The 72,089-nt window shown below is 35.5% G+C and overlaps 3 protein-coding genes across 3 annotated transcripts; all 3 read left to right on the top strand.

Moving 5' to 3' along the window:
* Nucleotides 1-14,360: 14,360 nt before the first annotated feature.
* Nucleotides 14,361-18,451, top strand: LOC141677503 (non-specific lipid transfer protein GPI-anchored 7-like). The gene is made up of 4 exons (XM_074483471.1): nt 14,361-14,477; nt 14,588-14,898; nt 16,457-16,495; nt 18,010-18,451. Exons 2-4 carry the CDS (start codon nt 14,604-14,606, stop codon nt 18,114-18,116), a joined length of 441 nt encoding a protein of 146 aa, XP_074339572.1. The 5' UTR covers nt 14,361-14,477; nt 14,588-14,603; the 3' UTR covers nt 18,117-18,451.
* Nucleotides 18,452-18,702: 251 nt separating this feature from the next.
* LOC141677502 (non-specific lipid transfer protein GPI-anchored 7-like) lies at nt 18,703-19,894 on the top strand. Its single transcript, XM_074483470.1, has 3 exons — nt 18,703-19,199; nt 19,299-19,340; nt 19,532-19,894. Exons 1-3 carry the CDS (start codon nt 18,890-18,892, stop codon nt 19,672-19,674), a joined length of 495 nt encoding a protein of 164 aa, XP_074339571.1. The 5' UTR covers nt 18,703-18,889; the 3' UTR covers nt 19,675-19,894.
* Nucleotides 19,895-46,943: 27,049 nt separating this feature from the next.
* LOC141678583 (uncharacterized) lies at nt 46,944-48,130 on the top strand. Its single transcript, XM_074484926.1, has 2 exons — nt 46,944-47,099; nt 47,311-48,130. Exons 1-2 carry the CDS (start codon nt 47,085-47,087, stop codon nt 47,770-47,772), a joined length of 477 nt encoding a protein of 158 aa, XP_074341027.1. The 5' UTR covers nt 46,944-47,084; the 3' UTR covers nt 47,773-48,130.
* The last annotated feature ends 23,959 nt before the right edge of the window (nt 48,131-72,089 follow it).

The raw sequence follows: 72,089 nt of genomic DNA, 5'->3' as shown, positions 1-72,089 counted from the left end.
ATTTTTTATTTTATAATATTTACTTTAAAATATTTTCATAAATATAAAAAATAAAAATATTATCATTAAATATTTTTGATTTAAATACATGTTTTATTTTCAATTGTATTGAATATAATTAATTTTAATTAATTTTAATTTTATATTGAAAAGTAAAAATATAATAATATTTTAGATATAACTAACTAATATAATTAATACTACTTGGAGTATAAATCCTTACATATGCAACAAAATTTTAGTTAATCATATTTTAGCTAACAAGTTTACATGCCTTAAAGATGCTCTTATACTTATAAAAATACATGTGTGTTCACACAAATAGTCCAATAACCTTTCAAACTTTGTATAGTTTATTGGCTAATAAGTGTCACCTACTCTAAAATAATTTGTTAACTTATTGGGAAAAGTTGGAATTAAACCCAAAACCGGGACTATAAGATAATCTAGTAATTAAGATTTCCTTTCATGGTATGAATACACATCTTCAAAAAATTCGAAACCCGAAATCCGATCCGATTCGATCCAAAAAAAATTCGGAAAGTCTGATTCGGAAAAAAGCCTGACCCGGTTCGGCCCGGCCCGCGGGCCTTAAATAGGCCTCTTTTTTTCATGAAAATCCGGCCCGGCCCGAAACCCGAAAAATCAGGATAAAAGTCTGAATTTAAAAAAGTCCGGATAAAAAAAAGCCCGGATAAAAGCCCGGTTTGGCCCGGATAAAAACCCGGGGTTTTTGAAAAGCCCGATTAAAAAACCGATTTTGATAGGGATAAATAAATCCTGATTACATAATTAAATATTACAGTTTGGGTTGTAAGGCCCAATAAGAAGATGTATGACATTCAGACCAGAAAGGTTAACATGTTGATCAGGCTGTTATTCCCAGTGGACTAACAATGAGATTTACAGAAGGGGGGGTTGAATGTAAATCTCAAAACTTTTTCAAGTTTTGAGCAATTTGTAAGACTAAGTGTTTGAGTGATCAAATGTGTGTGAATTGCTTGGAGCTGATGCAGACAGATATATATTTAAACACAAATGAAATGAACACAAAGAACTTAAAAAACTTTTCTGGTGGATTTGTTGTTCCACCAGAGATGTGTTATTTCAGAAAATCTGTGATTCAAAATTAAATCACAGTTGCTTCCTAGTACAAACTAGATGATTTTCTCTCTTGATATTTCTAAACAGCTCAGGGAAAATTCATGTCTAATTACTAGCTACTACTTGGTTTATATAACACCAAGTTTACAAGTGAAGACAAAGATAAAGTACAATAAGACAATAGTTCTCCACTTATTTCTGTTCCATTTTTATCCAGTGTAATATGGAATTATCTGTTGACTTTCCATTTTGAACCAGACTAAAAACGGCTGCTTTTTCTGCTGTTCCTGAAATAGGCTACCACATCTCTGTCAATCCATGTGCCTCTGTCAGCTTTGTTAACTGTCACTATCAACTGCTATGAGACTAAGCATCCGTTGAAGCTTTCATCCGTTGATGGCTTTATTCGTTGATGCTCTAGCAGTGCATTCGTTGAAGCTTTCATCCGTTGATGGCTTTATCCGTTGATGCTCTAGCAGTTGAAGCTTTATCCGTTGAAGCACTTATCCGTTGAAGCGTTAGAGACATCCGTTGAAGCTTAGTTTCTTATCCGTTGAAGGTCTTCAATATCAGTTGATACTTCTTCACTTATACAAAATTACAAGGCATGAAATATTTACAATTAGCCCTCCTACTTGTACATCCATTAGTAGTCAACATGACTGATTATCTCCTAACAACATCTAAGAATTACAGCTTGAAACCAGAGAGTGAGATGTGCTACAATACCAAACTTATTGCTAAGTCAGGCTACTCCTTCAACGGATAGCCAAGATGGTCTTATCCGTTGAGGCTACAAATACTAGATTTCTACTTAAGTGTTTTGTTGAACTTATCATCAAACTAATACACATATTCCTAACAATCTCCCCCTATTTATGTCTACTAGAACTGTAGGCATAAATTTGGGTTTAGCTTGATGATAACAAAACACTTAACAAATATATAAACTGTAACTAAGCAGAAATTCAAAAGTGCTGCAAAAGTGTATATGCTGAGATGAAATTGAAGAAATACATTGTTTCCAATGGTGCTCCTTTAGCTTGAGCAAATTACTTTCTTTTCCTTTGATCCCTGGTTTTCTTTCCTAGCCTCCTGTCATTCTCCTCCATTTGAAGTTGAAGTTGTCTGTAGAATTCAGCTTCATCTTCTTCATTGATATCTAACTTAGATTGCATATCCTTGAGAGTTTTATTACTGGCAATCTTTAGCTGATCTTCAATTCTGAAAAATCTTCTGACTCCTTTGTTGTCTCTGAACTCCATCAACCAATGAGGTGATTTGTGAATTGTAATACCTCTCTCTGGAATGAGTAAAGTTCTAGGCAAAGCATTGGGCTCCCTCCAAGTTTTCCTTATGTTGGCAATCTTGTTGAGAATCTCAGTCCTGGCATTTCTGGTAAAGCCAGAATCCTTATGTATGGCTGAGTAGACTCTAATCAAGGTAGTGTAGCCTTCATTCAGAATTCTGTGAAGAGGCCATGTTCTTTCCCCAGCTCCTTTGTATTTGAACACTAGTCTTTCTGGTAGCTGCCTGTAGGCAGCTATTCCCCTTACATCCTCCAGCTCATCCAGATAGAGTTCAATGTCTGAAAATTCTTTTATGTCACAAATGTGAACATAATCATCTTTAGAGTTTTGAGGTTTAGACTTAGGCTTCTGTGTGAATTTGATTGAGGCTTTAGAGGGTGTTGATTTGATTCTTCTTTTCTGCTTCTTTGATGATGGAGAAGAGGTTAGGAAGGTGGGCAATTTGATGGTGTCCCAATCAATTGGTTCCTCCTTGGGAATGATTGTTTCACCATGAATGTTCATGAAGGGGTCAGGTACAATGGGTTCAGGAATAGAGGGTAGTGGTTTGGATATTGATTGGGTTTCTTCAGTCTTATCTACCTTCTTTCTCTTTACATTGACCTTCTTTCTTTTCCCTTTCTGCCATTCTTCCTTACTTCTTTCCTCCATCTCAGTACCAACCATGTCCCCCATAGCTTCATCTTCACCTTTGTCTTCAATTACTTTCTGATCTTCAGCCTGACTTGACTCTAGCTGTTTTTCAAGCTTTGCTTGTGCTCTTTTGTCAGCCTTTAGCTGTTTGGCTTCTTCCTTCAACCTTTTGGTTTCTTCCTTCTTGGCTATTGAGAATTTGGGATGTCCTTGCATCACACATATGCTCTTTCCCTCTCTGAAAATAATAGCCATATTTCTCCTTACAGCCTCATCCATGGTCTCTTTGAGATATGCAATATTTCTTCCTAAAAGCTTGTCCTCATCTGCTTTTGGAAGAGGAAAATCCACCTCTTTTAGAGGATTCTTTGTAGAGTCCTTATTGGATCTGTTGTTGGGCTTGAGAACCATAGGTTGCAGATCTTTGGAAGAAGTTTCTCCATCCTTATGCCTCCCTACTGGCTTGAGTTCCATAATAATTGATTCCACTTTTGTGCTATGCTTCACAGATTGTGATTAAGAAGTTGTAGAACCAAATATTAGTTGTATCTTTTCATCAATCTTCTTCCTTTGCTCTTTGACTTGCAATTCAGCTGCTGCTATCTGGATTAGATCAATTCCATCTAGCTTTCCTTTGACTTGAATTGGTGGAGAAGTTGTGATGACAGGAACTAGCACTTGAGAAATCTGAACTGTTGTAGATGGCTCTCCTTCCCCTTCCCCTTTATTCTCCCCCTTTTTGTTATCATCAAGGGTAGGGGTCAAGCCTTGTGCTTGTGCCAGCTGCATGAGGAGATTTGTTTGAGTTTGTTGATTCTGAAGAATGGTGACCATAGAGTCTTCAATTATTTGAACCCTATCTTCCAATCTGGCCAACCTCTTATCAGCATCAGAGGCCTTCCTTAGTCTCCCCAACAAATCTTGCATAGTACCATAGGGTATAACTGAATCCAATTTCTCAGCATTGTAGGATTTCAGATCAGCAATGTCCAGCTTGAGCTCATCCACACTTAGATTGTGCTGGTAATGCTGCAACTGTAAGAGATGCAGAGATTCCAGATGAGCTTGAAGAATTGCCTTGGTGCCAGCATCCCGAGTCTCCTGAATGGCCTGCTGAATTGTCATGACTTGTTTGACCAAAGTGATACCAAACTCTCCTGATGTTAATGGTTTTGCCCATGCCCATGCAGGAAGATTAGGAACAGAACTTGGGCCTGCTACTCCCCCTAAGTTCATGCTCTCATTTAAAGAATTAGAGTCATCATCATTAGAATTTACTCCAAATTCTTCAGATGGCTCACCAGCTTGAGAAGGCAGCATGTTGACAGCAGCTTTATCTCTGAGAAGAGATTATGAAGTGTGTACAATGTGTAGTGTCTGTTCTGCCTCCACATTGCCCTGTGCAGCCAATAATTGATAGGCTGAAACAGGGTGAGTAAAAGTGTCAGCATCCAAGGAAATGTTATCAATGACAGCTTTGTAGTGTTGCTGAAATTGTCTTCCCTTATCTGCATCATCCACTTTCATGAACTCACTAGCAATGGCTGGATCCACCCTTATAGCTTCTGTACCTGCCTTTCTCTCAATTTCTCTCTTTTCTTGCATCAGGGGCTCCCCCTGGCTCACATACACCCTCACACCCTCACCTTCACCTTCTAAGGTGGCACTCCTCTCACTTACTTTTGCCATGCTGGAAGAATTAGCATGCATTTGGTGACTCTCATCCTCTCCTTTTGCCTGGGAGCAACCCAGCCTCTCACTCAAAAAATCACTCCCTTCCCTCAAGCCTAAAAGTGATTGTACAGTTGCCATGTCCTCTACAGTTGGAGTTGTTTCTGTTAAGTGTGTAGAGGCCATCAACGGATAGGGAGTATCCATTGAAGTGGAAACTGATGGTATCAACGGATAACTGCTGTTAAGCTTATCCGTTGAAGAACAACCACTTGTCAACGGATGAGAGATATCCGTTGAAGAAGAAAATGATGTAGAGATAGAAAGTGATATAATTGTTGAATCTGTGTGGATTGATTTTAAGTGAGGTGACACAGATTCTGCAACTACATCTGAAAGAATTGGCTGATGATCCAACAAATCATCTAAAAGATGATGATCACCAGGTTTTGAGTGGGGCTCCTCCCTGAGTTTTAATGAGGGAGAATCAGGAATTGATGTGAATATCATATCCACATCCAGAGAGGGTGTAGGAGAGTTTGAGGAATGGTGTGTGTCTATATTGAGAGAATGGGGCTGTGATTCCACATTTGCTGGAATCACATCAAGCTGAATTTGAGAAGGCACAGATATTGGTGGGTGTATCTGTGCTGTGTGTGTCCCTTGTGTGGAAACTAGGGTTTTGGCCTTCTTCTTCCTTGAAAAGGCTTGAATTGGTGAATGTTTAGCTTCAGTGTCCCTCCCTCTTTTGTTCTGTGTCCCTGGGTGGGGACTATTTTCAATAGTTACATCCTTTTGGGAGGATGCAACTAGGGATGTGCTGGACTCCTTTTTAACCACTACAGTCTTTTGAGAGACTGTGGCTTGGCTGGAATGGGTATCACTCACCTCTCCCACCTTATCCTGGGGGGCTTTTTGATGTTCACCCCTCCCCTCACCACTCACACCCTGTTCACTCCCTTCAGGGTTTATGGTAGTTGTTACAACTGTTGTCTTTTGAGAAACAACAGAGGTAGGTTTCTTTGACTTGACTTTGGAGATTTTAGATTTGGTGGCTTTGGTAGGAGCCTGTTTGGACAATGACACAGGTTCCATAGCCACACTAGAAGGCAAAGAAACATTGGGGTTGGAAATAGTAGGAGTTATAGAAACATTTACCTCACTTACCTGTGGTGCATTCATGATTGGAAAGTATACCAATGGCACCTGGCTGTTGAGATTCATTCTCAAAAGGTCTGCAGGGACCCTTTTCTCTTGTGCCCAGCATTTGAGTTTATTATTCTCATTGAATATAACCAAACCTTCAGCAACATGGTTAGCCAATAACATAAAGAATCTAGCAAAGTAGATGTTATGTGGTCTATTAGCTTTGTTACCTAATCTGGAACCTAATTCTAGCATAACACAGTTGCTAAAATTAAAGTACCTATCAGAAACTAGCATATAGAGCATATTAACAAGAGATGAAGTGATAGCATCAAAATTGCTAATCTTCCCAGAGAAAACCTTAATAAAGGCATCTCCAAGAAAACTCCATTCTTTCCTAAGGCCTTTCCTTCTAATACTACCTAAACTAGTAGAATCAAAAGCATAGCCTATGGAATCTAGCATAGCAGAGACATCTTTATCAGTGTGTGGTGTCATGGCATTATTCTCAGGCAACTTAAAACAAGATTGTAAATCATCACAATTGATGCAATAGTCCTTACCTTTGAGAGAGAAGGCAATAGTCATATCAGTGGAGTTGAACTCTGCAGTTGTCCAAATCTCCTCAATCACTTCACAGTAGATGGTAGGGGCTTCCAGCATTGCATAGCTCAGTTTGCAGTTCTTGATGAAGTCCATCATCTTGTGATAATCAGAATGGGCTTCCTTCTTTTCAACCAAGACTATGAAATTATTCTTTTCATAAACAAATCCTGTTTGAGACATAATTTTGACTACTGGTGCCATTGTTGTGAGTAGAGGTTGCAGAGAAGAACTTGAGAATTGAGAGAGAAAGAGAATGACAATTGCAAGAAAGCGTAAAGTGAAAATAAGAATTCAATTGGGCTTTTATACTTTCTTGAATTAAAACACAAATTAAAATAATTAAATGATACTTTTAAGTAAGTGAAAGCCGTTCAGGAATAAATGAAATTGTAGAAATTCTGAAAACTACCGTAAATACAAATACATACAACACTGTATATCTGTATCAACGGTTGAGTAAAAGAATCAACGGCTGTGACTCACTAACGTGACACATCAACGGATAAGGTAAATAGTTATCCGTTGATGATCAACACTATTTTATCCGTTGAAGGATAAAATTACCAAAAATGTATTTGTCTTTCAACGGATAATGAATATCTGTTGATAGAACAATTTTGGCTTTCAATGGATAGGGAATATCCGTTGATAGGATAAGTTTTGATTAAAGCCAACTTTGTTCTTGCAGTAAATTCATTTCTGGCTACAAGACAAATTACATAGATGACATAGATTATGAATAGTTAAGCATACCTAACTCACTTACTAATCTTGTGAATGTTGATTCATCAAGTGGCTTGGTAAATATGTCTGCAATCTGCTTTTCACTTGGAACAAAATGAAGTTCCACTGTACCTTTCATCACATGTTCCCTAATGAAGTGGTACTTGATATCAATGTGCTTGGTTCTTGAGTGCTGCACTGAATTTTCAGTAATGGCAATGGCACTTGTGTTGTCACAAAATATTGGAATTTTGTCAACAGTTATACCATAGTCAAATAACTGATTCCTCATCCACAGTATTTGTGCTCAGCAACTACCAGCTGCAATGTATTCAGCTTCAGCTGTTGATGTGGAAACAGAATTCTGCTTCTTGCTGAACCATGATACAAGCTTGTTTCCTAGAAATTGACAGGTGCCTGTTGTGCTTTTCCTGTCTAATTTGCAACCTGCATAATCTGCATCTGAGTAGCCAATTAGATCAAAACCAGACTCTCTAGGGTACCAAATTCCTAGATTTGGAGTCCCTTTGAGATATCTGAAAATTCTTTTAATAGCCACTAAGTGAGATTCTTTAGGGTCAGCTTGAAATCTAGCACAGAGACATGTAGAAAATATAATATCAGGTCTACTGGCAGTTAAATATAAAAGTGAGCCAACCATGCCTCTATAACTTGTAATATCCACAGACTTTTCAGCCTTGTTTAATTCAAGCTTGGTGGCAGTGGCCATGGGAGTTTTTGCAGGTGAACAATCCATTAAGTCAAACTTCTTTAAAAGATCATAAATATATTTAGTTTGACTAATGAAAATTCCACCACTAACTTGTTTAACTTGTAAACCAAGAAAGTAAGTTAGCTCTCCCATCATTCTCATTTCATATTTACTTTGCATTAATTTAGCAAACTTTTTACAAAGTTTATCATCTGTAGATCCAAATATAATATCATCTACATAAATTTGTACAAGTATCTTAGAGCCATTAACATTTCTAAAGAAGAGAGTTTTGTCAACAGTACCTCTTGTGAAGTGATTATCTAGAAGGAACTTTGATAAAGTCTCATACCAGGCTCTAGGTGCTTGCTTTAGTCCATAGAGTGCTTTCAACAAATAATACACATTGTCTGGAAAATTTGGATCTTCAAAACCAGGAGGTTGGGTTACATAAACTTCTTCCTCCAATTCCCCATTTAGAAATGCACTCTTGACATCCATCTGATAGACTTTGAAATTGGTATTAGCTGCATAGGCTAGAAAGATTCTGATGGCTTCAAGTCTTGCAACTGGAGCAAATGTTTCATCAAAATCTATTCCCTCTTGTTGAAAATAGCCTTTGGCAACCAATATGGCTTTATTCCTTATGACAATGCTATTTTCATCTATCTTGTTTCTGAATACCCATTTTGTGTCAATAGAACTCATGTTCTTTGGCTTGGGTACCAGCTTCCACACTTTGTTCCTCTCAAATTGGTTTAGCTCCTCGTGCATAGCTAAAATCCAATCTGGATCCAAAAGAGCTTCTTCCACTCGCTTAGGTTCCTCCTGTGATAGAAACCTCATTAAGGGCTAATCTACCACCTCAAAGGAAATGGACCAAGAATCACCCTTTTGAACTGATCATTGGTGATGCTACATCTAAAGTACAAACTAGAAGGGCTACTCAAGATGAATGTCTGTATAGTAGCTTGAAATTGACAATACATTGACTGGTCCAAAAAGATCCATGTGTAGAAGTTGCAGTGGTTCATCAATTGCAGATTCAAGCTTCTTACTGAATGATACTTTCTTTTGCTTTCCTTTCTGACAAGCATCACACAGTCCATCCCTTGTGAATTCCACTAGAGGCATTCCTCTAACTAAGTCCTTTTTGACCAGATCATTCATTGTCTTGAAATTCAAATGGGACAGCTTCTTATGCCATAGCCAACTTTCAACTGGACTTGCTTTGCTGAGAAGACAAGTAATGGATTCTGCATCTGTAGAGTTGAAATCAGCTAAGTACGCATTTCCTTTTCTAACTCCAGTTAGAACCACTTTATTGTCCTTTTTACTTGTGACAATACAGGCTTCAGAATTGAAGGAAACAGTATTCCCTCTGTCACATAGTTGACTGATGCTCAATAAATTGTGTTTGAGACCATCAACCAATGCAACTTCATCAATGATGACATTTTCTTTTAAAATCAAGCCATATCCCATAGTGAATCCTTTGCTGTCATCTCCAAAGGTTATGCTAGGGCCAGCTCTCTCCTTAAATTCTGTGAGCAGGGTGAAATCTCCTGTCATGTGTCTTGAACAACCACTGTCCAAGTACCATAGATTCCTTCTTTGTCCCTGCACACAACAAAATCAATCAAGTTGATTTTGATACCCAAGTTTCCTTGGGTCCAGCCTTGTTAGTCTTTTTCCTAGACTTCATTCCTCCTGCATCTTTTGACTTAGGTAACTTTGGGTCAACCTTGGTCTCAGATGTGGTTGGTTGAAGTGTAGGGTTAGTCACGAAATCATTTAACACATTTGATTGAATTTGATAAGGCATAGGTTGTGCAAACATGTTATTCCACATAGGCATATTGTATGGCATTTGAGGCATACTAAATGCAGTAAAGTAAGGATTGTTAATGTATGGCATGTTTGCAAAATGTGCATGGGGATTCTGGTGAGACATAACAGGCATAGCATGCAGAGGTGACATAGACATGTTAGGCATGGAGGGATTTGAAGGCATGGGAGCATTTTTAACAGATTTGCAATTATCAGATAGGTGATTAACACTTTTACAATGTACACAACTTTTTCTAGGAGCATACCTATCAGGTGTGTAATTGTTATGTTTATTAATCCCTACCTTCCCATTTCTTTTAGATTTTCTTTTAGTTTCCTTCTTATCCTCAACCAACTTAAGCCTATCTTTCAACTGATCTAAAGTCATGTGTCCTATATTCACCTTATTGACATCTCTGGATGTGCTAGCTCCTTCTCTGACAAAGTTCTTGAGAGTTGAATCATTCTTTTTATTTTTAAAAGAACTTGCCTGTTTTAATTTATGAGCCTTCAACGGATGCTCCTTTTCTTCCTTCAACGGATAACTTTCATCATCCGTTGATTCCACATCCGTTGACAATCCATCAATTAATTCTAACTTCTTTTTGTTTTTCTTTCAGGCATCCTCACAGAATGATTCAATTCCCTGAACCTTGGAAATTTGAACACCAACATCCCTAGATGTTTTCCAGGCCTTGATTACCTCTTGCTCACTTTCTAACTGTTTAGAAAGAATTTCTACTTTCTTAACAGCTTCTTCTAGTTCACTCTCGACAGTCAAGCATTTAAGTTTAATCTTTTCAAGCTCAATTACCTGACTCTCTAACACAGCATTCCTATCACTTAAAAACACATTATTTTCTTTGATCCTAGTATTTTCTTTAGCTAGTGATTTAAGAGAAACACGCAAATGATATAATTCATTGGACATATCATTTATGGCTTCATTGCATTCATGTTTAGAAAGCTGAGAGAGATCAGTAGTAATTACCTGGTTGCTTGATGAACTAGTTTCATTTTCATCAGAATTAGCCATCAGGGCTAGGTTGACATATTCCACATCATCATCTTCATTTACCCCATCTGCTGCCCAATCATCTTGAGTAAGAAAAACTCTTTCCTTTTGTTTGAGCAAATCAAAATACTTCCTTTTGTAATCAACTTGCTCAAATTTCTTTTTCTCAGAATTTGGCTTCCTACACTCACTTGCAAAGTGTCCACTAATGCCACAGTTGTAACATTTGAACTTTGATTTGTCCACCATGTTTTTGTTTGGCTTAGTGAACTTTGTGTTTTTCCTGAACTTCATCTTTGCAAACCTCCTGGACAGAAAGGCCAGATGTTCATCAATATCATCAGATTCATCCTGACTGGAATTGTCTTCATCCTCAGCAACTTGCTCTTTACCCTTGCTTGATTCTGATTTGCTTGTGCCAATTTTGAGACTTGGCATTGTCTTTTCCTCATTTCTGGCTTCAACTTTTTCACTGTCAGCTACAAGTGCAATTGATCCTCCTTTTCTCTTTCCCTTTTCCAACAGCTCATCTTGCTCCATCTCAAGTTCATAAGTCTTCAAAATTCCATATAATCTTTCAAGTGTGAAGTCCTTATAATCTTGAGAATTTCTTAGAGAAACAGTCATAGGCTTCCATTCCTTTGGTAGAGACCTTAGAAATTTTAGATTGGAGTCCTTGACTTGGTACACTCTCCCATACAGCTTTAATCCATTCAATAGTTTCTAAAATCTGTTGAATGTATCATTCAATGATTCTCCTTCTTCAAAGTGGAAATATTCATATTGTTGAATGAGAAGCTGCATTTTATTTTCTCTAACTTGCTCCGTGCCTTCACAGATAAGCTGCACAGTATCCCAAATTTCCTTAGCAGTTTGGCTATTGATGACATTGTTAAACATATCTTGATCCAGGCCATTAAACAAAATGTTCATGGCTTTCTTGTCCTTGTGGACCTCTTCAATATCTTCAACAGTCCATTCTGCCTTTGGCTTGGGAATAGACTGTCCAACAGCAACTGTAGCAGTAGCAGCTGTGGCCACCTTGTGTGGGATGTGAGGACCATTCTCAATGCAGTTGATGTAGCTTTCATCTTGAGAGAGAAGATGTAAATGCATCTTCACCTTCCAGTGATGATAGTTATCTCTTTCCAGGATTGGAATCTTTATACCAATATCCTTCTTACTCATGATGTTAGCAGAATAGATCTTTAAACTCTTTGTATGTTAAGAGCTTGCTCTGATACCAATTGTTATTCCCAGTGGAGTAACAATGAGATTTACAGAAGGGGGGTTGAATGTAAATCTCAAAACTTTTTCAAGTTTTGAGCAATTTGTAAGACTAAGTGTTTGAGTGATCAAATGTGTGTGAATTGCTTAGAGCTGATGCAGACAGATATATATTTAAACACAAATGAAATGAACACAAAGAACTTAAAAAACTTTTCTGGTGGATTTGTTGTTCCACCAGAGATGTGTTATTTCAGAAAATTTGTGATTCAAAATTAAATCACAGTTGCTTCCTAGTACAAACTAGATGATTTTCTCTCTTGATATTTCTAAACAGCTCAGGGAAAATTCATGTCTAATTACTAGCTACTACTTGGTTTATATAACACCAAGTTTACAAGTGAAGACAAAGATAAAGTACAATAAGACAATAGTTCTCCACTTATTTCTGTTCCATTTTTATCCAGTGTAATATGGAATTATCTGTTGACTTTCCATTTTGAACCAGACTAAAAACGGCTGCTTTTTCTGCTGTTCCTGAAATAGGCTACCACATCTCTGTCAATCCATGTGCCTCTGTCAGCTTTGTTAACTGTCACTATCAACTGCTATGAGACTAAGCATCCGTTGAAGCTTTCATCCGTTGATGGCTTTATCCGTTGATGCTCTAGCAGTGCATCCGTTGAAGCTTTCATCCGTTGATGGCTTTATCCGTTGATGCTCTAGCAGTTGAAGCTTTATCCGTTGAAGCACTTATCCGTTGAAGCGTTAGAGACATCCGTTGAAGCTTAGTTTCTTATCTGTTGAAGGTCTTCAATATCAGTTGATACTTCTTCACTTATACAAAATTACAAGACATGAAATATTTACAATTAGCCCTCCTACTTGTACATCCATTAGTAGTCAACATGACTGATTATCTCCTAACAACATCTAAGAATTACAGCTTGAAACCAGAGAGTGAGATTTGCTACAATACCAAACTTATTGCTAAGTAAGGCTACTCCTTCAACGGATAGCTAAGATGGTCTTATCCGTTGAGGCTACAAACACTAGATTTCTACTTAAGTGTTTTGCTGAACTTATCATCAAACTAATACACATATTCCTAACACAGGCCTGATGGACCAGATGAGGCCTGATGGAACAAAGAAAACCCAAAAATCCTGATTATTTATTAATTTCATAATTAATAAATAAGGGGAAAAAACAGTTATTAAGATAAGTCCTAGTGGGGATATAAATCCTTGTAGATTGGCCTCCAAGGAACCTCATGGGATAAGGAATCAACTTCCTACTCCCTAGGACTTCTAAGTCTATCCTAATTCAGAGACTTGACCACCAAGTCTCCTATACCAAGTCCAATTCAAAGACTCCCACATCTATATAAGGGGTCTCACCCCACAAATCAGAACTACGTTTTTTGGCTTGATTCTCTAATTCACAGAGATACGTACGTATCTCGTAAAGGCAGAGTTAAACTACGAAACACGAGAGCAGCCATTAAAGACCTTGAACTCCCGTACCTTAGTAATAAATACAAGAATTATATATATTAGTTTTTTATCCATAACAGATTTTTTTTATAAAATTTGAAAATATACAATACTTTTTATGATTTTTAAAATAATATATCATAATATTAGAAACAATTAAAGTATATATGATTATTTATATATTATATTAAAAATAATTATTTATTTTGGTGTCTAAACTACTTTATCTGATATATCACGATATTATTCTCTCTGGTATTGAAACTACTCATAATTCGAATTATAAAATATTAAAATATTTTTTTAATATATAAATAAAAAGCCCGGATAAAGCCCGGTTCGGCCCGATCCGGCCCGGCCCGCGGGCCTAAAACATGCCTTATATTTCTTAGGAAGTCTGGCCCGGCTCGGCCCGATTTTTAAAAAAGCCCGGTCCGATACGTTTAAAAAAACCGGGCTTTAAAAAGCCCGATAAAACCCGGCCCGGTGGATTTTTTGTGCATCTGTATATATGAATCACACGTATTTTGGTCTCCTGTTTGTTTCCTTTATTTTCACTCCCGTTTTGGAATTAGGAACAAAATTTTAAGTATATTTCAATCAATACTTTATCTACTTTATCTGATTTTTTTTGTCTAAGTGATTGAAATTTTATATAATATATAGTCAAAAATAATTATAAAAATTATATCATTTAAAAAATTTATATAATCTACTTTAATTTGTATATTTTAGTTTTTCAAAATAATGAGAAAATAATTTATAAATTTTTTTACCACAAAAAATCTAACAGATAAGGTAAATTGGGACAAAACTGTTATTTCTTTTATGAGTAACCATTCATTATTATTTTGCTATTTGGTACATGAAGAACAATCCAACTTACCATTCTCTGGTGCGACGAGTTAAATTAGTTGAATATTAGCAATATAGATGAGTTGGAATTAGACTAGGTCATCTTGAAAGCTGCCGGGTTGACCACGAAAGCATTCTACGCGAGAACGGTCAGTAAATGAACCTGATACGTCCACGGCTGCATTTTCACATTGACTATTCTGTAGTATTTATTTAAGTATCTTATATGCTTTAATTCAGTTTTCATCCTTTTTTTCAGTTTCTGTTAGCCAAAAATGAAGACTCTGGTTGTTGCTGTGGGGTTAATGATTGCCATGACGATGATCATGTTGACAGAAGCGCAAGATCCATCTTGCGCTAACTCACTCGTGCCATGCTCGGATTATTTAAATGCGACAACGAAGCCACCGGCTTCATGTTGCAATCCACTTAAAGAAGCCGTTGATAAACAGCTTGCATGTTTATGTAATTTGTATAATTCACCTGATTTGTTGAACACGTTGAGAATAAATGTCACTCTAGCTCTTCGTCTTCCTACTCTGTGCGGTGTGCCTGATAATCTCTGTCAAGGTGCTTTTCTATATTTCTCTCTTTTTTCATTTCTTAGTAGTTTATAGATAATTTTAATTTCATTTTACGTTTTGATAATTATCTGATGTTTACTTTTTTAAGATGCAATCATGTGCAAATTATTCATTAATGATTATATCACTTCAGTATCTTCTTACTTCTTAGTAATTAGGGGGTATTTTGACTAATTAAGGCTTTCTAGGCGCAATTTTGAAACTCGAAATTCAACCTGAAAGGGTTATAAAGACCGAGATCTGGAAACGACACAGTAGCACAACCAGATATCAAATATTGTCATCACTTTTATTGATCATTACAAATTAGTTTATATTGGTAACAGGGTTGTTCATTGTGATGAGTGGTAAGAAATGAAAAAAAAAATTGTTTGGTAACCTGAATTGGCTCCCAAAAAATTCTCAAATGTTTATGGGTGATGTGGATAATTGATAAGTTTCCTAACAATAAGATAGGAAACCGCGTGCATACATGTACGCCCACACTCCCAGCGGACGATATATATGACACTATTTGTGGGAGCGTAAACAATATTAAGCACACACTCCGACACACTTAATATATTAGTAACAGAGTTTTTAGTTATCTTATACTACAGTATCTCTTTTAATGTTCGTTTATCCAGTAAATTTGACATGTATTCGTCTATGTACATGGATTGAAAATTCCATCTATTTAAATGGATTGAAACTTTCTGATAGTAACCATGTATTCAATCAATCATAATCTTATAATCTTCTACCATAAGAGAACTCCTGAATGGCACGGATCACACCTAAGTTTTCGATTATTTCCTTTTTTTCCTAATTATCTAAACCTTAGTGACAGTTTCCAGTCTGAAAGTTAAAGCAGGAAATAGGTTCCTTTATCGGTTATTCTGAAAATGTAGAAGGGGGTATTGGGGAACTTCATTTTGTTAGAGTAAAAACCAAAGGAAAGTAAAATTTTGTGGCTAAGGATTTCAAATTCTTTCCTATCTTGCCGCAATGTTTTTCATTTACCTGAAAGCAGCAGAAATAACTAGAACGCAGGTAGACATGGGAAAGCTCAAAATACATAGTTGGGGGGTATTGGGGAACTTCATTTTGTTAGAGTAAAAAACAAAGGAAAGTAAAATTTTGTGGTTAAGGATTTCAAATTCTTTCCTATCTTGCCGCAATGTTTTTCATTTACCTGAAAGCAGCAGAAATAATTAGAACGCAGGTAGACATGGGAAAGCTCAAAATACATAGTCACTGTCATGATAGTTCATACTCCTAAATAAAATTCTTTTTTGCGCTGCTTAGAATGCTACAACAGTGCTGTTATGATGACAAATAAGTAGACTTCTTGTAGTTTTTCCTTCTCTGAACTTACAGGGACTCATGTTACAAAACCCCGACCTTCTAAACTTACAAAATGTTACACATTACTATATTAGTCGTTCAAAAATGGCCTGCATTTACAAGTTTCATGTTAACAGCTTCAATATTTTGGATAATTTATTTTCAGGTCATGAATAATTACCTTAATTTATGAATTACTCTTACTTAATATCTTTCAGGTCGGAACAACACCGACACAACTTCTCCCAATGTGCCAGGTAATGTATTCAATGTCAAATTTTTGCAAATTTACAATGGTCATACCATGTGAATTTTTTTAATTTAATTAGTGACTTTGCTGCTCAATGATCGATACAACTAATGTTATTTCGTTTACGCAGTATGATTTCTGTAGTTATACTACTTCTTATGGTGTGTTAAAGTTATGTTCTAAAATATCAATGAGTTTTAACTCCACTGTACTTCAAGTTTTTGCTTCTTATTTGCTAAATGAAAATTTGCCAGATGAAATAAACAAATTTTTGGGCTAGATGAATATTAGAAGAAAACTGAGCAAAAGTGTTGACTTCTTTTTGTAAAGGAATGTAGTTAACTCTATTCTTCTGCTACATGTAAACATGCTTTAAAGTGCATATAAAGCTATTATCGCTACACCTAGGACATAAAAATGATAAATACAGTGTGTTGCATCTTAACTTATGTAACCTTACATTATCTAAGCCTTGTTATTGTAGGTATAGTAAATTTAGACCAGATTGGTCAAGTGTAATTTGCATTTCATTACCTGCACTCTGGTATCTTAAGTTCTGAAATTGACACTTTGCATCCAAGGTGTCAGGTTCTAAATTTGTAAAGTGTCGATTCAAAAATTTAGATACGAAAGTGGAACTAGGCCAAAGTTAATGTAGGAGAAGTACAAAATACTCATTGGTTTATGAAAGTCATAGTGGTTCACAAATTTCTACCTTTTTCCCATTGCCATATGCCGTACGTTTGGCAAGTCTTCGCTACTGCTGTCTGCAGGTCTGGTGATTCATGCCATGTCGGATGAGCCTTATCCGTCTTTATGGCGAACCGTATGGCGGATGCCCCCCGAGTTTATATATTGAGTTCAAAACGCTTTGTTATTCTAAAATCAAAGATTTTTCTGGCCTGCAGTTCATAATGTTACATTTTCATCATTAAGTATAGAATCTTCAAATTTTTATGACTTTTACCCTGATAGGAATCTATTTGGGAAGTCAGTCCTTGAAGTTTACTGCATATATACATCCATTTTTAATAAACGAATTAGAAATAACACATGAGTATCATGTTCAACGTATATTTCGAATCCAAAATAAAAAGTTATTATAGAGCGTGCAACGAGAACTTCCACTTTCAAAAAAGATGGTCCTTGAAAAGATCCTCAATTTTGTAATATTCACCTTCTTTTAAGTATAATATACAGTGTCTAGTAGCATTAGAAACTGGTATAATTAGCTGGTCTCTGTAGTTGCATTCTGGAACTATGTCACTAAATCAGATTAAGAATTACAAATTTCTGTGGAGAAGATCTTAATTTATTAATTAATAAAAATAATGCAAAAATATATATTTCTGTCTAAGTCTCTGCAGACTGCAGTCCATAAACAATGTTGATCACCTCTATGTTTCTGCCAAAAATGTTTTTAGCTTTATTTTTCTTTTCTCCTGGGAACTTCTGCAATGCATGAATACAAAATAGTAAGAGAAAGCTTGCTCTGTTTTTCTAACTAAATTGTCGTTACAGGATCACCCAAGGACAATAATGGCTCATCCAAGAATCACGCAGGAAGCTTAGCATTTACTGGTATATTTAGCGGCTTATTGATATGGGCTTCTTTGATGCTATTTTAGAGACATTTTTCCTATAACTATTCAAAGATAATTGATCCAGGCAGCCTCAGATTGCAGAGAATTAAATTACTTCAGTTATGTTTTCTTCCGTTACTTGCTTAGTGCACGTCTTGTATATTGCACAGTAATGAGTAATCTAAATATAAATCTATATTTTTGTCGTAAAGTTGTATGTTCTTATGATTCTTTTGAAATAGACATTCATTAGTTTCACCTATAATAGCCCCATGACTCGTGGCTATTGGCTAGTTTGTTCAAACTTGGTCGAAAAGTAGAAGGGAATCATATTTTTAATCCAAAATGTCAAAATAATACGAAATTTTTGTTTCATGTTCCACCGTTCTTATCTCCAGCTGCATTACTTTACGGCTTGTATGATTTGTGGATTTTTTTACTTGATTTTATAGGTGTGATGCGACTCTTTTTCCTCTCGTATTCTGACAAAGTATGTTGTTTAAAATGAATGAATAGAATATATATTAGCAAACCAACAAGGAAAGACTAGTATGTTCTGTATTGTTTGATCAGAAGTACCTACAACATTTTCCTCATACACCAATAAGACAGAATGTTATGAAAAACGTTTTAAATGTATTACACGCCAATAAACATCAGTCTGAAACTAAAAAGAACTAGTAAATTCTATGGCAAAAATGGTGTGCGCCATGTTGCATAGATCAGACAATTTGTGCGCATATATAACACACTTGACAGTATCAGTCAATACAAAGTATTAATTGATACAATTTACGGATGGCTAGCGTTTAAGGAGGATGAATTGTAGAATGGTGATTGTGGCAGTAGTGCTGGCGGTGGTTATGGGGAGTGTAAGGGTGAGTGAAGGGCAAGATCTTCCGGCTTGCGCAACGAATGTGGTGCCTTGCATGAATTTTTTGAACTTGACCACAAAACCTCCGGCTACATGTTGTGATCCACTATCGCAAGCAGTTGTTAGACAGCTTTCATGCCTCTGCAACCTCTATACAACTCCTTCCTTTTTTGAATCGTATTCCATTAACTTCACTCTCGCAATTCGTCTTCCTTCTCTCTGTGGTATCTCCACTGATCTCACTACTTGCATAGGTACTCCTCCATCACTTACCTTATTCACTACTTCTTTTTATTTGATTTATATTTCAAACCTAGGTGTTAAATTGAAATATTATGAAATTTTTGTTGCAGGTGGAAAGAATAGGAGTTCTTCATCCATCCCAGCATCATTAGGTAAATTTAATACTTAAGAAATTAGTATATGTTGTGTCGCGTTCAAGTTAGAACCAAAAGTTTTTTACTTGAGCACAAAACATCTGATTTTTGTTAACAACATTTGCTAAGACAGACACTTAATTACATATCAATCATAATCACTTAATTGCATGCACTATCACTTGTTTGATTCTCTGTCCTTCATGCAGCACCACCTGGGAACAACGACGACGACGACTCAACAAGAAACAATGTCGTAAATTCATCTGGAAACAACACCAACAGGAATGAATTCATGACTGTGTTATTACTAAGCTTGCTCTTGTTTTTGATTTCTTCATCTATTACTTAATTCCATGCATTTCTCAATCTCGTTCAATTTGGGTTTATGAGTGGATTAGCAATTAGAACACGTATTTAAGTCTCTAGCTAGTCTGATGTACTTGTGTGTTAGTATACATAGATAGATTTGCATTTTGTGTTAAACCCTATATGTAAAATTGATACATGATACTATTATTAATATTGTAATAAAACATTATTATAGAAAAGTTTTCGGCAACTGGCACTAATGGGCCTTGTTATGTCTCATGAATCATAATTCATAATCAACAAAATGAACTGTATGGGTCAACTTTGTCAAAAACGTACAACTTTCTTTTCATGTAATTATATTTTTTTAGTTATTTGACGAATTGTTTACTTCATCTTTTGCTATTCTTTGTTGGTCAATTACTCCATCCGTCCCCTCCACGTTCTTTAAATTGGAGTACGGAAGATCGGCATATATTTTTAATGCTTTTATAAAAGATAAATTTCTAAATTATTTATATTTTTATTATCTTGAATAAAGATAAATATTTAAAATTATATTTAAAAAATAAAATATAAAATTATACTTTATAATAACCATAAAATATGTATGAATTATGAAAAAAAATCATAAATAATTGAAGGGACGGATACTTGTGAGAAAAAAATGAGCAAAAGATAAATCAGACATGTGATGTTAATCGTACATTCCACATTTTAAAACGATGATGATTAAACGATGATGATTAAAGGAATCAAAATACATCTCTATATCGATAAATAAGGTGTCCCATTATGTCACGAGTACAAATGAATATGGAGTTAAAATATATCAAGCATACGTGTGCTTGTAGTTTCTTCATATTGGAAAGAACATAATGTTGATTTGCAGATTTCTGATGATGACGTAATTCAAGATGTACGTAGAGAATGCAGATTATGGGTCTTAGTTGTTGTAAGTGATAGGGTTTGGTGTAATTCTATTTGACTGGATAAACAAGTTTATCTCCAAAACAAACTCTATCTTGATAAACCTATTTGAACTATTTTAATCTTATCATTTCTAAGGTTTATCTTTTACAACCAACTAACGGGTTGTTTTACAAAGACTTATTCAAATATTTTCAAAAAAATAGATTATCCAATCTTATCTCTTCTTTGTTTTGAAAATCAAACCCGTTAGATTTGTGTATATAAATACACATCCTATTTTTCAGATTCAACAAGAGTGCTTATTTCACGTTTTATCTTTATTATCTGAAAAACTCTTCTTATTCCATTCTCTTGAATATTCTTTCTAAGAAGAAGACACATCTCATGTTTTCAGATTACACCTAATGATTCCATGTTCTATCTTTATAATCTGAAACACCATTCTTGTTTTATATCTCTTGAATATCCAGTCAAACAAGAAGCCTAGTTTGAGTTGTAATCAATCTGTTTTTACTTGTACTCGTGTATTCATATCAACTTTGTGCCGGGTTGTGGCAAGTTTGATTTCAAAGTATAGCAAGGTAGCTAGAAGGCTAAGGAATAGCGGTGGGCTAGGTAGCAAGTTAGCTTGGGAAAGGGTTTCTTTCAAGTGCTATATTTGTAATCAAGGAAAGACTGTAAGTTCTTTATTAAAGTTGATATAAGACATTCTCTATGCTAGTTGACATGGGGACTTGGATGTAGGCCATAGACTAGGTGTAGGGGCCGAACCAAGTGAAAACTTCTGGTGTTTGTACTTTTCAGTTTTCAGCATTCTGCATTTTAATTACTGTTATTTACATTCTGCAGTTAATTGAGACTGTCTCATCCATTGTCTCATTTGTAAAGGGACTGTCCCATTTGCATAAGAGACTGTCCCATTTGCCTTGACAGTTAGATTATTATATTATCTATTGAGCCATCGAATTTCAATTGGTATCAGAGCAGGTGCATTTAATTCTCTTTTTAGTATTTATTTTGCTAGCGATCCATGGCTCAACCAGATAGGTATTCAAACAATTATCCACCACTGCTTCATGGTGCTGAAAACTAGAATGACTGGAAGTTTCGGATGAAAATCTTTCTTCAGCGTGATGCATTCGAAGGGATGCTGTAGAAAATGGTTTTACAACTCCTATGAAAGAAGCGAAGCCAAAATCTCTCAAAATCTTTCTCCTGAAGAAGTGAATGCAATGAACTTCAATGCTAAAGCTATGAACTCAGTTCTCAATGGCATGGTAGCTACAGAATTAAGAAAAGTATCAGCATGTACTACTGCCAAACAGATCTGGGATACGATCAAAGTCAGCCACGAAGGCACGTCTAAGGTACGTGAAGTAAAATTAAGTATGCTCATGAGTGACTATGAAGGTTTCAGGTTGGAAACAGATGAAAGCGTACGAGATGCTCAAGGGAGATTCCTAACATTGATGAACTCTATCTCACTTCTAGAAAGGATCATTCCTCAATCCGAGATCAATAGGAAAATCCTCAGAGCAATGCCAAAAAAGTTTGCTCCAAAGGTTACCATTCTGCAGGATTCAACATTGCTTTCGACTATGGACACTCTAACACTGTTCAGTAAATTGGAAGAATTCGAAAATCAGCTACGCAGATATGATGAAGAAGATGAAGCTCCTCGTAAATAAACTCTTGCACTTAATGTAGATGCAGACGAGTCTCTTGATGATTTTGATGAAGAGATTGCTCTTCTAACAAAGAAGTTTCATAAATTTCTTACCAAACGGAATGCCTCCAAACGACCTATGAAGTCACAGTTCCCAAAGAAGGACTTCAAATCTAATCCGAGCAAGGAGGTTAAAACGAATCAAAGCAAAGATACTTTGTTAGGTCACACTTTCACTGTAGAGGGGGTGAATACAGTGTTTATTACAATCAAATCAAACTTCAAGAACTTATGTAACAGAAAACAAACTTTATTAAAACAATAAACTCTGTTACAATCTGGAACTGTTATCTCTCAGTGATGAACAAAATATCACGAGAGCTTCTAGAGTTATATTGAATAATATTCTCGATAATGATAACACTTATAGTGTAAACCCTATGTCTGTGTTTATATACTACACAGTTACAAGATATTCGCTAATTGATATGGAATATAATTCTGCTTCCTAAAATATATCAATCAGATATCTTCTATTCCAAGTATTCCATTCTTCACGGAATTCCTTCTTCATGCATATCTCTTCTTATGTTTATCTTGATCTTCTTAACTTTAATCAGCTACTGTCCTTATCTGATCGTCCTTCAGCACTTAAGTTCTGATATCTATCTCCTGACGACATAAGTACTGATATCCCTTAAGTTCTGACTTCCAGTATAAGTACTGATCAGTTAAGTACTGATTTGTTCTGTTCAAATAAGATCTGAAATCTAAACATAAAACATATTAGCCATGACATTATCAAATATATCTAACAATCTCCCCCAACTTGTAAATTAACAAAATATACAAGTTTAACAGATATTTGATGATGTCAAAAACATTAAGTACAAATGCATGAGAAATAGACAAGATAACTACAACTTACAGTCCTTAAAGTTTTTACCAATTCAACTTCTGATAACAACTTCAATCTGTATAAATATCAGAATTTAAGCAGTTGTAGATCTTCGACTTGGCTTCATCATTTTCTGATCTCTCTGATGTCAGGAGTTGTTCTGAGATAATTCTTCAACAAACATTTCTCAGCATATCTGAGTTCATCAATCATTCTCCGTTTAACATCTTTAAACTCTGCAGTATCTTCACCAGTTTGAAATATCGCAGCTCTGAGATCATTAATCTTTGCTTTTCCCAACTCCCGATCTAGTCTTATAACATAAGCTTTATTAGACTCTAGATTGAATTCAAGCCCCTTAATACCAAGATATGTTCTGATCTGTGCAGTATTAGGCTTCATATCAACAATATCACCATTGTGATTTCTGTACTTTGGAACATATCTGCTGTCAGACTTAACAGAATAAAGTCTTTTCTGTCTCTGAATCTGTTCCTTTAAGTAGTTTGCAGCAGTCTCTGTTATTCTGTCATCCACTTGAAGTAAGAACAATACATGCTCCAATTCTTCAAAATACTTCAACGGAATGGCATTTTGTCTTATATGATAAACCCTACCATCTGTCATGAAATACAACATGATGTATTCTTTCAAGTAGGTATGGTAAACCATCTGTACAGATTCTAGTTGATTCAATCTCTCAGGAGTTGCTCCAATACCTGGTTCACTCAAGGAAGTTGGATCATCGGTAGTGTTGTGTACTCTTCTTTCATCAGCACTTCCCAATCCAGTTTTATCTCTAGCTTCCTTTCCAGTAACTACTCTTGCTTCAAAACCACTTGAAATAGTCTTCAAAGATTGAGTCTGTTTTGCTTTAGTGAATCCTGGTAGGAGTGTTTTAGATTTATTTTCTGATATCAAGTTAACTTGAGCACTGTCAGAGGTTACTTGCTTCTTTTGAATATCAGAACTTACAATTTCTTGACTCTGAACAACTTGAGCCATGTCAGAGGTTGTTTTAAGAACTTTTCTTGAAGTCAGAGCAAGATTATCTTTTCCAACAGTAATTTCTTCTTCCTCAGGAGGTACATAAGGCTTGATAGGTTCACCAACCTTTTCTTTACCCTTGGATCTTGGATCTATCTGTGGTTGTGATCTAGCCAAAGTTTCTTCAGTATGTATCCTTTCTTTGATCACAATGCCTTTAGGTTTTGGAAGTAACTTTTTACCAGAAGCTTCAGACTTAGATGTGACTTTCTCTGATTTAAGTCTGGCTTCTTCTTCCTTTAAACTTTCCAAGTCCATCCCTGGATTTTCTTGAAGAAATAACTGTCTTGACATTTCCTCATCAAGATCTAGAAGTTCATCAGAGCTTATCCTTTTACCAGCAGCAGAACTTATTCTTTTCCCAGTATCAGAACTTGTTCTGTGACTAGCTTGTCTTGATGTAAACCTTCTACCTTGACTATGACCACTACCCATTCCAGAGTTTCCTTGGTCATCTTTTCCATCATCCTTTCCTTGCAGTGACTTGTTGGTCTTGCATTTGGACTTAATTACCTTCTCCCCCTTTTTGGCATCAGCAGGTAATAAAAGAGAGATAAGTAATTCCACTGAGGTCTGGATTTCAGTAAGTTGCGATTGCTGAGAAGCTTGATTTGTCAGAATTTGATCAATCTGAGCTTGTTGCTTCTCTTGAGTTTTCTCAATATAAGCAACCCTGTCAATGGTAGGTTGGAAGAACTTTTTCTTATCAAGTTTCCAAACTTGTTCCTGTTTAATAAAGTTCTCCTGAATCTTGTGTAGCTCTGCATGAGTATTGGAATGAAGACCTTGTAGATGTTTAGTACTCAATGCAGTGACTCTAAGCTGGGTTTTAAAATCATCAGAATTTAACATTTCATCAGCTTTAGTCAAGTGCTCAGCAAGATGTAAAGCATTTGGAACACATGAAACTGAGTTCCATTCCTTAGTCCACTCCTGACCTGCAGGAGTTTCACTCCAAGGTACTGGTGCATCCCTGATAACAAACTCCTTTAACAGTTCAGACTTAGGAAGAGTCAGTGGAGGAGTATGTCCTGAAGGACCTGCTGCATCAGCATCTACAGTTGTAGCAGCTTCACCAGTATCTCCAACATTTGCAGCATCAGAACTTAAAGAATCAGTATCTTCTGATAAGACAACTGTATGAGTAGCAATGGAGGCTTCAACATCCTCTAATTGCTGATCTGATACTAAGTTCTGATCAACAGCCATATCCTGATGCTCACCTAAAATCTGATCATCATCTTGATGCAGAGAAGGTGTTAGTGATAACTCAGGAGTTTGAACAGCATCAGTAACAGGTGTTGTGGAAAGATTATTTGCTGTTGGAGCTTCTAAGAAAAGTATTTCAGGCACAACCAAGTTCTGAATATCAATTTCAGCACTTGTGCCTGGATTAACAAGAGATATAGAAGGTGAATTAGCCTTGTCAGATACAGGTTCCTGAGATGGAGTTGATGAAGAAGAAGTGACTGGAGCAAATTCCTTGTCTTGTGAGATCAGAGATTCCTGATCCCCTTCCTTAGCTGCTTCTTCCTCATCATCTGAAACTGGCCTCTGTGCCCTCTGTTTCTTGTACTTCCTTGTTGATTTGGATTCCTTGGGAGTTGCAGGAACCGTCATACGTCTAAGCCTCTTGAGAAGCCTAGAACCCCCAATTGCAGAATCCTTCTGAGAAGTTGCCTTCTCAGCTTCATCTATCATAGGTTCTGAAGATGGAATCTGATCCTCAGAATCTGATTCATCTCTCAAAGTAATCCTCCGCTTCTTCTGAGATGTTTGAGGAACAGTCTTTGTTCTCTTTGGCTTAGAGGATGTAGGCTTCACAGTAGGTGCTGAAGAAGAAGGTTGAGCATTCCGATGTGCTGACTCAGAATTGGGATGGCATCAAAATTTGAACACTTGTTGCCAAAGGCCTTGGTGATGCAATCGAAGAAGAAACTCCATTCTCTTCTGATATTAGCCCGTTTCAATTGTCCAAGTTTCGTCAGACTCTTTTCATATCCCAATTCAGCCATTAACTCCCGAAGGGCTGAGTCCTCTGGAACTGAGAAAGTACAATCCTCTGGAAGATGTAAAGCCCTGCGTACTGTACCAGGAGTGACTACAAAAGATGAATCACCCACTTGGAAGATAATACTGGGAGTTCCACGGTTACCACCATCATCAAAAACGCCAGTCCTCCAGAACCTCAGAACTTGTTGACTTGAAAAGAATTCAGGCTGAGTTAAGGCGTACCCAACCTCACTATGTGCAAGAAGATCTTGCACAAAATGCAATTCAGATGGAGCTTCAGTATGATCAAGAATTGCAGCATAGTTGTTTGGAACGAACTTTGCTCCATCAATGATTAAATCCTTTGGTGCCATGTGAAAAATTTAGAGTTAAGTATGCCTGATAGGTGTTTGATATAATATCTGTATGTAAACAACGGAAATAGTAAAGTGAAAGAGAGTAAAAGTAAGAAGAGAGATAGAAGATGAAGAAATGAAAAAGATTAAAGAAATCTTCTCTCTGCTGTACTTATACAAAAAAAATGTTACCGTTGGACACCTGTCAGACATGCAGTAATAACGGATAGTTACTGGGCTCGAGAAAACAGGAATGATTACTTATCCAGTTGCCTTGTTTCAAGGAAAAACCATTTCAGTTATCAAGAGACACAGTTTTAATTCAAAATTAAAACCGTTAGCACTGATTGAATTATTTTTCACTGCAACATTAATATTCTGAAAATGAATCATGTTAAAAATGACCTAGATAATTTCGATGAATAAGTGCTGACAAAGAATCAGAACTTAAATAAAGACAAAATTTAAATGGTCATCAGAATATCAAGCAGGATTTAACAACACAGATAAAATAACTCAGAGACAAAATCTTGAAGTAAAAACAGTTTTCATTAATATATCAAGTCAATACATATATGAAATAGAAATTACATCAATACAAGATTTTCCCTAAGCTTCTAATCCTAACGTCAACAGCTTTAGTCCTAGCTTAGAAGCCTGACAAAGCTGAGGATGAAGAAGAACAGGAAGAAGACGAGATTAAGTCATCCTCCTCTTCCTATCTTCGACAAACAAGATAGCGAGTCGAATGATTCGCTCTTGCTGACGGATAGCTTCCCGCCTTTCCTCCTCCAGGCGCTCCAGATGGTGATGATAATCCATCTCGAAGAATAGAAGGTGAGCCAGCACCTCCTGTGGGACAGAGTCCCAGATCTCCTCAGGAATGGCTGTTATATGCCATTCCTGCTGCCACTCGGCACAACTGAGCTCCATTGTGAAGGATTGTGTGTTCAAAAACATATTGAATCGAACCATTGTGTTTTTGACAAAAGAAGGAGGATAAGTGTGTGAGAAGAATGTGATGGAAAGACTGATGTGAAGTGGTTGCATATATAGGCAAGAGAATGCCAAGAGACACAAAGATATTGAATGCAGACAGGTAGAATTAATTCTACCTCGTCTCCCTAGACATTGAAAAAGAATAACAGTCATTGGAAAAGGAATGTGCACATGTAACAAGAGTGAACTGTTCAAGGACGAGTGCCATTATGTTTTAACCATAGACTATTAATCTTCCACTTCAACATTTCGAAATTAATCTGAGACTGTTACCAAATTTTACTCACAGATAAGTCAAGTAAAGGATTAGACTGAAAAATCAGAACTTAGACCTATACCAGAACTTAACAGTCATCAGAACATAATGTCTTAACTCGAACAAGGAATATCTATCTTAGTAAATACTCATACAAGTTCTTAGTTATGAACGTCAGAACTTAATCATCAGAACGTGTAACTAGAACTTGTCCTCAGAAATTGTGCAGAAGTGACACAATGACTGTTTATCTAAAATAACATAGACCACCACAGAAATTTCATCATTCATATGGAGTGATGTGTGTGTGCATTAAGCTAAATAACAGACAAAGAGTAAAGTCTGATCTACTTCAGTACATCTTAGAAATAAGTCATAATTAAAATTTTGCTAAAGAACTGTCATTATCCTGAAACCTACTGATAAATGAGTTCATGCATGAGTCCACCTCTACTGTTTTTGTGCTAATTTTATGCATCTTTTGAAATTCTATTTTACAGAGGCTTCTCAGTGTAAGTGAGTCACGACTGTTTATTAGAATTTATGCTATTATCAGAGTATTTCTCCAGTAATCATAGAGTGTGAAAAGTCACCAAGAAAAAATATTTTGCTTTTCTAATGCATATTTACTTAATACCAGCAATGCACTTGGGTCGTCCCATTCACATTTTTACTATAGATCTCAAAGGAGTACCTGATATTATTCTTTGATTCTTTTTCTTTTTCTTTTGATAAGTGAGGTTTATCAGCACTTAGTACATTCAGCAGTTTTACTAGAATCAGAACTTAAACAGATGAGTAGCATTATTCTAATTTGTGACTTAGTAATAAGATATACAAAGTAAACTTAACTAAGCTCAGTTATCAGAATTTGCTTGTGTCATAAGATTTCCACAGAAATAATTACTTCTTTCATGGGATCATTTGTTTATTGAAGACTAGTAGGTCAGTATCTAGCACAGTTATCCTCATGGGATCGAATAGTTACTGAAACAGACATATCACTTATCAGAGTTTAGAAACATATATCAGACAACAGTCAGTACTTAAAGACATTTATCAATTAATGCACAGAATATACAAAGAGATTAATTCTGTAAATACTGATCATAAAGTCTGATAACATAGAACAAGTTTAAGCAGATTTAGAGAAAGAACCTGAAATCATTCCAAGTTCATTTACCAATTTTGAAAAGGTAGCTTCACACAGTGGTTTTGTGAAGATATCTGCTACTTGTTGATCTGTGGGAACAAAATGCAATTCCACTGTACCTTCATCCACATGTTCCCTGATGAAATGGTACCTAATGCTGATGTGCTTTGTCATAGAGTGTTGAACTGGATTACCTGTCATAGCAATAGCACTTTGATTATCACAGTAAATAGGGATTTTGAAATATGTTAACCCATAATCCAGTAACTGATTCTTCATCCAGAGAATCTGTGCACAGCAGCTTCCTGCAGCAATATACTCTGCTTCTGCAGTTGATGTGGAAATTGACTTTTGTTTCTTGCTATACCAAGAAACCAACCTGCCTCCAAGAAATTGGCAGCTTCCACTTGTGCTTTTCCTGTCAATTTTGCAACCTGCAAAATCTGCATCTGAGTAACCTATTAATTTAAAATCTGATTCTCTAGGATACCATAATCCTAGATCAGCTGTTCCTTTAAGATACTTAAAGATTCTTTTTACAGCTGTTAAGTGAGGTTCTCTTGGATCTGCTTGAAATCTTGCACAAAGACAGGTAGCAAACATGATATCTGGTCTACTAGCAGTTAGATAGAGAAGTGAGCCAATCATACCTCTGTAATCAGTAATATCTACTGAATTACCAGTATCCTTATCCAGTTTTGTTGCAGTGGCCATGGGATTGGATGCACTTGAACAGTCTTGCATTCCAAATTTCTTCAGCAAGTTTCTGGTGTACTTAGATTGACAAATAAAAGTTCCTTCTTCACTCTGCTTGACTTGAAGGCCCAGAAAATAACTAAGTTCTCCCATCATACTCATCTGATATCTTGACTGCATTAGGTTGGCAAACTTTTTGCAAAGTTTGTCATTTGGAGACCCAAAAATAATATCATCAACATAAATCTGGATCAAAAGTAAGTTCTTGCCATGGTTGAGATAGAACAATGTTTTGTCAATAGTTCCTCTGTTGAATCCACTTTCCAGAAGAAACTGAGCTAAAGTCTCATACCATGCTCTAGGAGCTTGCTTAAGTCCATAAAGTGCTTTATCAAGCCTGTAGACATAATCTGGATGTTTGGAATCTACAAAGCCTGGAGGTTGTTCAACATATACTTCCTCTTCCAATTCTCCATTGAGAAAAGCACTTTTCACATCCATTTGAAAGACAGTAAACTTTTTGTGAGCAGCATAAGCCATGAATATCCTTATGGCTTCTAACCTAGCAACTGGAGCAAATGTTTCATCATAGTCAATTCCCTCCTGTTGAGAATATCCTTTTGCAACCAGCCTTGCCTTGTTCCTTACAATTATGCCATCACTGTCAGTTTTGTTTCTGAATACCCACTTTGTACCAACAACCGATCTATTCTTGGGTCTTGGCACTAAGGTCCAGACTTTGTTTCTTTCAAATTCATTCAACTCTTCCTGCATTGCTTGCACCCAATCAGCATCTTGAAGAGCTTCTTCCACTTTCTTTGGCTCAGACTGAGAGAGAAAAGAATTGTAAAGACATTCATTCGAAGTACCTGTTCTAGTTCTGACACCTGCCTCAGGATTTCCAATTATTAAATCAGGTGTATGGGATTTTGTCCACTTCCTTGCAGATGGAAGATTTTCTCTAGAACTGGATGCTCCCCCATGATTCATGCTGTCTTCGGTTTCATTTTCTGATGCTCCCCCTGAAACTATGCTCTCTGAGTTGGATCCTTCAGTATTTAGATTTTCAGCACTGTCAGTACTTGGCTTATCAGAACTTGACGAATCAGAATTTGAAGAGCCAGATGTATGTTCTGATGCTTCTTGAGATGTGATAATATCTTGAGTATGCTCCCCCTGCATTGGTGCATCTTCCTTTGACGTAGTCACCACAGTTTCAATAACATCAGAGTTTAATCCATCAGAATTTACAGTATCAGGACTTAGACTGTCAGGACTTGAGGTATCAGAATATGAATCTTCATTTTCAAATCTCAGCTGATCATGATCAATGCAATCTTCAAGTCCAGTGATCTTCTTGTCATCAAAAGAGACATTGATAGATTCCATGACCACTTTTGTTCTCAAATTATAGACTCTGAAGGCTTTTGTAGAAAGTGGATATCCTACAAAGATTCCCTCATCAGCTTTTAGATCAAACTTGGATAGCTGTTCAGGATGAGTCTTGAGAACAAAACACTTACATCCAAATACATGAAAGTATTTGAGATTTGGCTTCTTGTTCTTCACCATCTCATATGGTGTTTTTCCATGCTTGTTAATGAGTGTTGCATTTTGAGTAAAACAAGCAGTCTGCACAGCTTCAGCCCAGAAATAGGTTGGAAGCTTTGCTTCTTCAAGCATTGTTCGTGCAGCTTCAATTAGAGTTCTATTCTTCCTTTCAACAACTCCATTTTGCTGTGGAGTTCCAGGAGCAGAAAATTCCTGCTTTATTCCATGATTTTTGCAGAACTCTTCCATTATCAAATTCTTGAATTCAGTGCCATTATCACTCCTCAAAATTTTTACAGAATCTTTGATCAATTTACCCAGATGTTTGACATGATCAATCAGGATAGATGCAGTTTCACTTTTTGTGTGCAAGAAATACACCCATGTGTATCTGGTGAACTCATCTACTATGACCAACGCATATTTCTTCTTTGCAATAGACATGACATTCACTGGACCAAATAGATCAACATGAAGTAGATAATAAGGCTCAAGAATTGATGATTCAGTCTTGCTCTTGAACGAAGATTTTCTTTGTTTAGCCTTCTGACATGAGTCACAAAGACCATCAGGAACAAACACTGATTTTGGCAGTCCTCTCACAAGATCTTTCTTGATCAGTTCATTTATCTTGTTGAAGTTTAAATGAGAGAGTTTCTTGTGCCAATTCCAGCTTTCTTCAGTTGAGGCTCTACTCACTAAACAGATTGCAGAACCATCAGAACTTGTTGAAAGCTTAGCTTCATAAATGTTACCACGCCTGAATCCCTTCAGAACAATTTTTCCTTTAGATTTACTAACTATTTCACAATGTTCTGCAAAGAAATCAACATGATAACCTCTGTCACAGATTTGACTTATACTCAGTAAGTTGTGTTTAAGTCCTGAGACCAGAGCTACATCTTTAATAATGACATTCCCAAGATTGATATTGCCATATCCCAAAGTTTTTCCAATGTTGCCATCTCCATAAGAAACACTTGGGCCAGCTTTCTCCACAAAGTCTGATAGCAGGGCCTTATTTCCAGTCATATGTCCTGAACATCCACTGTCCAGAACTAAAATATTTTTCCTGTTGCCCTGCAATCAAAAAGACCACTAATTATTAGTTTTAAGGACCCAGACTTGCTTGGATCCTTTGGCCTTTTTAGGTTTGTTAACATTTGCAGCGGATTTAACATCAGATTTTATGTTAACAGTTTTCTTATCAGAACTTATACTAGAAGGAACAACATAAACTTTCTTTAAAGAAGGTTTTATTTGATAATAATCATAGTACAAACTATGATATTCCTTACAAGTATAAATGGAATGCCATAAACTACCACAATGAAAACAAGGATTTTGTGGTTTGTATCTAACAGACTGACTCTTAACTCCTGACTTTGTAGATAAGGAGTTAATATTCTTATTCTTCCTGCAAAAAGAAGCCAGATGGTTAGAACTTCCACAGTTATAACATGCTTTCCTAGGAGCATCAGGAACAGATTTATAGTTATTGCTTTTATTCACACCTTCCTTTCCATTCCTGTTTTTCCTAGGTGATTTTGCCTTGTTTGCATTCTTAACATCTTTCAGCTTATGCTTAAGCTGCTTCTTTGTCATTAAGCCTATGTTAACTTCAGCTGTCTTTTCCTGTTTTAGTTTGTCAGAAGCTAATTCCTTTTTAACTTCTGATTTCTCATTTTCAGATTTTTCAGTTACAAACTTAACAGGTTTTAACTTCGGCTTTTGCTTATCAACAGGCTTAATTACTTCAGTTCCTTTTTCATTATTTTCTCCATAACCTAAGCCCTCTTTCCAGTTTCCACTGCTTAGTAAATTTTGAGTTGTTTTGCCAGAGTTAGTCCAAGTTCTGATAATCTCTCTCTCCTTTTCTAACTCAGTTTTTAGAGATTCATTCATTTTTAGCACTTCATCCCTAACATAAAAAGCATCATCTCTATCCTTCTGAGTTTGATGAAACATGACTAACTCTTTTTCTAAGAAATTATTTCTTTTCTTAAAAGCAAGATTTTCAGAAGTTAATCTTTCACATGTTAAAGTTTGATCTCTATAACTAACAAACATGGTTTTAAGATATCTTCTCAACTCATTAATATCATCAGTATGAAAAGCATAAGTAGTCTGAGGTACCTTTGTTTCAGCAGCTTCAGAACTGCTCTCAGAACTTGATTTATCAGCATTTGCCATCAATGCATAGTTCTCCTCACTTTCAGAGTCTGAGGTGTCTGTCCAGCTTTTCTGCTTTGTGACAAGAGCTTTGCCTTTGTCATTCTTGGTCTTCTTGCAATCAGGAGATATGTGGCCTTTCTCACCACAATTATAACATTTAACATTAGCGTAATCTCCTCTGTCAGACTTTCCTCCTTTTCCTTCAGATCTTCTGAAATTCTTCTTATCAGAACTTATGCCTTTCCTGGAAAACTTCTTTCCCTTCCTGAACTTCCTGTATGCAATCTTTGTGATTCCTTTCACCATAAGAGCACACAGCTTCATCATCTCCTCATCAGCATCAGTTTCAGGCAAGCTTTCAGAATCTGAGTCATCATCATTCTCAGAACTTGATGACTCAGTATCAGATTTTATGATAAGAGCTTTACCCTTATCTTTCTTTGAGGAAGATGGTTTGGGGGATTCCTCTTCAGCCTTGAGAGCAACCGTTCTTGACTTTCCTCCTTTCCTCTTGCTTCTTTGTTCCATCTCAAGTTCATGAGTCTTGAGCATTCCATAGATTTCATCAAGAGTTGTTTCATCAAGATTGTAGTTGTCTCTTATTGTTGTTGCCTTCAAATCCCAACATTCAGGAAGAGCTAACAGGAATTTGAGGTTTGTATCTTCAAGATCATACTCCTTATTTACTAATGACAAGTCATTCAAGAGTTTGACAAATCTATCATATACATCAGTCAATGACTCATTAGTCCTAGAGTCAAAGTGTTCATACTCTTGAGTGAGTATTGTCTTCCTGTTCTTCTTAACTATTTCAGTTCCTTGACACCTTGTCTCCAGTGCATCCCATATCTCCTTAGCAGTCTTGCAGTTGATTACCCTGTTTGACATTACATTATCAATGGCACTATGCAATAAGTGACGTACCTTGGCATCCTTAGCAATAGATGCTATATCTTCAGCAGTGTAATCATTCTTTTCCTTTGGTACGGTCATTGCTGCTTCACCTGGAACTACAACAGCGAGCTTGGTAGGTTTGTGAGGCCCTTCCCTGATTCTATCAAGGTATTCTGGATCTGTTGCTTCCAGAAACATGGTCATCCTTACCTTCCATATGGGATATTCAGATGGTCTCAATATGGGAACTCTGATAGTCTCATATCGACTCTGAGTTGATGTCTTTGATGATTCCTCAGTTTTGGTAGGCTTAGTTGGAGTTTCTGTGTCAGACATGATTGTGTTTGGATCTTTAACTGTATGTGTGTTAACAGATAGCTCTGATACCACTTGTTAGGTCACACTTTCACTGTAGAGGGGGTGAATACAGTGTTTATTACAATCAAATCAAACTTCAAGAACTTATGTAACAGAAAACAAACTTTATTAAAACAATAAACTCTGTTACAATCTGGAACTGTTATCTCTCAGTGATGAACAAAATATCACGAGAGCTTCTAGAGTTATATTGAATAATATTCTCGATAATGATAACACTTATAGTGTAAACCCTATGTCTGTGTTTATATACTACACAGTTACAAGATATTCGCTAATTGATATGGAATATAATTCTGCTTCCTAAAATATATCAATCAGATATCTTCTATTCCAAGTATTCCATTCTTCACGGAATTCCTTCTTCATGCATATCTCTTCTTATGTTTATCTTGATCTTCTTAACTTTAATCAGCTACTGTCCTTATCTGATCGTCCTTCAGCACTTAAGTTCTGATATCTATCTCCTGACGACATAAGTACTGATATCCCTTAAGTTCTGACTTCCAGTATAAGTACTGATCAGTTAAGTACTGATTTGTTCTGTTCAAATAAGATCTGAAATCTAAACATAAAACATATTAGCCATGACATTATCAAATATATCTAACATACTTGTTTTGAGTGTGGAAAGAAAGGGCACTTCAAAAAGGACTGCTACAAGCTGAAGAACAAAAAGAAGGCATTAATTACATGGAGTGATGATGAATCAGATGTGGAGATTGATTCAGACGATGAAGTTGCTCAACTTTGCTTTGCAGGACTCGAGGACAACTCCAGTGATAATGATGAGGTACAGAATATTAAGTATAATTCAAATATATCTTCATCCATGTTGAATTTGCAGGTCCAGGTTAAGAAATTAAAAGAAAAGAATGCTTATTTAAAACAAGCATTAAGTAAAGTTTTTAGTGAAATGGATGACCCCATGAAGAAGCCTTAGTAGCTGAGAACAAATCCTTGCTTGAAAGGGTTTCAAAACTTACTGAAGAAAATCAATATCTCAAAAATGAGATTGAGATGAAAGATGTATGCTTTGAAGCCTTAAAGAAAGAGTCAATCTCTGTTGATCCAGAAACCGTTAAAGAAGACAGTGCTCCTGATCCCCTGGTTCCTGAATTAAAGCAGAAAGTTGAACTTGAAAATGATTTAGCTAAATATTTCCATGGAGAAGGAACTTTGAATGCTCTTCTTGGTGAACAAAAATCTTCTCTTGATAAAGGAGGTTTAGGATGTGAATCAATCAAGAAACGTGCATTTCAAGGAGGGTATAAGCGAGTACCTATGAAATATAAGATGCCTTATGAGAAATGTCGAGATTGTGGCAAAGCTGGTCACCCTACATCTGAATCTAGATTATGTGGTATCAAGGGCCACTCCTCTAACTCATCTTATAAATCGTCTGCTAGATATAAATCTGCTAATACATCTGTTAATATTATTCAGATGTGGATTAAGAAATCAGATAGACACTTATATAAGATTTGTGATACTAACCAACCAGGACCCAAGGTTAAGTGGGTACCTAAGAGATAAAGCAATTTTTGCAGGTCTGCTTGAAGGTCCATGTTCCGCGAAATAAATGGATCATCGACAGTGGTTGTTCATGTCACATGACAGGTGATAAATCCAAGTTTCTATCTCTAGTTGCCAAGGAAGGTGGCTTAATTACTCTTGGAGATTCAAACACCGTCAGAATTATTGGAAAAGGTACCATTGGTAATGACAGGTTTTCTATTTCTAATGTTCGTTTAGTTGATGGTTTGAAATACAATCTCATTAGTGTAAGTCAACTTACTGATGCTGGTCATAAGGTTAAGTTCGATAAAGATGTATGTTATATTGGTACTAAGTCTAACGAGTTTGCTTTAGTTGCCAAAAGGAAAGGAAATATTTTCGTGTTAGATTTTAATGAACAACAGGAGGAAATTTGTCTTGCTACTATTCAAGATCAGCAGAATCTTTGGCATCGACGTCTAGGTCATGTTCACATGGATCTTCTTCGGAAGATATCTTCTCATGATCTGGTTCGAGGTCTACCAAAGCTGAAGTACAAGAAAACAGAACCTTGTACAGCTTGCCAACTTGGAAAACAGGTGAAAACTTCTTTTATGGCTAAGAATAAAGTATCAACTTATGTTCCTTTGCAGCTTCTTCATCTAGATCTTTTTGGTCCAGAAAGGTATTTAAGTTTGGGAGGTAAGAATTATGTTTTTGTTATAGTTGATGATTATTCTCGTTTTACTTGGGTATTATTTTTACGAACTAAGGATGAAGCTTTTGTTGAGTTTAAGGATCTTATTACTAACCTTGAGACTAAGTATTCATTTAAGCTCAAGACTATTCGTAGTGATCATGGAGGTGAATTCGAGAAGGATTTCATAATCTTCTGCAAATCGAGAGGAATCACTCACGAATTCTCAGCTCCTCGAACTCCTCAGCAGAACGGAGTAGTAGAACGCAAGAACAGGACTTTACAGGAAACTTCCAGAACTCTACTGCATGAGAGTAAGCTTCCAAGAAAATTTTGGGCTGAAGCGATACACACTTCATGTTATGTTTTAAATAGAGTACTTATTCGTCCTATTTTGCTTAAAACTCCATATGAATTGCTTAAAAAAAGGACTCCTAACATTAGTTATTTTCGAGTATTTGGTTCCAAGTGTTTTATTTTAGATACTCAGAATAATCGAGGCAAGTTTGATGCGAGATCTATGGAAGGAATTTTCTTGGGATATTCTACAACAAGCAAAGCTTATCGTGTTTATAATTCTGTCAAGAATAAAGTAGAAGAATCCATCAATATTGCTTTTAATGTATCCTCAAGGAATATATCTCAAATTGATAAAAACACTGCGGATCTATCGTCTCATTCCCAAATGAGACAGTCTCATTCTAAAAAGAGTCAGTCTCATTCTGACAAGTCGAACAGTCAAGACTCTCCAGGTCCATCTCAGTCTTCTGATAATTCTTCAGGATCTACTCAAGCTTCGGATGAATCTTCTGGCTCTCCAAAGACTCCTGATAGTGTTTCAAATGTTAATTCTGTCACTCCTCCGGACAAATCTTCACAAGCGGAAATGAGGCAGTCTCTTTTGAATGAGACAACTCCTATTCATTTCCAGGCAGACAATTCTAATGAGGAAGAGATGAGTAATATTCAACTTCCTAAGTCTTCTAGGACTGTGAAGAATCATCCACCAGATAACCTTCTTACTGATTTAGATCAAGGGATTTCTACTCGAAGCAGACTTCATAATCTATGTGCATTCTGTGCTTTTGTTGCTGAGTTCGAACTAAAGAACGCTCAAGAAGCAGTTGTAGATGAACACTGGTCTGTTGCAATGCAGGAAGAATTAAACCAGTTCAAGCGTTGTGATGTTTGGGAACTCGTCCCACCTCCTCAGGATGCCAAGATCATTGGTACTCGTTGGGTTTTCAAGAATAAGAAGGATGAAGATGGCAACATCATTCGAAATAAAGCTCGTTTGGTAGCTCAGGGATACAACCAGCAGGAAGGAATCGATTACGATGAGACATATGCTCCAGTAGCTCGATTAGAAGCTATTCGAATCTTAATGGCTTGTTCAGCTCACAAGAAGTTCAAGCTCTACCAGATGGATGTCAAGAGCGCTTTTCTAAATGGCTATCTCAAGGAAGAAGTTTACGTCAAGCAGCCTCCAGGTTTTATTCATGAGAAGTACCCTAACTATGTTTACAAGCTCAAGAAATATGTCTATGGATTGAGACAATCCCCTCGTTGTTGGTACGAGCGTCTCAGTCAGTTTCTTATGAACAATGGTTTCATTCGCGGTACACTCGATCCAACTCTCTTTATTTTTCATAAACGTGATAACTTTCTTTTAGTACAAGTTTATGTAGATGATATAGTATTTGGATCTTCTAACGAATCTTTGTGTAAGTAATTTTCTGATTGCATGCATAAGGAATTCTATATGATTTTGATGGGTGAATTGCAGTACTTTCTAGGGTTGCAAATTAATCAGTCTAATGCAGGAATATTTATTCGCCAAGGCAAGTACATTAAGGATTTACTCAAAAGATTTGCATTGGATTATGTCACACCTAAATCAACTCCGATGAGTACTTCAGTTAAGCTTACAAAGGATGAACAAGGTACACCTGTATATGTCACTAAATTTCGAGGTATGATTGGCTCATTGTTATATTTAACTGCATCACGACCTGTTATTATGTATAGTGTATGCTTGTGTGCTCGTTTTCAATCTCAACCTAAAAAATCTCATTTGAATGCCGTTAAACGTATTTTTAAATATTTGAAAGGTACGAGTGACTTGGGATTATTTTATCCAAGCTCCTCTTCTTTTGGCTTAATCGGTTTTTCAGATGCTGACTATGCAGGGTCACAGGTTGATAGAAAAAGCACAAGTGGTGCTTGTGAATTTTTAGGAGATTGTTTAGTTGCATGGCATAGTAAAAAGCAAACTTCAGTAGCTCTTTCTACAGCTGAAGGAGAGTACATTGCAGCTGGAAGTTGTTGTGCTCAAATTTTGTGGATGCAACAAACACTGCAGAATTTTGGTATTTCTTATTCAAATATTCCTATTTATTGTGATAATACCTCTACAATTAATATCTCTAAAAATCCTGTCATGCATTCTCGTACTAAGCATATTGATGTTCGTCACCATTTTCTTCGAGATAATGTTTCTAAAGGTAATATTGAGCTTATTTACATATCTACTGAGAAACAGCGTGCAGATATTTTCACTAAGCCTTTAGCTGAAGATAGATTTTGTTTGATGCGTCGAGAACTTGGTATGTGCTCCTTGTGTGATTAATTCTTTTATCCCTTTTATGATGTTGAGGGGGAGAAAGAGTTATTTTTCATTTGGCTCTATACTTATTGTTATATCTGTTGCATAACGATATAATCCGCATATGCTATTTTCTTGTTACTAACATCTTGAAAAGAGCTTAAAGTGTTTTTGATAGGGGGAGTAATTGTTCTCTTTGTCATCATCATAAAAGGGGGAGAATGTTGATTTGCAGATTTCTGATGATGACCTAATTCAAGATGTACGTAGAGAATGCAGATTATGGGTCTTAGTTGTTGTAAGTGACAGGATTTGGTGTAATTCTATTTGACTGGGTAAACAAGTTTATCTCCAAAACAAACTCTATCTTGATAAACCTATTTGAACTATTCTAATCTTATCCTTTCTAAGGTTTATCTTTTACAACCAACTAACGTGTTGTTTTACAAAGACTTATTCAAATATTTTTAAAAAAATAGATTATCCAATCTTATCTCTTCTTTGTTTTGAAAATCAAACCCGTTAGATTTGTGTATATAAATACACATCTTGTTTTTCAGATTCAACAAGAGTGCTTATTTCACGTTCTATCTTTATTATCTGAAAAACTCTTCTTATTCCATTCTCTTGAATATTCTTTCTAAGAAGAAGACACATCTCATGTTTTCAGATTACATCTAATGATTCCATGTTCTATCTTTATAATCTGAAACACCATTCTTGTTTTATATCTCTTGAATATCCAGTCAAACAAGAAGCTTAGTTTGAGTTGTAATCAATCTGTTTTTACTTGTACTCGTGTATTCATATCAACTTTATGTCGGGTTGTGGCAAGTTTGATTTCAAAGTATAGCAAGGTAGCTAGAAGGCTAAGGAATATCGGTGGGCTAGGTAGCAAGATAGCTTGGGAAAGGGTTTCTTTCAAGTGCTATATTTGTAATCAAGGAAAGACTGTAAGTTCTTTATTAAAGTTGATATAATACATTCTCTATGCTAGTTGGCATGGGGAGTTGGATGTAGGCCATAGACTAGGTGTAGGGGCCGAACCAAGTGAAAACTTCTGGTGTTTTTACTTTTCAGTTTTCAGCATTCTGCATTTTAATTACTGTTACTTACATTCTGCAGTTAATTGAGACTGTCTCATCTATTGTCTCATTTGTAAAGGGACTGTCCCATTTGCATAAGAGACTGTCCAATTTACCTTGACAGTTAGATTATTATATTATCTATCGAGCCATCGAATTTCACATAATTTATTGTTATAAACAAAAACACTATTTTTATCATTTTTAAAAATTATTGTGCAATTTACGAAAATTAACTTATCGGAAGTGAAATCGAATCGAAATAAAAGTAAGATATTATTGCCTGAGAAAAGAAATTGATGACATCGTAATAGTCCGGTGCCCATCGTTTTCCGAATAATGTGGAAAAGCATTAGTAGGCGAGTGAAAAGAACAGATTGATGGAGCAATTTTTCCAACAAATTTGTGACCCCCTTTCAAATTAGTTGCTTTATCATTCTTCTTTCTTTCTCTTTGGAAGCATTTCCTTTTGACTTCTTTTGATTAAGTTTTCTGGATCGGATATTTGAAGGGCATGCAGGTGAATGTTTGCTAAATTGGTTGATAAAATAATATAAAATTAATTATTATGTAAAATTTGTTCAATTTATAAAGTGACGTGTTTCAATGAGATTGATTATAATGTCAAATTTATATTTATAACTTTGTCACAACTCTCTCAAAAAAATTAATAAATTTAACTATTGTGGAGAGATTTTCTATATTTTTAATTAAGAATTTTAGATGATTGAAATGTTCAACTTTATATAATAGTTGTCCAGTAAAAAAAAATGGCAAAGGTTACACACACGTTTGAATGGAGTATCTAGTTTCATTAATAATCTCATGCAAATAGTATCTTTATGTACGTGTTTATCTTGTGTTGAGATTAGCAACTATCTCGTTAACTTAGAAAACAATGAATATCCTTTTCTCTATAATAAGAGTTAGAAAATCTGAATCCTATAAAATTTTTGTAATGAAAATTAATAAGATGCGGTCGATGGCTTTTTCTTCTTTTATTAATGACGCATCAATCTAAATTTTGAATTATAATGAAATGTGTTTAAACAAATCATACACAAATCTCTGTACTTATTACGAAATAAAAATAATTATGAGACCTGTAAGGGTTGACTCAGTTAATTAAAGGATATATAATTATTATCTTAGTCACAGGTTCGAATTCAACGACAAGAAAATTAAAATTATATCTCTTATACAGAACATATTGTTTAAGTGCGATTTATGATGATTAACGTGATTTGTAGACTATTACATTAGTCCGTAGGATTTGGTAATGCCGTGGGTTCTCTATAATATAAAAAAATAATTATGAGATTCATGAACATTTTGTAATAGTACCTTATTAATATACCAAACATCTTTACTGGATCTCCCAATTACATTTTTAATTGGAGAAGACAATCTGGTGTTTCAAGTTGTCATGCTCATTGTGGCCTTTTCCTGTGACAAATATAATATAGTACCCTGCAATGATACGATCCCTTGTATACAATTTCGAATGGAATTGTTATTTAAAAAGTATAATCCATAATTTATTTTATTTTTATAATATATAATTATGAATTTTAATTAGTAAATTCAAAAAAAAATTCTATAATTTTATTTAAAAAATAATTAAAATTTAATAAACTAGTTTAAAATATTTTTTATTAAAATCACACTAAATTACAGGTATCCAAAATTATTCAAAATTATTCATGTAGAATCAAATTTAAAATCAATTTTTTTCAAATTTTAATTATTAAATTTTTCATTATATTTAACTATATTTATTAATTTACATTAACAACTAGTTTTATTTTTTTTGAATTTAAAATTTACAATGGCCGATGAGATCGTCTAGGTAGTTTCAGGCGTTGTTCCTTCAGGACCGTTGTTTCCGCACTGTGTGCTTACCCTGATTGATGTTTTCTTCCCACTGACGGCTTTATATTTAAATTAGGGTTAGTGAGTTCAAGATTCTATTTTACTGTTCTCGTATTTCGTGAACAATCTGCCTTTACAGGATGTCTAAGTATTTTGCTATATGCCAAGGATCAAGTAAAAAAACGTAGTTCTGATATATGAAGTGAAACCCCTTATATAGGCGTGGAATGCCTTTAATTAGACTAGGGTTAGGCGATTTGGTGGACAAGTTTCATATTTAGAATGTATTTTTGAGTTCTTATGGGAATGTGTGGTTTGAGTACTACTCTTTTGAGAATTTGATATAATTTGAATTTATTTTCTCAGTTATATTTTGGGCTAATTTATGATCTACGAATTTGATAGTAAATCATTGGTTTGTGGACCCTTAAAACCCATCTAATGCTATATTAATTACCTGGCTTTAATAACCGAGTTTCATTTTTGGGCCAAATTAGATCTAATTAATGTGCTTACTTATTACGCAATTATGATTATTTTTATCCCCTATCAAAACCCAAATACGGTATCGATTAATTGATTACCAAATTTTCAATGTTTCGGCATGCAATGTAGGAATGTTTTATTTTTTATTTAACTAATGTTTAATAATTTGAAATAGTTAAAAAAAATCAAATTGAAGTTCATATAAACAAGAAAAATTACCGAGTTTCGTTTGATTTTATTTTGACTATATATTGAGTTTGGTAAATCAGATTTTGACGATTTTACAACTCACGCGAAGCTCACGAAGTACTATTTAATTTAATGACAATTTAAAAATTTTGTCCAAAAAATATTATCCAAATTTTGATTTTTTTTACAATTTTTTACATTATTATTTTTTTCGGTTTAAGATACATGTTTTTTTTGTTTAAATCATTGAAAGGGTAGAAAATTCTATTCAATTTAAAATATCTACTTATCGTTGGTTATAAAATTTTCCTTTAATTTTTATTCAACTGTTATAATTAATTTATTTAAAGATCTAAAGGTATATATTAAATTGATTGTACATGAATCAAAACTAACAAAAATTTAGATCAGATCCCATAATGCATATTATTTAATAAGAATATAATTACACTATTTATTGTTGAAGAAAAATAGGAAAATTAATCAACAATAAATTAAAAAGAAATAGAGTCAAATCCCAACATCTATAATAAATTTGAACTGATAAATATATTTATCTTGATAAAAAACAAAAAAAAACTGTATATAGGTTTCCGGGAAAAAATATAGTTGAACTTTAATTAATATAATGAATTTTATCACGAAAAACAATACTATCTTCGTCACAAAATATAAGTTTATGTGAATTTTTAGGCGTATTTTAAGGTGAATAAAAATGATAATTTCACAAATTATTTTTAAAATTTCTGTTTTTCTGAATAAAAAAAACATATTATATTTTAATTTAAGAAATTAGAAAAAATATGCGAAATTATGATTTATATATATTTTAAAATACGTATAAAACGTTAAAATAGTCGGTAGTTTAGAAGGGAGGGAGTATAAAAATTTAAAATATAGCAACAAGAGCATGATCAATGCTACGAATCTAGACTATGAGTATGACCATCATCCATCGGGGAGACACATGGCACATGTGGGCCCCATCATCACTGGGGTACAACCTGGAAGAGCATCTAGTCTGGTCCCACACGAGATACTGCTTTCAAAAGGACGGTCCGAAAAGCATGTACACAGTTTATTGACGGTGCCGATCAAATCATAGTTTGGATAGGTCCCATTGTGCACCGTCCCCCAGTCCTTTTTATTTGTTGCCTTTCGATTATTAAAAGTTGCATGTAGATATGACGTGTCAGTAATTATGAGATACAGTCTTACAGTCGTGGGTATAAATTTTAATTGTTACGTATTATTTTTAAAGAGTTTTTTTTACTAGAATTAAGTCAATCGTATATTTAATTTTTAGAGAAGATCGGGTGTGAGGAAATTCTCAAGCTAATTACCTGAGATTAACACATTGTATAATATAAAATTTTAAGAGCAAATATTTAAATACAAATACAATCCTCATATATTTACAAAATACTCCTATATTATATTTATTTTTTTAATCTCAGGCATGTTATTGAGATCATTATCGGGGCTAGCAATCCCAAATATTTATCTAAATACATATATGATTGAATAAACTTTAAAGCATTTCTGCCCTGTTTCTCTCTACAATGAGAGTCGACCTCCGTTTTTAGATTTATTTTAAATTTAGTGTTTCAATCAACTTTTGTATTCTTTATTGGGCAATTCTACTATCCACTCTCACCGTTTAATCATTTTCATTCTTTGATTTTCACTTTTATTTTTACTGTTTTTCAAAAAATTCGAATAAATATATTTTTTGAGTGACATCTAATCCTTTTTAGTGAGATATTGTTTGTACCTTTTTTTATCAAGGTTGTCCCAAATATTTTCGGGTGTGAGTATATTTTGTTTAAATATGTGTGTTCGATATTGGTTTCGTTGGAAAAGATTTATGTGAGTTTTTGGGAGATCTGAATTTCTTGTATCAAAATTGAGATCGTGGTGAATATCACGGAAGCTCTCTTTTCACAATAAAATCATTCATAATTTGAGGGTATTTGTTCCTCCGATTTTAGTTGATATAATTAAAAAATCTAAATATTGGCTACAGACGACATTTATGTAACGGTAAATTGTGATGCTGCTAATTTCAGGGTTGAAGTATGCTGAATTTCTTGGAAATCTAATATAATAATTTTTATTTTAAAATTTTTTATTTAATTTTTTAAGCAATATGAAAACAAGATACCTATTTGTTTAGTTCGTTTATTTGTTTATCAATTAGGTTGTATTATCAGTACGTAGGTTTGTTACGAATTTTCTTCTAATATTTTAATGAATGTATTTTATTTTATTTATCAAAAAAACACCTCATATCATTTATCATATATTTTATGCAAAATTTTGTAAACAATATTGTGCACTACATATTTGGAAATAGAAGTAAAATTTGTTGTGTACATAAATTTTTGAAAAATTGTCGACAATGATAAAAGTACTTTTACTATTAATATATTTGGTTTCGTAAAAGATAATTTTAGAATCTAACACACACTTATAAGTTAAAATGAAGATATGAAACCTAAACCTTGTTTAATTTGTTAAGAGTTTTAGTTATCCAATATTGTTTGTCTGTTAATTAATTAATTATTGATAGGGTTCAAGTGAAAGAATCCGAAGTTGATAGGCCAAACAATTGTATCTCTGCATATGTATTATTAGTCTCTCCATTCTAAATTAATAGTCACTTTTGTACATAATTTAAGTTGTTTTGATCATATTTTATTAATTATTTCTCATTTTTTTACGAACAAAAGTTTAAGATTTAAATTTTTATATAAAAAAATTAAAAAATTAAAAAATAACTAATAAAAATATGCAGTTAAGACATCTTAAAATACGTGTAAAAGTAAAAAATGATTATTAATTTGAGATGAAATAGGCGACAAAGCATATAAAATTTGTTGATTTTGTAGTTGTCAAGAAGCATGTAAGGTGTTGATGATTAACGATCTATTATATAACTTAAACATACTTAAACATTAAGGGAGTGTTAGCTAGGTTGATAGTTAATGAATTGGGTTAATGAGAATTGAAATATTAAACTCAAATAATAATATTTGGATTAATAATTTATGGAGTGAAATGAGTAACTCGTTAACTCTTGGATAAATCATACCAGACAGAGCACGTGTTTTTTTATTTCATTCTCCTTTTATTAACCCTTATTCTCCATCCCTATTGCTATTTCTATTATACATCTTAACACCCCCTAAATTAGATTAACTAAGAGTTTAGTGCAGAGTTTCATAACACGATCATGCATGAAGGTTAAATTACTAGTCGATCATTTGGAAACATTCATGCGTCTGTGGATTTATTTCTGTTTGCTTAGGGATTGACGAGGGCGGTCTTAATTATAGGAACGAGACATGCAATTTAAGAGCATCTCCGAGATAATCATGTTTTGCTTCTCTAAATTATAATAAAATAATTGTTATCCAAAATATTAGAAATTAAAAAGTTGTTTAACTCCGACGTATTATGTATATTGATCACCTATAATAAAACGAAAGTTATTTACCGGCAAATTAAAAGCAGGGACAAAGCAATAGAAAACCAAAGAACATGAAAGCATGATAGCTTGATAGTCATAGTAACCTGCAGCCACATTACTATGCTCCACAAAGCACAAATACACAAACCCCCTCAACAAAAGATTTCTCAACAATTGGTCTCTCCATGTGGAGTGCCATTTCATTATTTACTTTACATAATATCATGATAATATATAATATTGCAAAAAAAAAAAATCTATTTTGATATGTTTAGGGTTTTCCCTTATAAAGTGAAAAACCATATGCAAGTAGACAGACTAATGTAATCTTTATGTCAGTGAATGAGATGGCAATTTGCTAAATAAGATTCCTTTTGGCCCTCTCTCTCTCTCTCATTAATTTTGTTAAACTAATTTATAGTGCATTTTTGATTTTACACCACTATATATAGCTCTCACATTGATCATTTCCCTTCACCTCACTCTCACTCTCACTAAATATTTTCTACCTTGTTTTTAGAAGCTCACTCAGCCAACTTCTCATTCTTTAACAATGGCCACTCTTGAGGTAATTATGTACAGATTTAAGACTACCTGGAAGTGGTCTTATTATCTTCTAACGTGTGATGAATTCTATATGTGTACATGTTTGATTACAATGAAGATTACGAGTACGATTATTATCGATCGATCCCATTAATTTAATTTGTGTCACAAAAAAAACAGTGGATATATTGATTAATATAGTATTGTTTGAGAACTGGACTTTGTAATTGCAGGTTGAATCAGTTGTTGCACAAACATTGCCAGAAATCACTACACCCGAACCGGAGGTGATCGCACCGGAACCAGCCAAGGAAGAGGTAGTAGTAGTAGAAGCAGCAGCCCCAGCTGAGACAGAGGCCGAGAAGCCAACTGAAGAAACGGCCGAAGTTGCTGTACCAGCCGAGGAGCCAGCAGCAGCTCCAGTTGAATCTGCAGAAGTCGTGTCAGTCGAAGCTGAGGAAGTTGTAGAGGCAACTGAAGAAGTACCAGAAGAGTCACCAGTAGTAAAGGCTCCAGAAGTAGAACCCGAGGCTGTCGTTGAGGCGCCAAAAGAGGAAACTCTGGTGGAAGCCGAACCTGTTGCTCCAGCTGCAGAAGCGGAGGAAGCAGCTGCAGCTCCAGCGGAAGTGACAGCATCTGAAGTCGTTGAGGCACCTAGTACTGAAGTTCCGGTCGAGACCAAGACTGAGGAATAGATGGCTGCAAGCCTTCAACACGTATTTTGTACGTGCATGAAGCAGAAAGCCTATCAAAGGCTATACTATTATTCATATAGATAAAGCCTTGGAGTTTGTTTTAGGTTGCAGTTTATAATGAATTGGTTGACTGTTTTCTTGTAATACTTTTCTATTTTCTTTTTAGTTATATTGGTATTTTGAAGGTCGATTTTGTAAAAGTACCTTGATATCCACGTCAGATACTTTGCTAAGTAGCAAATATAGGTTGGTTATGAGTCGGAAAAGTGTATGGACGTTGGTGAAGAGGTCTGATTTACTATGGTGTTGTGATAATATGGTTTGGTATATTCAGGTTTTTAGTAACATGTTTTTCCTACATTTACTATTTGTAATTGTGCCGAATATACACGGTTTGCGGTTTGGCAACTGCACCCTTGGTTTACTATTTGCACTCTTCTAAAAGACGTCTATAGGAAGATGTTAAGTGTATTGAATTGGTTTCAAAAAATTTATAAAATGTCACGTGTAAAATTTTTATTGACAAAATTAAAATGGATCCTTGTATTTACCTTAAAAATATCAATAAAATTATTACATATTGTCACATTTGTAACAATTATTTTTATCATTTTTTGTGACTGTAACATTACTTTTATATATATATCAGTCTGTTGTCCCTAAAAGCCTAAGCAATGGAAGCCCATTTATTGCTTTTCTTGAATCCCATTTAGATCATCTTCAATAATTGACACTTTTCAAGAGTGCCAATTTTGCCACATAATTAAAAATATTATATTTTATATTTTTTCTCTTTTATATAATTTTTAGCACCATTCTTTTAAAAAGTACTCAAATGGTTGGCATCATAAGATGCCAAACTTCACTAATTCAGTAAAAAAATTATGAGATGTCAATTTTTGTAATCTCAAATTGACACCCTTATGCCAACTCATTTGACATTTTAATGACATCTCTAAATTTTAATGAAGTGATAGTAAATATACCAAGTCACGTCATATTAGATGACATTGCCCTCCCGTCATATATATGAAATTGCCACCCTGTTGACACCATTAAGTTGCTCTATGAGGTAAGCAAAAAACTAGATTGGTTTATTTAAAATTTTGGATAATATTATTTATAAATTATTTATAAGTTGTTAAAGTGTTTGATAAATCATAACTTATAAGTTATATTTTTTTTAAAAAAATCAAAATTTTAATATAATACCCCCTTCATTCATTTTTAGTTGTTATATTTCTTTTTTTATCGGTCAAATTGACATATTTTTGCCAAAATTAAATATTATTCTTATATTATTTTAAAAAACTGAAATTTATATATTAAAGTAGATTAAATGTACTTTTGAATCATATAATTTTTTTTGTTAATTATAAAATATGAATAAACTTCAAAAATTTTGATAAACTTGACCACACAAAAGTCAAATATGAAAACTAAAAAGGATGGAAGGAATAATATATTGTATACATGAATAGAAAATTCAAAAAGACAAAATTTAAAACATAAATATATTGAAAATCAAGATCTGACGATATATAAAGTACTACTTTTGTATTCTCAACATTCAAAATATATGTTACCTATCATATTTCTAAAAACTTTAAATTTATTTTTTTTAATTGATTATTTTAAAGTATCTATAATAAATCCAAACTCAGAGTCAAAAAAAACATGACCGATCATCTTTAGATCTTAAAAACAATTTTTAAACCATAATTATATCTAAACTCTTAACATATTTTTAAAAGCTAATATACAGTTAAATCTCTCTAAAATTATACCCTTGGGACCAGTAAAAAAAATATTATTTTTTTGAATTTATTACTTTATCGATATAATATTATTTTATAATTTATTGATAAAGTAATATTTTATTACTTTACCGAATTAATATCTTAAATGCTAATAGTATTGCTGACATGACTTGAAATATTAATGTGAAAATAACCACAATTGCAAATTATTTTCGATATTGCAAGATTCGTTGAGAGGAAAATTATGAACAGGAACTCGGTGAATTAATACTTTGAATAAATTACTTGTTACAATACGAGCAAAATATATCATAAGTTGCGATAGATTCATATATTGAAAAGAACTAAATTTTGTAACTCATGTACATTAATTACATGTGTGTATATATAATTTTAAAATTATTACTTTACATATTATGTAACACCCCCAAATTTAAGGTCGGGAATTCGGGTTGTTACGATAACTTAATATTGTCTAATAAATAATTAATCCTCTTTTCACATCATTACTCGACCTTTTAACCAAACTCACACACACATGTTATATGCTCAGAAACATTACTAAATTAACGTTAAAGTATTTAGGTTATTACAGACCAAAGGAAATTATCTCAAAAGGGTGAACGCCGAGAACAGCTCTACATGAGACTGGCTCGGGTAACAAATAGTCTTGGTTCAAGTACTCAAAAGGAAACTATCTCTACTCGTCTACCTGAGGTGGCTGGCGGACGAACAGTCTACGGTACTCACGTGCGTCTCCTACCCGTTTGCGGGCAGTCGTCCTGGTTCGGGCCATGCTGGTAATTTGTTGTGATATGATATTTATAAAAGCAAGAGTGAGCACTAACGCTCAACAAGATATAAATATCCATTATTTAAATATGATCATTTAGGGAAAAACAACCATTAAGCATTGTATATCCAAGGTTTCTAAAATTTTATATTCTTGTCAATTTTATGATAAACTCAACTTTAAATGTATCAGTTTAATCAGTTTATACTCGTACTCATTTCATCTCAAAATCTCAATATGATGCTTGAACCAAGATTCTCAAATGGATATGATATATATACATCAACATCCTTATTTAAAACTCAGCCTTATCGGCCTTCTGCTGTAGGTTTCACAATAATTCATCCAAAGTGGAGGAAATGGACTATACTGGAATAAATCACGTACCGGTGATTAGCCGAATACGAAATTTTCTATACTAGTAGAAGGAATACAAACCTAGCCGCCTTTGGGCTTGTCAAGACATTACACGATGGTTGCCCATTTCCGTGCAAGTCCGAAAGTCAATGGTCACAGAGACCATATAACTGTATACTGCGCCACTCCGCGCTTGGTCACTACCCGATACCTCACCGTGCCGGGCAGGCCACATTCCAGTCCCAAAACAATTATATCATTTACATAAAATCCTTTATCGGAAGGAATAGATCGTTCTGAGTTGACCTATAAATAAGATGATTTATTCATCACTTTTAATTCAATTGATCCTTGGGAGTTGTCGGAGTTTTGAATTTAAAAACATTTTCAAACCCTTAACTGTAGTAGAGTTTTACATATATAGTTCACTTGTTTTTCGTTGAGCAAATAAGCAAAACCCTTATGCTTGTAGACTAAGTTCCCTAAGATTTTGATAGGTTTCAGATGATTGATCTCTTGCGAGAATTTTGAATAATTTAGAAAGTATCCTTGGGAACTATGTCTATTTTTAAATAATTTTTAGAAGTACGGAATATTAAATATTTACGTTCTCATAATATTTTTAAGAAGGGTTCAATGAATCGATAAAACCTTAAGTACTAAATGTTTCTCAATAAGGTTCAATAAATTGATAAACATCTTAATTAAATACTTAAGACATGATTTGACATCTTATATTTATCCTTCGAATGGTTACATACGTTTTAGATAAAGTGAATTGATTTAAAAACTTTTCAATATCTCTTTAAGTATTTTCCGGATATTTTAGTAACTCTTTAGGTATTACTCATTAATAAATAAACAATAGGATATCCCTTGAGTGAATATTCGATTGTCTCTTATAGTTATAAATCAAATCTCAATCGTTCACTTAATATGTATGATACGCGAAAGTACTTGTTTATTGAAATAGAATACTTCCGCGTCCGGCTCGTTCCGGAATTAAATCGATTTAAAATATCTCCGACTCCCACTATCTTGTATTATATTAAAATTACGTTTCAATTTCTCATACTCATATAAAATGAAGTTTGTGTTCGTGAACAATCGCATAATTTGAATGTATTGATATCACAGACAAGCATATATTTTTAAATCGTAAATCATGGCATGAATATCACAACAGTATATATATAGCATGAATAATTTGTGATAGGGTTTCGTAAACTTGCCTCGAGTGCTAGGAGTGGTATGGTCTGGGGGCTTTTGTTGGCGATCTAAAATCAATAACCAACGATCTTAGTTAGTACGCGATTATCGATTCGTTTCACTAAAACATTTTTATAAAATCGAAAAATTAATATTTTCTTAAAATTCTTTTTGGACAGTCTTCATTGCTGCATTATTTAATTATCATGATTTTTCCAAGATTCTGAAATCATGTTTAGCCTTTCAAAATCATCATGCAAGTGGCCTTATGTGCAGTTGGCTTTTCGTATGAACGCTCTACACTAAAACGGTCATAACTCGTAAACCGTAAATCCCCTCGCGACGATCCACACATGTACAGAAACTACAAATCAAGATCTACCCAGTAATTTCCAGTGACTCACAAGTTTCAAATATTTACATGGCCGAATACACTGCAGAAGGCAGACCAAGTGCAATAGGCTCAACATTCCATTTCTATTACTTGTTCTTGACACAATCACTACTTATGACCAACACAACACTTTTTACTTCTCAAGATCCACCCAGATACACCTTATATACTTTATCTAGCATCACATACAAGCATCACAACTCAAAAACTCAAGTACTTAGCAAGAATATGAGCAAAACAACCTCACACATACACAAAATTTTGGATCTTGACACTACATCACAAATAACTCTTAAACCCACCCTTAAAACTTTAAAGAGTTGGAAGTTATACCTTCTTGAGCACTAGGAGGGTTAGTACTAAGATGATTAGGGCTTGGTTTTCTTGAAAAACACTTAGAAGGGCTAGATCCATAAGAAACAAAACCAAGAAACTATGTTAGTCAAAACAGTCCATAAAGTTCTTGAACTTCAAGAATTTGTTTCTCACAAACCATTAAGAATTTGGCCATGAAATCATAGAAATACCTTACTAGGATGTAAGGAAGCTTTGTGAATTTTTATAGAATTTTTAATAGAGGGAAGAATGGAGAAGTGAAGTGAAGAAGAGAGCTCTTCTCCTTTTCTGCATGAAGCAGCCGAGAGCAAGAGAGGGGTGGGGGGGGGGGGTTTGGCTTGATTTTTTGTTAAAGTGTGGGAGTGTATAAGATGTGTTTGATAGTGTGTATATATGGGCATAATAATCAGCAAAAAAATTTTTTCTTGTTTGACAATTTAGATGAGTAGAAATGATGAGGTATGGCCTTGTACTTCCTTGTCTCCCACTTACTATTCACTTACTATTCTACTACTATTCCACTAACTATTCTAGTTAGCTTCTAATTTCCTAGTTACATCTCCTAACTACTAGTTAGATTGTTTTTTCATGGCCAAATTGCATGAAATTAATTTCTCATTTGATTATTTATCGTACACGCGATTGTCGTTCCATTCCGATAGTTTAATCGCATAACATTTCGTTTCGTAGTGAATTCTTTTATCGCTTATAATCCTTTAACCAATTCTATTCCTTTCTCTTGATCATATAAACACCTTGATATAATGCTTATTCCACGTAGTATTCCCGTTCTACGCCATTCCTTATGTATACGAAAACACGTAGTACAATTGTGAATCTTCGAATTCCGACGGCTTTTACATTCACTTATTTTCCTCGATAAACAAGAATATGATCTCGGATTTCCAAAATTCCACTATTCATATTTGTGATGAACTCCATACGTATTAAATAATTAGTTCCAGTTACTATTCACTGAAGTTTTAAAATATTACAAAAATCAGGGTTCTTACAGTCTCCCCCTCTAAAAGGATTCCGTCCCGGAATCAATCCATAAATAGATGGGGGTACTTTTCCTGCATGTGACTCTCTAATTCCCAAGTCGACTCCTCGACGTTGTGATGCCTCCATAAGACTCTGACTAGATTGACACTCTTGTTCCGGAGTACTTGCTCTTTTCGGTCAATGATTTCGACTGGCTGCTCAACATAGGACATATCTGGTTGAAGGTCTACTTGCTCATGCTCCACTATATATTTGGCATCCGCATTATACTTCCTCAATATTGATACATGAAAAACATTATGAACCTGTTAAAGATTTGGAGGTAAAGCTAACTCGTATGCCACGGGTCCTATCCGTATTAGAATCTCGAAAGGTCCAATATAACGGGGGCTCAGCTTCCTCTTCTTCCCAAATCTCATCAATCCTTTCCGTGGTGACACTTTCAGAAATACCTGGTCACCCACTTCATACTCTCTGTCCTTCCGTGCCAGATCGGCGTATTTACGCTGTCGGTCTTGGGCTGCTGCTAGGCGTCCTCTGACTAATTGAACTATGTCCCTTGTCCTTTGCACCAAGTCGGGACCTAGTAACTTTCTATCACCAACTTCATCCCAATACAAGGGCGAACGGAACCTTCGGCCATACAATGCCTCGTATGGGGGCATTTTGATACTCGCATGATAACTGTTGTTGTAGGCAAACTCCATCAAAAACAGGTGTTCATCCCAAGAACCCTTAAAATCAATTACACACATTCTCAACATGTCCTCCAATGTCTGAATGGTTCACTCACTTTGTCCATCTATTTGCGGATGGTAAGCAGTGCTCATGTTTAGTTTGGTTCTTAGGCATTCCTGAAAGCTCCTCCAAAATCTGGAGTTGAATCGGGGATCTCGGTCAGATACGATAGCTACTGGTACTCCATGTCTTACCACAATTTCCTTAATGTATAGCTCCGCTAATCTATCCACTGTGTAGCTTTCCTTGATTGGAAGAAAGTGCGTTGACTTGGTTAGTCGGTCTACAATTACCCATATTGCATCACGGTTAGTCTTAGTTCGGGATAATCCTATCACAAAATCCATAGCTATCTGCTCCCATTTCCACATCAGAATTTCTAAGGATTGCAAGAGTCCGCTTGGTCACTGGTGTTCTGCCTTTACTCTCTGACAAGTCATACACTTACTGACCCACTCCGCTACATCCTTCTTCATGTTAGGCCACTAGTAGTACTCCTTCAAATCTTGGTACATTTTGGTGCTCCCTGGGTGGACCGTATATCTAGAGCTGTGTCCTTCACGTAAAATTTCATCCTTTAATTCCTGTAGGCATGCCTCCTAATTCCCTTCTCGTTTGGTTCACACTTGGCCTCCTCTCCGCTTACCAGTTCCTTGTTCTCCCTCAACACTATTTCTTGGCATCGCCTAACCTTTTCCAGTAGCTCCGGTTGTATAAGCATCTCATACAAGCCTTCGGTCCCTGGCTCAGCGACCTTGACCTCAATCTCTAACTTTTCAAATTCTCCGATCAAATCCTCTGATGTGGTGATCCTTTTCAACCTTTCCTTACGACTAAGGGCATCGGCCACCACATTGGCCTTCCCCGGGTGATAAAGAATTTTGCAGTCGTAGTCCTTAATAAATTCTAACCACCTTCTCTGCCTTATGTTTAGCTCCTTCTGGGTGAAGATATATTTAAGACTCTTGTGGTCAGTATAAATCTTACACTTTTCTCCGTATAGGTAATGTCTCCACATCTTAAGGGCAAACACTATGACGCCTAATTCTAAGTCATGGGTAGGGTACCACACTTTATATTCCTTTAATTGCCTGGATGCATAGGCAATCACCTTACCGTGCTGCATCAACACACATCCCAAACCCTTATGGGACGCATCACTATAAATCACAAAGTTCCCTTTATCGTCTAGTAGGGCCAGCACTGGGGCCGATATCAACCTTTTCTTCAATTCTTGGAAACTCTCCTCACATTTCTCTGTCCAAACAAACTTTTCTGTTTTCCGAGTAAGTAGTCAACGGGCCTGCTATCTTGGCGAAATCCTTTACAAACCTTCGATAATACCCGACCAGTCCAATAAAGCTTCTTACCTCGGTGGGCGTGGTTGGTTGTTCCCAATTAGCGACAGCTTCTATCTTTGAAGGGTCTACGAGAATTCCTTCCTTACTAATCACATGACCCAAAAACTGAATTTCTTTCAACCAAAATTCACACTTTGAGAATTTGGCATACAATTTTTCTTTCCATAAGATTTCCAATACTATCCTGAGGTGTTCTACATGTTCCTCCTCCGATCTAGAGTAAATTAGGAATATCATCGATGAAGATTATCACGCATTCGTCTAGATACTTCTTAAAGACTCTGTTCATCAGATCCATGAAAGCCGCGGGCGCGTTAGTCAAACCAAATGACATAACTAGGAACTCATAATGTCCATACCTAGTGCGAAATGCAGTCTTAGGTATATCTTCCGGTTTGATCTTAAGTTGGTGATAACCTGTCCTAAGGTCAATCTTGGAAAAACACGTTGCATCCTTTAGTTGGTCAAAGAGGTCATCTATTCTTGGCAATGGGTACTTGTTTTTAATGGTCAGCTTGTTCAGCTCTCGATAATAGATGCACAGTCTCATGCTGCCATTCTTCTTCTTCACAAATAATACGGGTGCACCCCACGGGGACACGCTCGGTCTAATCATCCCTTTATCCAATAGATCTTGCAGTTGATCAGCCAACTCTTTCATTTCGACGGGGGCCAAATGATACGGGGCCTTTGATACTGGTGCCGTGCCGGGAGCAAAATCAATGGCAAATTCTATCTCCTGATTCGGGGGTAGTCCGGGAAGATCCTTGGGAAATACATCCTCAAACTCATTAACTACATGTATGGTGTGGATCTCAGGGGTTTCTCATTTGGTATCCACCACGTGAGCCAAGTAGGCCTCACATCCTTGCCTTAAAAGTCTCTTGGTCTGCACAATAGTTAGAAATTTCTTGGTTTGCCGTTGCCCCTTAATTATTATACTCTTACCACTAGGTGTTTTCAATTTTACTTTCTTGCCCTCGCAATCAATCTGGGCATGGTTTCTAGATAGCCAATCCATTCCTAATATCACATCAAACTCCCCTAATCGAAAGGGAATTAAATCTATTGGGTATCTCACTCCACCTAATTCTAGGTTGCAGTTAGCATAAACTTGATTTACAGGGATAATCTCTTGATTAGCTATTTCCACTTACAAAAATTCTTTCAAAGGTTCCACTTTTAAATCCAATTTTTCAGCAAATTCTTTAGATACGAAAGACTTAGTTGCTCCAGAATCAAATAGCACATTGGCGGGATTGGAGTTTAGGAGGAGCGTACCTGCTATAACATTGGTGTTCCTTACGGCATCTTTCACAGTCATATTAAAGGTCCTGGCAGTCGGCACTCTGTTAGATGCAGCTACACTACCCCTCGAGCTAGCTGGGGTTGCCGCAGGGCAGTCCTTCTTCATGTGTCCTGTCTTTCTGTACTGAAAACACTTAGCCGCTTCCTGGTTACAAGCTGTGGCATAGTGCCCTACCTTACCACATTTAAAGCATGTCACCGGTTTCTGCATACATTGCCCAGAATGCTTCTTACCACAGCTCTTGCACTCTGGCAGAGGAGGTCGTGGTTGGCTATGATAAGACATTCCCGTTTGGTTCCCGCTCCGGGCCACACTCACGCTCCCTGATCCCCCGAATCCTGTACTGCGGTTGGGTTGGGAGGCTGTCCCCCTGACAAACGTACTAGGGAAGTTCTCCCCTCCCACACTTCTGCTTCGACCATCAAACTTTTGTTTCTTAGTTTGCTTCATTTTCTGGCTCATTTCACTCCCTGTTTCAGCTATTATGGCCTTCTACACTAGGGTGGCATAATCAGTTATCTCCAGAATTGCCAGTTTGTTCTGAATCCACTACTTCAATCCCTGTTAAAATCTCTCAGACTTTTGATCTTCGGTGCCCACCAGCTGTGGCACAAACCTCGACAATTCTGTGAACTTAGCTTCATATTCCGCTACGCTCATATTCTCTTGTTTCAGCTCTAGGAACTTTCGCTGCATCTGAATCTCCATAAACTTCGGAACATACTTCTTTAAAAACAACTCAGTAAATCTTTCCCAAATAACAATCCCTTGGGGCTCCATATTTTTCTTGGCTTCCCACCAATAGTTAGCCTCAGCCTTTAAGAGATAAGTGGCAAAATTAGTCTTGTGGGCTTCCTCAGTGCCAATTCGCTCAAAGGTCTTTTCTACCTCTTTCAGCCAAGCCCTGGCCTGAACTGGGTCAGCAACACCGTGAAACTCTGGGGGTTTAACCGACTTGAAAGATTTAAACGCATTAGCCATGGCCTGCTGGGGTTGCTGGGGTGGTCGTTGCTGTTGCAGGTTTTATCTCAGAAATTCTATAAACTGCTCCATAGGATTCACTGGCACTTCCATCCCCTGAGTATCTTCAGCCTCTGACTCTTCATAGTCCTCATCATTATACTCATTTCGTTCTTCGTTAATTCTTAATGGTGGGGTCTGTGCTCGATGCCCTTGTTCATTATTACTGCCCTGGCCGCTAGATGCAGCCCGGTGAGTTCTTGTTACTATTCTCCTTGGCGGCATTTTCCTGTTACATAAACTTATTTAGGTTGTTTTCATTTGCCAATCCTCATGCTTCCTGATTTGTTATGACAGTATATAATTATGCAGGTATGAAAGAAGATTAAACCACAATCTAGAAATCGCAATTAATCAACACGATAATTATACATAATTTGGCCATATGCCAGGTCTGGGTACAACATATTGAATAATAAAAGTACAATCTGCCTTAATACAATAATCCTTAGCTGGTGGCACTATCAAAGATAACAACCAAAATAACTATCACAAAACAACTAAGTACCACCGCTGAGGAACAACAACCAACTACTAACAGTGTCCACTAGCCACGAGCAACATCACGAATCCGTCTCATAGCGTGGACCACAACCCTGATAACCTCGCGCCTACTCACCAAGTCACGCTGTGGGGATAATCGATGAATCCTACCGATGGTCCTCTGCTCTATGCGGCAAATGGTCCTGCGCACATGTCGGGCGCTGGGGTATCCTCGCCTTGCTCGGGCCTCTATCCTCATGTGCCGCTCGATGGAAAACTGGTCCCTCAGCTCGGCAATACGGGCCTCGGCCGCTGTCAGATCAGTAGCATAGCGACCTACCACCCAGTCGTGATCTGCTAGGGATATGACTGGTATGGGTGGTGGAAGTGGGGAATCTGCAGGAGTCGCTGCCACACCGTCAAGAATAGGGTCCATGCCGTCATCGGTCTCAGTCCGTGCGGGGCTAACTAGTACAGGGGGCGGGGTGGGTGTCCTCACTGGGGTGGCTGCCCCTAACTCCGCCTCTAACTCCTCAGTCAGTGTAGTGACTCTGGCCTGCAGAGCTATCATCCTATCCATCAAATCTGCTACTCCCGTCTCGTTCTCGACCTCAGCGACTCGAGCCTGGGCTGCTGAGAGCCGATCTAACAAACGCTCTATCGACCTCTGATGCACATCCACCCTCATCATCTATGGAGATGGAACCTCCGTGCTGTCGTATGGAATATCCTCAGAAGGGGCTATCTCAGTGTCTGGCTCAGTGGGTCCTCCTCTGGGTCCTCCTCAGGGTCAGTCTCCGGGTACTCGAATACCTCTAAGCCCACAGTGGGGGCAGGGTTAGCTACCTCGGTCTCAGCTAAAAGGGCCTCATCATGCTCTCTCTCGTACGCCTCTACAACCTCAGGGACTAACACATCAGGTACCTACAAGTCATTTAACACATGCATTACTATCCTTGGATACTTAAATCACCCCTAAGGGTTCTTAATGTTAGTGCTACCCTCGTAGCCCGACTACGAACTCTATGTGAGTTCTAGTTCATTGATTCAGTTGATTCACCTAACATTTCTGAGACTTATAACCTAGGGCTCTGATACCATTTCTGTAACACCCCTAAATTCAAGGTCGGGAATTCGGGTTGTTACGATCACTTAATATTGTCTAATAAATAATTAATCCTCTTTTCACATCATTACTCGACCTTTTAACCAAACTCACACACACAGGTTATATGCTCAGAAACATTACAAAATTAACGTTAAAGTATTTAAGTTATTATAGACCAAAGGAAATTATCTCAAAAGGGTGAACGCCGAGAATAGCTCTACATGAGACTGGCTCGGGTCACAAATAGTCTTGGTTCAAGTACTCAAAAGGAAACTATCTCTACTCGTCTACCTGAGGTGGCTGGCGGACGAACAGTCTACAGTACTCACGTGCGTCCCCTACCCACTTGCGGGCAGTCAACCTGGTTCGGGCCATGCTGGTAATCTGTTATGATATGATATTTATAAAAGCAAGAGTGAGAACTAACGCTCAGCAAGATATAGATATCCATTATTTAAATATGATCATTTAGGGAAAAACAACCATTAAGCATTGTATATCCAAGGTTTCTAAAAGTTTATATGCCTGTCAATTTTATGATAAACTCAACTTTAAATGTATCAGTTTAATCAGTTTATACTCGTACTCATTTCATCTCAAAATCTCAATATGATGCTTCAACCAAGATTCTCAAATGGATGTGATATATATACATCAACATCCTTATTTAAAACTCAGCCTTATCGGCCTTCTGCTGTAGGTTTCACAACAATTTATCCAAAGTGGAGGAAAGGGACTATACTGGAATAAACCACGTACCGGTGATCAGCCGAATACGAAATTTTCTCTACTAGTAGAAGGAATACAAACCTAGCTGCCTTTGGGCTTATCAAGACATTACACGATGGTTGCCCATTTTCGTGCAAGTCCGAAAGTCAATGGTCGCAGAGACCATATAATTGTATACTGCGCCACTCCGCGCTTGGTCACTACCCGATACTTCTCCGTGCCGGGCAAGACACATTCCAGTCCCAAAATAATTATATCATTTACATAAAATCCTTTATCAAAGGAATAGATCGTTCTGACTTGACCTTTAAATAAGATGATTTATTCATCACTTTTAATATAATTAATTCTTGGGAGTTGTCGGAGTTTTGAATTTAAAAATATTTTCAAACCCTTAACTGTAGTAGAGTTTTACATATATTGTTCACTTGTTTTTCGTTGAGCGAGGAAGCAAAACCCTTATGCTTCTAGACTAAGTTCCCTAAGGTTTTGATAGGTTTCAGATGATTGATCTCTTCCGATAATTTAGAATAATTTAGAAAGTATCCTTGGGAACTATGTCTATTTTTAAATGATTTTTAGAAGTACGGAATATTAAATATTTACGTTCTCATAATATTTTTAAGAAGGGTTCAATGAATTGATAAAACCTTAAGTACTAAATGTTTCTCAATAAGGTTCAATGAATTGATAAACATCTTAATTAAATACTTAAGACATGATTTGACATCTTATAATTATCCTTCGAATGGTTACATACGTTTTAGATAGAGTGAATTGATTTAAAAACTTTTCAATATCTCTTTAAGTGTTTTCCGGATATTTTAGTAACTCTTTAGGTATTACTCATAAATAAATAAACAATAGGATATCCCTTGAGTGAATATTCAATTGTCTCTTATAGTTATAAATCAAATCTCAATCGTTCGCTTAATATGTATGTTACGCGAAAGTACTTGTTTATTGAAATAGAAATCTTCCGCGTCCGGCTTGTTCCGGAATTAAATCGATTTAAAATATCTCCGACTCCCACTATCTTTTATTATATTAAAATTACGTTTCAATTTCTAATACTCGTATAAAACGAAGTTTGTGTTCGTGAATAATCACATAATTTGAATGTATTGATATCACAGACAAACATATATTTTTAAACTGTAAACCATGGCATCAATATCAGAACAGTATATATAGCATGGATAATTTGTGATAGGGTTTCGTAAACTTGCCTCGAGTGCTAGGAGTGGTATGGTCTCGGGGCTTTTGTTGGCGATCTAAAATCAATAACCAACGATCTTAGTTAGTACGCGATTATCGATTCGCTTCACTAAAACATTTTTATAAAATCGAAAAATTAATATTTTCTTAAAATTCTTTTTGGACAGTATTACTTGCTGCATTATTTAATTATCATGATTTTTCCAAGATTCCAAAATCATTTTTAGCCTTTTAAAATCATCATGCAAGTGGCCTTATGTGCAGTTGGCTTTTCGTATGAACGCTCTACACTAAAACAGTCATAACTCCTAAACCGTAAATCCCCTCGTGACGATCCACACATGTACATAAACTAAAAATCAAGATCTATCCAGTCATTGCTAGTGACTCACAAGTTTCAAACATTTACATGTCCGAATATACTGCAAAAGGTAGACCAAGTGCAATAGGCTCCACATTCCATTTCTATTACTTGTTCTTGACACAATCACTACTTATGACCAACACAATACTTTTTAATTCTCAAGATCCACCCACATACACCTTATATACTTTATCTAGCATCACATAAGAGCATCACAACTCAAAAACTCAAGTACTTAGCAAGAATATGAGCAAAACAACCTCACAAATACACAAAATTTTGGATCTTGACACTATATCACAAATAACTCTTAAACCCACCCTTAAAACTTTAAAGAGTTGGAAGTTATACCTTCTTGAGAACTAGGAGGGTTAGTAATAAGATGATTATGGCTTAGTTTTCTTGAAAAACACTTAGAATGGCTAGATCCTTAAGAAACAAAATGAAGAAACCATGTTAGTCAAAACAGTCAATAAAGTTCTTGAATTTCAAGAATTTGTTTCTCACAAACCATTATGAATTTGGCCATGAAATCATAGAAATACCTTTACTAGGATGTAAGGAAGCTTTGTGAATTTTTATAGAATTTTTAATAGAGGTAAGGATGGAGAAGTGAAGTGAAGAAGAGAGCTCTTCTCCTTTTCTGCATGAAGCAGCCGAGAGCAAGAGAGGGGTGGGGGGAGGGGTTTGGCTTGATTTTTTGTTAAGGTGTGGGAGTGTATAAGATGTGTTTGATAGTGTGTATATATGGGCATAATAGTCAGCAAAAAAAATTGCTTGTTTGACAATTTAGATGAGTAGAAATGAGGAGGTATGGCCTTGTACTTCCTTGTCTCCCACTTACTATTCACTTACTATTCTACTACTATTCCACTAACTATTCTAGTTAGCTTCTAATTCCCTAGTTACATCTCCTAACTACTAGTTAGCTTGGTTTTGCATGGCCAACTTGCATGGAATTAATTTCTCATTTGCTTATTTATCGTACACGCGATTGTCGTTCCATTCCGATAGTTTAATCGCATAACATTTCGTTTCGTAGTAAATTCTTTTATCGCTTATAATCCTTTAACCAATTCCATTCCTTTCTCTTGATCATAGAAGCACCTTGATATAATATTTATTCCACGTATTATTCGCGGTTCCACGCCATTCCTTATGGATACGAAAACACGTAGTATAATCGTGAATCTTCTAATTCCGACGACTTTTACATTCACTTATTTTCCTCGATAAACAAGAATATGATCTCGGATTTCCAAAATTCCACTATTCATATTTGTGATGAACTCCATACGTATTACATAATTAGTTCCAGTTACTATTCACTGAAGTTTTAAAATATTACTAAAATTAGGGTTCTTACATATTACTTGATCCCTTAATGACTTTCTATTTTTTTATTATCTTATATTTTTAGCGAAAATATTATTTTACAATATTGGCCTAAATTGGGGCCGACAATTTTTTTTACTTAAACGAGGTTATTATTTTACCGGATATTATTTAATCGAGGTTTAACTGTATTACTAATATTTTGATATTACACTAAGTTTTATTATTTGCCATTACTACTCAATATTTCACTTTAATAAATTAGATCCCAGGTTTTTATATAGGAAAGAGATAAAATGATAGAGTAACGAACCACTTTCTAATCTATTATATATATAATACAACAATTAGGGGGTCTGATGAGCAATTTAATTAATATGACGATTATACCCTTACATTAATATCTATATAACATTTATTTCACTCTTATTTATTTATTAAAAATATTAATTGTTGTCTAATTAATATGCGTATACATACATTAATATATACATACATGCATACATATATAATATCACTAGTACAAAAAGTACTTTCTGCAACATAGTTTTAGCGTCGGTTCTTTAAAGAACCGATGCCTAAAGGTATTTCCTGCGTCGGTTGCAAGATTGACCGACACAAATAGGTATATGTGCACGACATTTGGTGTCGGTTATTAATTTAACCGACGTTAAAAGTGTTAATAGCGTCGGTTCTGTAAGTAACCGTCGCTTAAAAGTATTTATGGCGTCGCCGTTTACAACCGACGCTAAAAAGTATGCTTTGTGCTACGGGCTTCTAGTTGGCCGACGCTATAAATTTCTGCTTTGTGCTACGGGCTTTAATTTAACCGACGCTAAAAGTATTAGAGTAAAAAATTAATTGGACCAGGGATGTCACGACACTAAAGGTGTTCTTTTAAATTTTTTATTTTTGTATAATTATTTTTTAATCACATATTTATCTATTTATCATATGTATCTCACAATCTTTTTTAATTTGAGTTATGATATATTTGCTAAAGTTAAAAGACTTCCAAAAATAATATTTTTTTTTGTTTTTTTTTATATCGAAATGTTAAATAAAATAAAAGTAATAATATTTCTATGTTGTTGATATTCACACAATATTAAATTTTGTTTACTCCGTTTCAAAAATAAATGTCCACTTTTATGAAAAAAAATTGTTTCAAATTAGTTGGCTACTTCAACTTTTCAATTAATTTTCAAACACTAATTACTCTTTTTCGTCGATAATTATATACCCGACGTATATAATATAGCCTTTTACATCGGTCCTTTTTTAACCGTTATATATTATACCCTTTTATGTCAGTCTTATCTTGACCGTCATATATATTATTATTAAAATCAAACCATCAATTTTTTACCTTATAAATCTATATGGCAGCTTTTATTAATTTAAAAAACATTAAATTAAAAAAACATACATCATGTGGTTTACAATCCATCCTATAGTTAGTAGTTCATCCCCATCTTCATTTAAAAGGCGCCATTTCCTCCTCCCCCAATTTAAAATCTCCCAAACCCTAACATTCCCCCCTCCCCCTCGTCCGTCGTGTTTTCGTGTCATTCTCGAATCGTATTCGATATTATTTTCTCTCCTCAAATCAAAACAACATGTTATCTCACTCCTACGATACTGACTCACAATCCAAATCCACCGACCTTGCCGCCACAATCATCGCCGCGACATCGCCGGCGCAAATCACCGATGCTTGCACCGCCGTCGAGGCATTCCTAAATAAACGAACACCGGAACAAAACAAATACTTCTTCACCATCACTTTCCCAACCCTAATTTGTAAACTCTTCAGTTTCGAAGACTCTTCGTCTCGAAAACCTAACGGTTGGATCGATATAATCACTAATTCTAATGATTCTGAGCTTAATTGTAAAGTTTTTAGCTTTTTGTCGCCGAATAGTGTTTTAATTTCTTCGATTTTATCAGCTGATCGTTTAACGCAGGTTAAGTATGTGTTTCCGATGGAGCGATTACCGGAGTGGACACGGTTTATGTTTCGTAATGAGAGTGAGGTTAGTGTTTTATCGGAACTTTGTCCGTTATTTAGAGGTAGGGTTTCGAGTAATGCTGGTTGTTTAAATGAAGTTAGGTTAAATGTTTTCGAGTATTATATGTTTTGGTTTGCGTATTATCCTGTTTGTAAGGGGAATAGTAAGAGTTTTAAGACGGTTAAGGTTACGAGTAGTAAGAGTAAGAGGTTTAGGTTTGAGAATTGGGCGTATTCGATTTCGGTTTTTGCACAAGCTAAGAGAGGTGGAGGTGAGCAGAAGAGTGAATGTAGTTTGTGAATGTCTTTGTGAAGTATCTTAATTTGGTTTCAATGAACCTCGCTGATGGATCAGATAAGGTTGCATCTGTTGAGAGTCATAGGTGGGGTAAATCAGGGGGTGTTGATGTTTTTAAGTTGGGGGATGTGGGTCTTCGGTCTAATGGTTCATGGAATGTGTTGATTAAGAGGCCATTGTACCGTTTTATATTGAGGACGTTTATATATTTCCCAATGGAGACTTCTATCAAGAATGCATCTCAAGTGTTTTCCCTTTGGATTAACTATATAGAACCTTGGAACATTAGCTTTGAAGATTTTTCCGGTCTTGATGCAACTGCTGGGGTGTCAAGTAATGGTACTAAAATGGATTCACAGTCTCTCTCAAGTGGCTATTCGAGTTCCTTGCAAGGCTTTGTGTTGATCAACTATCTTTTTTTATAGTTCCTTGGTTATGCATTTTCTTGGATTTGCTCACAAGTTTCTCCATACCGACACAGAGGCAATTGTACAGATGGTATCAAAGATTTAATTTCCTGACCAGCTTCTCTATTATTATAAATCACTATTGCATGTATTAGGTTCACTAGAACTATGGTAATCTTATCTAATTTGTAGTATATTTAGGTTTGGTAGTACTAATTGATATTTTTGCTATAGTGTATAGCCTTAGTTTGTATTTGAACACCTATTTAGAGTATTAAGCTTGTAATCCCTCTCCAGGAGGACAGAGTCACTGGTAACTATTGGTTCGCCTGTTTTCTAGAAAACATGATGAACTAGGAATGGTGTTGGAGAAGGTTTTTAACCTGCTTTTGAGGAGGAATTAAAAGATTGCAGTGTTTAGCTTCAATTCTAAATTCACCTTTTCTTTACTAAAAACAGGCCGATGTGTAACAACGAAGAAATGACTCTTCAATAGATAATATAATCTGAACTAGGAAACTTTGAGATTTGGTTAGGAATATTGCAGAGTACAGTTGCGAAAGTATAAGGTTGCACATCTTACATCTTCTCACTTCTGTTTCTGTTAGTTGCTTGATTGTTTGTTCAGTAATAAAAATGTAGATATTACATACTTTAACATCTGTAGATACCATTGACAACTAGATGGAGTTGCTAATTTTGCACAGAATATGATTTAGGGAATGTGGAGCAGAATGAAATTGAAACCCTGAGTTTTTATTTATGGTGCTTAAATAAAAGTGTTTGAAGTGCTAATAACTTATGAATTTGTTTAACTCCTGAAAATAACTAAATATTTAAAAATAATATATGTTGGGAGGTAAGATCTAGTATTAGTTAGGAAGTAGTATCATTATCTTAGGCAGTTAACTACTGGTTATATTACAGTTTTCATGGAATACTAGAATTTCTATCATGTATTTAATACTGTGATTCAGGGCATCCTATTTATGTTTGATTGTTTTCAATCGGTTCCATATCTTTTTGTGTATGTACTGATTGTTAAATATGCAAAGGATGTTATAATTTGTTTCAGCAACGAAGCTTCTTTTCTCTATTTAGTGGTCTAAGGCTAGTTAGAATTAAACAGTATGGTGGAGCATCAGATTTCTATCTATGGTAGACTTCATAATAATAACTGAGTGCTGATTAAGAGGTGGTGCTTATACATATATCTTGACCAAGTCAATTTGTTCTGTTTTTTCTTGGCTAAGCAGAACATAAGAGGACAAAGAGTAAAAGATAAATTCGGTTGTTCTGTAGCTAGCGCACTACCATGGTCTTGCTTAGACTATACGTAGAAGCATAATTTGCTCCAGTGATCTTGGTAAATATGCTAAATGGATACATCTGAACTTGAATTGACCACTCTAGAAAGATATTTGTGTTGAATTATACAAGAAACTAAGGAAAGGCTATCTTCAATGCTAATTTGCTATTTTTTCTCTTTTATAGTTGCATTAAGATGTTTGTCAATGTGAAGGAACTGATTGGATACTTCTGGCAGGCTTATATATGGGGCTTTACTTCTAATTTTTATTTTTTTCTAAATTCCAAAATCTATTGGTTGTGGTTTCCGTTTACTTACGCCGTATATGTCTCTGTTCTTTACCTTACCAGGTCTTAAGCATTTTGACATCATCCACTGAGCTGATCAATCTTATTATGAATGTGGATACTGTTTTTCATTTCTATTTGAAAGGGTTTTGGTTTAAGAAGATATACTTAGGAAATCAATGAGATTCGAGAGCTTTGGGCAAAATTTTTTATTGTCGAATGTTTATAATCAGGTACGATAATAACTTTAGACAAATCTAGAAAAATGATACATACAATCTTATATATGTTGCTAATTATGTACCAAAATATTACCAACTAATATTGTATATGTGTGACTATATTATGTAGGTGCTGGACTCTGCTGAGATTCTTGAGTGTTGGACCTCCCAAGCTAAATGATGATTTGCTGGATTTTTCAACGTCGATATTGCTAATTCGATGATGCCAAACGAACATTAATATTTTTTGGGAACACATTGTCATTTATTACTTTATCAAAAATATTTTGATTGTATTTAAAATTCAATGTATCGTACTTTTTGTTCAATGTGTGTATGAAAAGATAGCCTGAGACCTACTTTAATTTCAATTTGATTCCTAGTTAACTTTATTATTCAGTTATATTTGTGGGAATGCTGGTATTTGTAAAAAGCAGGTTCAGGATATCAATAAAAATGAAAAGAATATTTTTTTTACAGTACTTTAGGCGTCGGTTTTATTGAACAACCGACGCCTATAACATACACATATAGCGTCGGCTTTTTCAACGACCGACGCCTTTAACATAAACATATAGCGTCGGCAATTTTAACAACCGACGCCTTTAATATTAACTTTCAGCGTCGGTGTTTTGATAAAGCGACGCATTTATTACAACTTCCAGCGTCGGCACTTTATTGGACCGACGCAGGTCCAAGCAAGAGCGTCGGTTAATGGCAATTTTGAGTCGGTCATCTAACCGACGCTAAAAACTTTTAGTGTCGCCTAATTACCCGACGCAAAAAGAATATACCTTTAGCGTCCCCTGCATATACCACGCTGAAAAACCGACGCTAAATGCCAATTTTGACCGTGGTTAAAAGTCATTTTTGTACTAGTGTATCTATATAATACATACATTCATATATACATACATACATACATATATACATAAATACATACATATATACATACTTACATTTATACATACATACATACATACATATATACATCCATCCATCCATACATACATACATGCATGTATGCATGCATATAAACATACATACACACATACACACACATACACACATAGATATATACTGTTGTGCAAGACATGCCTGTACTTAAATAAGACTAAGACAATTTGTCAACCCTAAGTAAGTTATATTGTTATCTTAATTTGTATTTTGTACTTGTAACACTTAAAGTCTGTAAAAATGTCAAAGAAGCAGACTGGAGTCTTTTTCTATAAACAGTGTCAAGCCTAAGAATTCTATTTGGAAGAAGATCAAGAAGTTCATGCCTCAGAAGAATTATGAAGAAGCTTGGAGTTGAATAAATCTATTTTAGGAAAAATGTTCTAAGTTAAGATCTCTGCAAGTCACAGATTTAGTGTTATAGAGAAGTCATTCGAGAACTCCAAATGACTTATCGAGAAGTCAGGAAAGGTACTAGAGAACTCACAGAGATATCGACAAGCCAAATTGAAGATATGGAAATTGGAGATATCGACAAGTCATTTCTTCACTAGAGAACTCAGAGTTATCGACAAGTCAACATTCATTAGAGAACTCTGAGTTATCGATAAGTCAAATTTTACTAGAGAACTCAAAGATATCGAAAAGCCAAAACTCAGTAGAGAACTCTGAGTTATCAACAAGTCAAATTTGACTAGAGAACTCTGAGTTATCGATAAGTCAATAAGCCACTAGAGAACTCAGAGATATCGATAAGTCAAAGTGAAGATATGAAGACTGGAGATCTCTACAAGCCAAATTCTCTTATTGAGAACTCAGAGATCTCTACAAGTCAAATTTACTGTGGAGTACTAGAGATCTCGATAAACCAATATACTTATCGAGATGTCAAGTTCTCTGTAGACCAAATAGAGATCTCGAGATAAAATCTCAAAAGTACAAAATTACAAATCAGTTCAATATCCAAGATTAACAATCAACAAACAATCTAAACATCTGGATTGACAAGTCTACAAAAAGCAGTTTGAAGGATGTGCAAGATCAATGGTGAAGATTAACTAACAAAAGAAGATCAAAGTAAACACAGGATGCTAAGATATGCTAAGCCAGAAATAGAAGATATACTTTTCTATAAATGGAAATGACAAGTGACTGTTTACAAAAGCTAATAGCATATCTTATTGTACACTGTGTAAACCAGCAGTTAACTGAATTATAAAGTTAACATTGGTCCTTTAGTCAGTTGTAACAATTTAGATAGAAAATCTTGTTACACTCTTAAGAAGAAGCTAAGCTCTTTATCAACAAAGAGCCTAAAAATTTTGTAGCAAAACATTCTTAATTTTAATATAAAATTAAGTGAGTTTTGAAGATTTGTGTTTTTTATTCTTGCAAGTTTAATTTCTGCATGAATACACTTTCACTACAAGATTTAATTTACTTTGTTCAACCATAAAAGATTCAAGAAAAGCTTAAAAACAGAAAAACATATTCACCCCCTCTGTGTGTTATTCATTTCCTAACAAGTGGTATCAGAGCAAAATCTGAAAGTAAACAGAGTCAAGATCTTGGAAGAATGAATACACAGAATATCAGTAGCATCAAAATTCCTACCTTTGACAAAGCTAACTACACTCTTTGGAAAAAGAAAATGTTGCTGTTTGTCAGGATGGCCAATCCACTCTATATTCAGATTCTCAAAAATGGGCCTTTCACTGCTATGGTTAGAGTTGAAAAATCAACATATGGTGATATGGTCATTCCAGCTTATTATGCTCCAAAAGATCCTTCTGAGTATATTGAGCCTGAAAAGGAGAAAGTTTCCCTGGATAGTGGCTTGCAATTGATATTGATTGAGTCACTTGACAATGTGATGTACAATAATATTGTCAACTATGACACTGCCAAGCAAATATGGGCAAAGATTGAAATACTCTATGAGGGAATTTAGGAAGTTAGATCTAATCAAAGAAGGATACTGATTTCACAGTGATAGGGATAGATAAATCCTGATTACATAATTAAATATTACAGTAATCATAAATGGTTTGGGCTGCAAGGCCCAATAAGAAGATGTATGACATTCAGACCAAAAAGGTCAACACATTGATCAGGCCTGATGGACCAGATCAGGCCTGATGGAACAAAGATGGCCCAAAAACCCTGAATATTAATTAATTTCATAATTAATTAATAAGAGAAAATCAGCTATTGAGAAGAGTCCCGATAAGGATATAAATCCTTGCAGATTAGCCTCAGAGGGACCTAAAAGGATAAGGAATTAGTTTCCTACTGCTTAGGACTCCAAAGTCCATTCTAATTATGAGACTTGCCCACCAGGTCTCCTATACCAAGTCTAATTCAGGGACCACCAGCATCTATATAAGGGGTCTCACCCCCACCAATCAGAACTACGTTTTTTGGCTTGATTCTCTAATTCACAGAGATACGTAGGCATCTCGTAAAGGCAGAGTTAAGTTACGAAACACGAGAGCAGCCATTAAAGGCCTTGAGCTCCCGAACCTTAGCAATAAATACAGCAAATAATAACCTTAGTTTTTTATCCATAACATTTGGCGCCGTCTTTGGGAAAGTACAACAATAACCATGGCGAGAACACGGAGAATAGTTAGAACCCTTGAAGGAGGAACACCAACGGGGACAACCCAAGTGATTTCTTCAACTGTGGAGGTGCCTCCTCACTCAACCTATGCAACCACGTAAGGAGAAGCCCAGGTAGGGGCAACTGAACTTCAGCCACAAGGGACGATCCCCTCGGCTACTCAAGGTACGAATCCTCAAGTTCAACAAATACATACACCTGTGAATTCTCGACCCGTCGGGTACGAATATTCAACTGTTGTTACTACTAACCCCCCTAATGGGATGCCCCTTTACCCCGAGGTTGGAGGAAGCGGACATGCTGGGCGGAGTGAAGCACGAGGGCGATCTCCACCATACATACGAGGTTTGGCTCCTATTCCCGAGAATCAGGAATTTTCTGGTCCTTACACTGAGAGAGACTCCGAATCTTCGGATGATGAAGTAGCCCCAAGAAGGAGACGTGCTGGCAAAGAGCCGATGGCTGAAGGTAGCCAACGCCCTCAAAGCACCCAAGGGACGAATCCCCAAGAAGTGCAGGAAAGAATCAGGGCTCACGAGGCTGAGATTCAAAGGCCGAGGCGCAACCTGGAGGCGCACCAGACCACCAGACCCCCAGCACCTCCTAGGGGGAGAAATCCTCCTCCCATCATAGACCTGGATGGTCCAGTGCAGAGAAGGGCTGTTGTCCCAAGGGCTGATCCAAG

This window comes from Apium graveolens, chromosome 8 (assembly GCF_009905375.1).
Source record: "Apium graveolens cultivar Ventura chromosome 8, ASM990537v1, whole genome shotgun sequence".
In the NCBI taxonomy this organism is placed as follows: domain Eukaryota; kingdom Viridiplantae; phylum Streptophyta; class Magnoliopsida; order Apiales; family Apiaceae; genus Apium; species Apium graveolens.
This window is presented reverse-complemented; position numbering and strand designations above follow the sequence as displayed.

Bases quoted from the DNA above. Each gene is read 5' to 3' on its own strand.
- LOC141677503 (XM_074483471.1), top strand. From the start codon at position 14,604: ATGAAGACTCTGGTTGTTGCTGTGGGGTTAATGATTGCCATGACGATG. The intron at 14,899-16,456 runs GTGCTTTTCTAT...AATATCTTTCAG, and splicing joins GCCTGATAATCTCTGTCAAG to GTCGGAACAACACCGACACA. The intron at 16,496-18,009 runs GTAATGTATTCA...TTGTCGTTACAG, and splicing joins AACTTCTCCCAATGTGCCAG to GATCACCCAAGGACAATAAT.
- LOC141677502 (XM_074483470.1), top strand. From the start codon at position 18,890: ATGAATTGTAGAATGGTGATTGTGGCAGTAGTGCTGGCGGTGGTTATG. The intron at 19,200-19,298 runs GTACTCCTCCAT...TTTTTGTTGCAG, and splicing joins TGATCTCACTACTTGCATAG to GTGGAAAGAATAGGAGTTCT. The intron at 19,341-19,531 runs GTAAATTTAATA...TCCTTCATGCAG, and splicing joins ATCCATCCCAGCATCATTAG to CACCACCTGGGAACAACGAC.